This window comes from Argopecten irradians, chromosome 8, assembly GCF_041381155.1.
Source record: "Argopecten irradians isolate NY chromosome 8, Ai_NY, whole genome shotgun sequence".
Lineage (NCBI taxonomy): Eukaryota > Metazoa > Mollusca > Bivalvia > Pectinida > Pectinidae > Argopecten > Argopecten irradians.
In genome coordinates, this window is record NC_091141.1 from 10,087,782 (window position 1) to 10,159,870 (window position 72,089).

Sequence of the window (72,089 nt, forward strand, 5' to 3'; positions counted from 1 at the left end):
GACCACATGTAGAAGTAACTTGTAGGACATCATATACACTTGTATATACAGGACATCATATGGACCACATGTAGAAGTAACTTGTATTAATACAGGACATCATATGGACCACATGTAGAAGTAACTTGTAGTAATACAGGACATCATATGGACCACATGTAGAAGTAACTTGTATTAATACAGGACATCATATGGACCACATGTAGAAGTAACTTGTATTAATACAGGACATCATATGGACCACATGTAGAAGTAACTTGTATTAATACAGGACATCATATGGACCACATGTAGAAGTAACTTGTATTAATACAGGACATCATATGGACCACATGTAGAAGTAACTTGTATTAATACAGGACATCATATGGACCACATGTAGAAGTAACTTGTATTAATACAGGACATCATCATATGGACCACATGTAGAAGTAACTTGTATTAATACAGGACATCATATGGACCACATGTAGAAGTAACTTGTATTAATACAGGACATCATATGGACCACATGTAGAAGTAACTTGTATTAATACAGGACATCATATGGACCACATGTAGAAGTAACTTGTATTAATACAGGACATCATATGGACCACATGTAGAAGTAACTTGTATTAATACAGGACATCATATGGACCACATGTAGAAGTAACTTGTAGTAATACAGGACATCATATGGACCACATGTAGAAGTAACTTGTATTAATACAGGACATCATATGGACCACATGTAGAAGTAACTTGTAGTAATACAGGACATCATATGGACCACATGTAGAAGTAACTTGTAGTAATACAGGACATCATATGGACCACATGTAGAAGTAACTTGTAGTAATACAGGACATCATATGGACCACATGTAGAAGTAACTTGTATTAATACAGGACATCATATGGACCACATGTAGAAGTAACTTGTATTAATACAGGACATCATATGGACCACATGTAGAAGTAACTTGTAGTAATACAGGACATCATATGGACCACATGTAGAAGTTAACTTGTATAATACAGGACATCATATGGACCACATGTAAAGTAACTTTATAGTGAACTTGTATTATACAGGACATCATGGACCACATGTAGAAGTAACTTGTAAACAGGACATCATATGGACCACATGTAGAAGTAACTTGTATTAATACAGGACATCATATGGACCACATGTAGAAGTAACTTGTAGTAATACAGGACATCATATGGACCACATGTAGAAGTAAATCCTCTGCCAGGTTGGTAGGTACTGGATCAGGGGTCCTGTAATAAATAGGGAGAGGCATTTACAAGAATGCAGCACTGACATTTTAGTGTTTTCATGTTATGTTATCAACAACAGTTAAACCTGTCCATAAAGATCATCCAAGGGACAAATGTCCTTAATAGACAGGTGGTCTTAATACACAGTTAAGAAAGTGGTCTTATTAAGCAGGCGGTCTTTATACAGAGATGGTGACTAAGGTTTTACTGTATCTGATATATTTTGTCGAGGCAATAATTAATTAATAGCAATCACTCAGCAAAAATGTGTTTAGTTTAGTAAATTACAACATAAATTGCCATGATTATGACATAAGGGAGGTAATTTATGGCATAAGGTAGGTAACTCATAAAATTCCACAATATCCTTAACTTATCAAACAATACTTACGAAGGATAATCCCAACCAGTGGAATGTTTTCTGCGAGCATACTCAATGTGAACAGGATTTTCATTCTGCAATTAAAACAGTCCGTATTTCATCTTCACATTCCAAAGTTATGATAGAGTTATCTACCCTTGTGGTAAGGATGGATTGTATCATCAGGTGTAAGTGAAAATAATGTCACATTTATTCAGAGAATGTCACATTTATTCAGAGCATGTCACATTTATTAAGAGAAAACAACTCTTTTAATTTTTTGCATGCCAACTAATGATGTAACAGTTAATACCTATCCCAAATATAACAAATATATACAAAGACAAAATAAAAGTAAATAAAGAATGTTGATCTCCATAATATCATAATTTTGATATTAACTTTATGTGATTCTGCAGTATATTCCTCAAAACTAAGACAGGATAGCAGATCTCTAAGCATGTAGACAAACCAAATATGTTGGATCCGGCCGGTCCAGAGGAAAAAGAAATCAGACACTAGTGTATTATTACCATATTTCGATAGGAATGGTTTTTTTTTTGGTTTTTTTAAGAATACAGAATACATTGTGTATGTCTACTTACTTTGAGTATTGGTCATAAAAAGGTGAGCGAAGCAAGTAGTACAGTAACATGATGGTGCGTTTCTTCACCTCGGACTTCTCGTGAGGATTAAGATTTTCTGTATCGCCCATCATACACAGACTACAACAAATATATCACCAGATAAAATCAAATTATCACATCCTCCCATTAATTAATTTATTGTGTTATTTGGTGCTTCAGTCCTTGGTTTAAACCTAGATTTAACGAAGGAGATAACTCTTATAACAAGAGGCACATCGGGCCTGTATTGCTCACCTGTTCAAGGCCAAGAACATTAATCTATTCATTCCTACAGAAGGATCTTTAAAAATTTGCTGCATTTGATAACAATTTTGTAATATTTTGCATCCTTAATGAATAAACAATTCATTTTCATCAATAACGGAGCTGCTATTTTAACAGTCATCTTTCATGATCACAGTGATGTTGCAATAAAAATGTAAATATATTGACATATAACACACTGACTTAGCCTTACCTTGAGATGTCAATGCCACCAGAAATGACCCAAGGCTTCCAGGAATTTACTCCAAATAGGTACATTGTAAGTACTAGTGGTGTTAAGGCAATAACATGGGAACTAAATAAACATTACACTATGGTTAATTCTCTTAAATTTTGAACATTCAAATTTTTGAACAATGACAACACATGTATTTTTGACACCAGCAAACATTCTAGTATTATTTCTAGTAACAACTGGGTATTAATTCAATGATTTGACTGCTTTCAAGTGACATCCAATGGCATACAATATATAAGCTACGTTAGTGGACAACACCAAGATATCAAAATAAACCTTTTGTTCCATTTTTTCATATTCCTCACAAAACATACCAAATCTCATATTGATTTGTACCATTTGATATTAATGATAATTCTGTTACATAACCACGAAGCAAAATATGACATAAATGTATTGTTCTATATTCTTTATGAAACATATAACAAGAAATATTAAATTCCACGACATTGTTAAGTATTTTGATTGATACCGTTGAAATTCCAAATCGTTGATCATTATGATTAGGCAGGTGTAATATGTATGCTGTATCCATACCCGAGCCAAACTTACGTACGTTAATCAAATGGAACACATTACCACTGAGGAGTTAGTAATTATATTACAGACAAGAACATGCACTTAAAGATGCTCCATCGCCGACAAATGGTATTTTTTCACTATCAAAAATAGGAGCAGACGATTTAGTATTTTTCTTCAGTTACAAAAGTTACTTACTTTACACCATTATCAACTTTGAAAAGTTTGAGCTTCTAATTTTACTTCAAATTTAAAATATGAAAAATAATTAATTGCATCCCGAAAAAATTCCGTGGCACTATATCCTATATAGAATGAAGTAATGATTGCGCATGCACCACAGGCAAAATAAATTATTTATATGATTTTTTGTGTTAATTAGACATATACATACGCGATAAAACACCAATTATTATTCAAATAATGAAAATCATTTATGCTTTGTCGGCAGTGGAACATCTTTAATAACCTAAACACATTGTTTTAAGAGCAATTTAAGTAGTTCTAGACAAAACTTTCTCTACTACACTGGCAACGGCCAGGGTTCGGCATACAAGTCGTCCGACCACAATGTGTAGTGGTAGACAGTAAGTAAGTTTGAACATTTCAAATACATTTCACTACAGTGGGCTTTTCTGGCATATCACAGTAAAACCAACTAATCTTAATTCAATTGTTTCCGATATATATGCAAATTTTAATGTACTCCTTGTTGAAATGTCCCTTTAAGCCCTCTTTCTGATAAAGTCTGGAACATTGTCAGTAATAATCAAGCCATCCCTTCAGCTGATTGCTCAAAAACAATTTTATTTTAGTAATTGTAAGGAACATTTGAAGGATACAGTGTGCGAGGGGGCGTGTGACATACAAAGTCTCCGCCCACATCCTCTGTGGTGACAGGACTGTCGGGGTGTACATAGTTAGTCTGTTGTTATGGTTGTCATCCTGCAGCGTTCCGTGTTCTTTTGGAACTTTCCAGGATCGGAAATTCATTGGTGGAGCTGAAAATCACATTGTTTTTAAAGTTTAGACAATAATATTGTACCAGTAATACACATTCTTTGTCAATGAATACTTAATATTAGCTGAAATTAAAGTTTTAATTCAGTAAAAACATATATTACTAATCCTTTTATATTTATCATATAAAAGGATTTCATGTTACATTAAAAGAGAGATCACTATAAAGGGTACAAAAGGTCAGAAATCAGACTATGGATGGGAATACAGTGTATAAATTTTGAAATTTGATATAAAGGTCTGAGATCTCTCTATTCCTATTATTGTGTGAGAATATTGCAGTCACTTAACATTACAATGTACTGCCTATAACGTTTAATAGTAAGCAAATGTATGGCATTTCAGACACGGTATTACAGACAATGGAGCAAAATACTCCCTGTAGCACCATGTGTTAAAAAAACAATAAAGTACTTCAATCAGTGTGCTTCATGTGTGTAAATAAAGAGATATTTTGATTATGCTATATTTACCAGCAGACAATTTCCTCATCAGTCGTCCAGATCGTTTCAAGCTATATGTTGATCCGTTAATAGTTTCTGACTCTGTTTCCAGGTTCTCTTCAAACTCATTCAGCTCCTGTAAAAAATTTGTGAAGTCTTATCAAAAACAAGTACATTTTGTAGCATCAGATCATTTCAAAAGTAATTGATTAAAACATAAGAGTGATATACTTCACTCCAATGAAAATATCACTTTTTATATTTTCACTCGCTTTTGACCAATCATTATGCAGCATTGACAGTAAAAATATCATTTTGATTGTTACATCATTAGTTTGTGCACAAAAAATATTTTTTTGTAAAAATATGACATTTTATACATGCTCACAAAAAATATGACAAAATAATCGCAAGGGCAATAACTCTGAAAAATACAATGGTGTAATAACCTTTGAAGGAACTAGTAGTGATGGTCTTATGTAAATGGAAGTCAGAAAACAAATGTAATAAATAGAATATTCATTGTTTCTTAATGAATACCAGTAACATTTCATCTCATGAGGTGGAAACTTTGATACTTTTTGAAGCATAAGTGAAAAATATCAAAGTTTTCACCTCACTCAATGAAATAGAACTGGTATTCATCAAGAAACAGGAAATATCCTCTTTATTCAACAAACATTTTCTGTCATTACTTATATATCATGGCATATCTTAATATTACTTGTTAGAACAGTCCAGACAGTTACATGTACAGTCAAACCTCAAATGTATCAAAATTCAAGGGAACGACAGAAAAACTTTGAAACATCGAGACTTCAAAATATTCATTGTTGGAATTAAACGGATGTTTTTCTTACCATGACCAACTGTGGCAGTTTATATAAAATCTATCTTATTACATCTAAATCAATGTGTTACCTTTGCTGTACTGGTTTTGTACTGTGTCTGTATCAGGGCGTCACGGTCCAGGGCTGGAAGGGGAGGGGACGGCTGGATACCCGATTTGTTTACCCATAGCGACATCAGTCGTAGGACTGCCCTAAAATTATAACTCACATTGTTTAAACTGTTACTAATTAAAAAGCTAAAATATCCTCTTCCCTCTTATAAATTATATGACTGACAATACACTTTTTAAATAGAAGTTATTATACATAATGTATCAAGTACTTTATTTTCAAAAGAAACAAATGTTTGCACTCCCTTGGTAATGGATATTTACTAAGTTCACAAGAGAGCTCAAATGTTAATCCTTTAAGTCTTTCAACAGTCATTTAAAAACATAAGTTTAATGTACACAGGAAAAACTTGTTTTAGTTTCCTTTATAAATCTCGGGCCTATAAGCCTTAGATAGTAAATCCAATTTGTTTCATCATTAACAGAGATATGTAACAGTAATTAAGTTAGACAGAGGAGTCACCTGTGTGCATAGATTGACCTAGATGTAGAAGTCTTCCCATGACTGCCTTACAGTAAATACATTCAGTAATGATCTCTCTGAATGTTTAAGGCCGATATGAGTGTTGGGGACATGCTGTAAATGGTGAGATGGAAGTGATTCCAAACCATTCCTGATTACTTTACAGACATCAGTTATACATGTACATATGTTCTTACTTTGTAATCTGAAGAGCGACGATGAGAACCCAGCGGCCATTGTCTCCCCAGTACTTGGCAGCTGACATCTCGAGGAAAACTTCAGCATATTGAAGGACAGTTAGAAACTTCTGGATCCTCTCTTGTGATAATGTCTGTAAAGTGATTGATTCTTCATTCAATGTATTTATATACAGATGTAAATAAATTTGTTTTTTTAAATCTTTGATTTTTCCCACAAAACATCTCTTTCTTTGGTGAAACACCATGCATGCACTGTGAGTTAAATCAGTATTATACATAATCATCATTGTATGTTATTCATATTTATTGTTTGACAGACTAAATATTGCACAGGAGGCAAACCAAACACAAAACAGTACTTATAATTGCCTAATCATGAAGATAGTCAGTATACCCATCTGACTAATCAACACTACAAAAAGAACTGAAGTTTCTAGTAACTTTTCAACAATCATGGTCGATCCACACATAATCGAGTGACTATGACAAGATAACTGTAGTCCCATCAAGGAACACTTTTGAGACACTTAGATATTTACCACTTTTGGAATGAGATTTGCAGAATTCTTCAAGATCTGATCATTGAGGAAAACCAAGAGATTTGATGACAGATAGACCAACTCTGATAACACCTGGGAGTCATCTATTCGCCCTGCAACAAAATGGATGAAAAATATATTATCAAATATGTATACTGTACATTTATATGGTGTTGTATAAATATAATTTAATGTACAATGTACCCAGGAAACTTCATATGCGTGTACATGGAATGGCCGAATAGATTGATAAAGGAGCAGGTCATTGTGGCTTGTACAGAGTGTCATACATGTAGCGATATTGGACTGGGTCAATCATTGATGACCAGGTAGCTCAGCGGTAGACCATTCTACTAGTGTTCGGAGGCCATGGTTCAAATCTTGGTCTGACAGCTACATTTTCTCTTCTCCTGTTACAATAGTATAGTGTTAAATACACTTCTTTTCACGCCGGACACACAAGTTTGATTCCTGATCAGAGGGCACACTCGACAGGAAATGAGAAATGTGTATTTTCCCTGTTCTACATATATTTATAAGGGCACAGCCCTTCGTGGGCACGAAGTGCGAAGCACTTCTAAGGTAACACACACATGAAAGTATAAGAAAAATCACAATCTTTCAAATTCAATCCAACACACTGACAGCTTCAGTTTGCGGCCGCCATTGTTTTACCCACTGTAAAAAATCCCATCAGCGTGAATGTGATGCTTTGAAATCAGGTAATTATATAATCGAGCGGTTCAAACGCTTTTATGATCCGAAAAACATAATCTTCATCCAGCAGAAGCTCGGTGATATTGCTCTTTGATTGCAAGCGTTCAAGTGATAGACCACTTTCAATATAATCAGCTGACTAAAAACGGAATATCTGTTACGGAAATAAAATGTGGATTTTCTTCTAAAACAGGGGTTCGGGGACAAGGACAGAGTGTGAATATATGAATAAAAAATAAACAGAAAATTTGGCGACATTATTTCCATAAATTGGACTTTTTAGCATTGCATAATTAATGGTTTACTGAAACATCTGGCTGCACCCTTTAAGGCCTTGCCTTCAGTCATATTAATCATGAAGGGCAGGAAGTGTGAAGCACTTCTAAGGTAACGCATACTGGTACATGAAAATATAAGAAAAAACACAATCTTCAAAATTCAATCCTACACACTGACAGCTTCAGTTTGCGGCCACCATTATTTTACCCACTGTAAAAAATCCCATCACCATGAATGCGATGCTTGAAGTCAGCTCATTATATAATCAAGCGATTCAAACGCTTTCAAGATCTGACGAACGTAATCTTCATCCGGCAGAAGCTCAACGCTGTTGCTCTTAATTTGCAAGTGTTCAAGTGATAGACTACCGTCCAATATAATCACCTGACCAAAAAGGGCATATCTGTTACGAAAAAAAAGTTTCTTTCTTCTCTTATGTAGGTTTCCTTCTCAAATGGGGGTTTGGGTACAAAAATAGAGTGTGAATATATGAATAAAAAATAAACAGAAAATTCGGCTCCATTATTTCCATAAATTGAACTTTTAAACATTGCATAATTAATGCTTAGTGAAACATCTGGCGATGCCCTTTAAAGGAAACAGAAAATTCGGCTCCATTATTTCCATAAATTGAACTTTAAAACATTGCATAATTAATGCTTACTGAAACATCTGGCGGCGCCCTTCAAAGGGACATGAACCTAAATATTCATGTAAATTTTAGTAAAATACATATTTAAGATGTGTCAGTTACCTTACTAAGTAATATATATCAGTTATTGTGCAAATGTGTCAAATAAAATAATTATAAGGGAAATTCCATATTTCAGTATTTTGAACCGGCCCGGTCAAATTTTGTAACGATAGTAAAGTAGAGTTGAACTTTAGTGACCTTCCACAATGCAGTGCACAAATAAAATGCATGTAAACAAAATGGTGGGTCAAAAACGTGGGTGAAAGGAACACAAGCGAATTCCGATAGAAAACAGTGTACGTCAAGAGTCAGTAACGTGCGCGATTGGGAAAGTAGGTAAATATAATCGTATTATATGGATTTGTTACTAAAAATAACCTAAATTGCTGAATTTTCAAATTTTGCTATACTTTATCAAAAATCGCATTGATATATGCCAAGATAAAGTACAATTTACTGAAATTTGTGCAGTAGAAGTGTTTGTTACTTAGGGACTTGATGCAACTTTTCTCAAAGTATTGCATCAATTTTCAATATACTTTCCGACATGGAAATAAATCTATTTTTTGCATAAGTGTTGTGTTTCATAGTTAGATAAATGCGATTTGTGGAAATAGTTTGGAAAAGCTAATTTCAAAGCAATTTCCTCTATTTTTAGTAAAAATCTATACTCCAATTGAGGTATAATACTCTAGTTTGCGTATAATACGCAAGTTGGTGGTTTTCCCCGACCTGCTAAACCCTGTACAAAGTACATTTGTACATACAGTACAGTCAGTACATGTACAACAATAATGAAATAATACTACAGTATATTAACATATATTTCTATATGTGAATCAATGAGGGAAAAATAACGCTACACATTTCATTATTAAGATAACATTACAATTTCGATACAACGTGCATTTAGTTCACAAATTAAATGTAAAACGAAAGTTGAATGTGACGACAAGGGTACAGACAAATTGATGCCTTCTAATTAGAAAATAGAAACAGCATCGGATTAATTAGGCCTACCTGCAATAATGTATGACAGCACGCGAGATGTAGTTTCCACCTGACTAACAGTCTCTGGATTATCGCTGATAATCTGTTTGTATCTTTTCCAGCCCCTTTCCACCAGGTGCGCCATTTTCAGTTCTTATCGGAAAACCTCTGATTTAATGATATTATACATATGTAAAACCAAGAGAGATTCGAAGAAAGGGACATAGGAATTTCAGGAAATTGGCAGGAAAAAGTTGAGTAATGTACATAAGAAGATGTTAGTCTATCAGTTATCTAACCGCATGGCGAATTTATAGGAAAGACTAAATTAATTGAAAGACGACATTACTAAAGACGTGAAGTTCAACAAATTAAAAGCTGTATTAGGATAGGAATCCGTACGGCGATTCCTAACATTAGGATGACCGGCAAGGTGACAAGCGTTATAAAGATTAAGATTTGTTGTCACCGTGGACTGTCACACGTCAATATTTTGGCATGGCAGACTTCAGAAACAATCGAAATGGTATGTACAGTTTTTGTATTTTTGGTTTTTATATTTTCTTCCATAGCATAATCAACAGATGACTTTGGTTACTTCAGTTTACTGTACAGTAGCCTTGTTGTATGGTGTATATTTTAGTGGCAATCGTATATTGATTATCTCCCTTTAAGTAATGATGTATAGTGCACGATATATATATCTTTTTGGGCAGTATATTACTATATATCCAGTGTATATAGCATATTTGTGTGTACAAGAATCATACATACTGACTACTAGATAGGTATATATATTTCTAGCCAAGTGAAAGATTTTACTGGTCAGCATTCAGCAAGTCTTGTACTGAACAGTGATTAATATATACTAATATCCTGACTTAATTCACTCCATTCCCGTCGACGACAATCATCAGTCAGAAATCTTCTATCTATCATGTAGAACTACGTTAGCACAGCTTATTCGGTGACCATGCCGTCAAAATGATCACAACCTACACTAATTTTGGGATCTGATATAAAGACTGTGGTTTCTGAGATTGATAAGTGTTCATGTGTACTTATTTTAAACAGGACTGGCTAGAACAGAGGAAATGTTGGATGCTGAAAATCAGCAACGAGTTGAGATGTTGTCATCAAAAGTGTCCAGACTAAACAATGTAAGCCTTAATTATAAAGTGTTCTGAAATTATTTTCTGTTGGTTTTTTATCAAAACAAAAGAAAAAGATAACTTTTGATCATTCAAAAGCAAGGATGTATATGCATGTCGAGCATCTTGTTCAAATAAAGGTTAATTTTTAAAAAGATTTCTCATATAAATTGCACTTCTAAAATTCATTTCATGCCTGAAAAACAGATTGAAGGGAGCTAACCGTTCTAATTTGACAAGATTTTTAAAATAATCTAGTGGACCAAAGTGTTTTATTGTAATCGATTTTATTTCAAGATTGTAATTTTTCAGATCGCTCTTGACTTACAAAATGAGACCAAAAGTTCCAATTTGTACCTTGATGATATGGTAAGTACTATGGAATTAAAATGGTATTAACATACATGTACTGGATTATTGTGGGTTCTACTTTTGTAGCTGTGACCTTGACTTTGAAAGTTATCAAATAAACTCTTGATGTTATATGTACCAAATTATCTGTTTGAAATAAAAGAAACATGATTAAAGTCTCAGAGGATTGAATACGATATTTTGATAATAAACTCAAATATTTAAAAAAAACTGAAGGAAAGAATCCTTGAAAAAGTTTGAAACATGAAAATAGGTAAAAGTATTAATTAATTCCTTGAATAAGTGATTGAATACATTTATACTGATATTTTTCAGAGTGGTGACTTTGAATCCACACAAGGACTTCTGGGAGGAACTGTGAACAGATTGTCCCATATGGTGTCTTCAAATAAGGGCAACCGCAAACTCATGTGTTACATCATCCTCATATTGGTGCTCCTGTTTTTCTTCTTTTACTACCTCATAGGCCGGGTAACTGGAGGTTGAATTGTGTAGGGACAGATTCAGGAGTGGGAGGTAACCATAGGGAGGTCGAGTGGGTCGGGGAATGTCATATAATGTAAATAATCTTATTTTGGCTCAAACAACTTTTAACACACAATCTTCATCATTGCTATATAAATGACATACAGGAAATTAAATTAGCACAACCAGCTGTGCAGCATTTCTTGTCTGAAAAAGCCCTAAATAATGCTAAAATAGGTTTGTTTACAATATTAAGTTATAGTAATTAATTTAAGTTTAATGCATGGTTATGTGATATCCAAGGATGATAGTATATATATATATATGTTTGGTATGTTTGGGTGTGTGTGATGGGAGGGGGGAGTAGATATATATGTTTGGTATGTTTGGGTGTGTGTGATGGGAGGGGGGAGTAGATATATATGTTTGGTATGTTTGGATGTGTGTGATGGGAGGGGGGAGTAGATATATATGTTTGGTATGTTTGGATGTGTGTGATGGGTGGGTGGGTGTGTGTGATGTGAGGGAGATGCATTAAGTGTGGAGGCACATGTGTGTCTTGTTGTGGGGATAAGTGTACAGGTTGGGTTTGGTGAACTTTGGGGTGGGAAGATGGATCTGCTAGCACTTAGTAATATCCAAAAGTATGTGTCTCTTTATATGTGTGGTAATAAAATGTTTGGTCTCTGATGTATGATCTTCAGCCCAAAGGTGATATTTATCGTATAGATCAATTAATATATGTTTTAACATCTTTGATTCTAAAAACAATGTGATAAAGTTTGCATGTGGTAGGGAAATGAATATCGTCCAAGTTTCTTTGATAATTTTCCTTTGTTCAAGTGAGAATGGGTAAGAACTACATACGTATGAAAGAAGCTTAAAATTTGAATGAAGAGAAATTAATTTGAGATTTGGATTGTGTTGTTATACTATTTAAACTTTCATTATCAATGTTACTGTATTTTGGAATTTAATCTGTATTTTATTATGTACAGAGAATACTTTGTGTCTGAATGTTCTTCTAGTGTATATACATTAATATTGTATGAAATTTTATTTGAAATAATAATTACTCATGAAAAAATTCCTGTTATACATTTATTTACATGTATGTTACATGGAAATGAGTGTCAAAAACATATGTGGAAGTTGTATCATTACCTGATGAAAATGTTGATGTCATCCAAATGGGACTCATTCACGTACCATGTGATACCGATAACATTTGTGCGGGACTATTGTTTCTATTGGTGATGGAATGATGTCAAATGACATTATCGCGGGATAACGTCATTTCAGCAGGAAGATTACGAAGAGTTATGTTCCATCACCACTGGAGATACTAGTCCCGCACAAACGTTATCAGGTATCAGGTCGTACGTGAATTAGTCCCATTGTCAAAGTAATGTGAATTCAAGCGTTAAGTTTGGCTGGGACCAAAATATTACATACACATACAGGTACTTTAAATAAATCAGGATCCTCTTGTAGTGCTGATCGAGTTGTCTGCTAATAAATGTAATATCATAGAGGGAAATCTTGATTACTTTTGGATACATTATTTTCACAGCTAACTGAAGATGCATTTTGATCAATTAAATGTACATATGTATATGTCTCATAATGTCCACACTCATTTACATACTGTAAGTTTTTGTAGATGACATGATAATTGTTGTATATGGTGACAATTGAATCTGATATCAGTTGTAAATATATAAGAACATTGTGGTATTTATCAAGGTGTTTATCCAATGTCACTTGTTATAATGGTGAGTGCTGAGACCCTTTTTATGAAAATAGAAATAAAAATAATAAACTTCTGATTGACTTAAATTTGTTTATGAGCTCACCTTGTCCAAAAGACCAAGATGAGATTATGGCATAGATATATATGTATATAACTGACGTGGTGTCCGCCTGCATTCAACTGTCTGTCTGTCCGTCAACATTCAACTTCTTTAAAACTACTGGTCAGAATTTAACCAAATTTAAGTGGTAGCATCCTTATAGGGTGGGGACTCAAAATTATACAAATGTTGAAGGCCGAATTCCTGCGGGGTGCATGCCAAAAGAGGTCAATTTGGCTATATCATATGATGTGAACAACCCTGCATGGTATAGCACTGACTCGCATTGGTAGCATCCATATATATGGAGTGAGGATTCAAAATTGTACAAATGGTTGGGCTGACCTCAAGGTGGCATTTGTGGAATCAATTAACCAGATTAACAATACATGCCCTATGTGCCTCTTGTTTTTACAAAGTGTTCATTTCCCTATTCAAAACATATATACATCAGTATTCAGCTATTAAAATAATGTACTAACAAAATACGGTAGCCGAGAGGTTAAGATGTCCCTCCACCTTTTGATTGCGAGTTAGATCCTATGTGGAGCAGGTACTGCCAGGTACTGACTGCAGGCCAATGGTTTTTCTCCAGGTTCTCCAGTTTTCCTCCGCCATCAAACCTGGCATTTCCTTACATGACCCAGGCTGTTAATAGGATGTAAAACATCCAATAATATTAGATGCTTGATACTGAGAAACTTCTGATCGGCAATATTGACATTGGTTAGACATGACATAGTGATAATGATCAAAAGTGTCTCATGCCATAACCTGTAACATTGTTGATGTAGGTCAAGGATAACTGAAAGGTAAAGGTCATTAAGATCAGATGGGTCAAATACATGTTACAGTAGACTAAAATCTTAAAACAACTTTTCAATAACAAAGAGGTCTGCAGACCTGATATTGTGCCTTGACATGCTGCAATGAAGGTTACCAAGTTGGTTCAAATAATTGACCTTGACCTACTTTTAAGGTCACAGTGGTTCAATTTATCAGAAAATTACTACTTCTACGGAGGAGTTCTTAGTATACAATGTGTCAAAGAAAATGTATTAATTCTTCTGTATTGATCTAAAGATTTCTGTCACTAGTGTACATACTTTGACCATTGTGTTGTGCCAATACTGAATAGTCAGATGATCGATAGGGTCAACAGCCCTCTTATTGGCAGTCAGCATTGGCCATGAACCTGATATGTTATCACTTTAACAAAAATTGTATTTTGTGAATATTTATCCTCAAAAAGTGCATGTAGCATGCATATTTTGAGCACTTGGCAAGCTATTGTAGTGTGTGCAACTTCACTAGCCAAGGGTTGTTAGGACCTTAACAACAGTCTTGTACTAAATACCCTTGACTAGCAAAGTTGTAGTGTGTGCAACTTAGATAACATCCAACATTTGGAGAATGCTTCATGTAATTCTTTTTGAAAAATTGGTCATTTAAATTGATAGTATTTCAGCATATGACTACTGGTTTTAATGAAAACATTAGGACGTAGTCATTCAGATTCCCCGCCAATGGAGATATCAAAGCTGAAGTAAGTTTGATTGTGGAGACTTATGTGTATGAAAAAAAAACAGGAAAAAGGAAGTTGAGCTAAAGAAAGATGGAGTATAATTCAAGTAGAGCGGGGCTGCAATTGTTGAATCAGGTATACAGCCTTGACATTTGCTGGCGATAATTTTCCCAGTTTTTTTTTTAAATATTTTACTCCACGCAGTATTAAATTCAAGGTCTGTGTTGTCTAATGTCTTAAGATACATATATCATTCAAATTTGACCGCAGTTTTAAATTTGTATTTTCTTTCATCCACCAAATAACACTGCCACGAATATAATCCAAATGTTTTTCTTTCTTTTCTGGTAAGGGCAGATACAGCAAGGTGAATAGTTTTATGAATGTGAAGCATATTGGTGAAAAACTATTAACCTGTTTATAACTAGTACAATAACAGTGTCATAAAGGGCCTAAAAAGAATGTGTCTATGAAGTTTCGTGGAAATATCGCTGGTTTTAGAGTTATGCTCCGGAAATGAACCTGCTACAAAAATATGATATTTTCAGCAATGTTTCTATGGTTACAGAAAAAAGCACAAAAAGTGAAAACCTAAAAATAGCAAAAGGCACTACTAGACCATAAGAACAATGTGTCTATGAAGTTTCATGGAAATATCTCTTCTGGTTTGAGAGTTATGCTCCAGAAACGAACCTGGTACAAAAATATGATATTTTCAGCAATGTTTCCATGGTTACGGAAAAAATGCAAAAAATGAAAACCTAAAAAAAGCAAAAGGCACTACTAGACGATAAGACCAATGTGTGTATGAAGTTTCGTGGAAATAACTCTACTGGTTTTAGAGTTATGCTCCGGAAACCATTCGTACGGACGGACAGACGGACGGACAGAACCCATTTGTATATCCCCCGCCAACTTCGTTGGGCGGGGGATAATAACAATCTGTATCTAACTAGAAATGTAAATCCAAGCATCCTCAATACTCGAGGGTTACTACTGTATCACTGACGTTATATTCACCCCTGGACTACCTCATAGTAAAACTGGAAGGAGTTCAGGAGAAAACAAGATCCAAGAGGGATGCGCCCACCAAAGAATGATCTATGTCTGACAACGGAAAGAGGGATCTTTTCTCTGCTTTTCAAACTTTTACTACATACTATATATGAAATTAGAGAAAGATCCTTTCAGTACTTTCTGAGACGCATAGCAGTAACAAACTTCCATTATCAAAATCCCAGATCGCTACCTCAGTCGGCCATCTTGCTGACCGATCAATCCAAAATGCAATATGCACAACTAAGTAGACTGGCCACCAGTCTCTAGAATATTAAACAAATTACTAAAATTTGGCTTTATTATTTTTGTGTCTACTACATGTCTGATTCTAGATTTTTAACTAGGGGGAGATAATCTAGTAAAGAACTCTGCTGAGAAACTCTTATCTGCAACTTGGGTCTGGTGGCCAGTCTAGCAACTAAGGTCCTAGGGGAACTTGCACATGAAATATAAGATAGATCCCTTCGGTACATTCTGAGAAATAGTGGTAAAAAAACTTCAATTATCAAAAATCCAAGATGAAGACCTGTCAGCCATCTTGTTGACCGATTGGTCCCAAAATGCAATGTGCACAACTAGACTCCTAGGGGAGCCTGCACATGAAATTTGAGACAGATCCCTTCAATACTTTCTGAGAAATATAGGTAACAAACTTCCATTATAAAAACCCAAGGTGGCAGCCTGTCTGATATCTTGTTCACTGATTGGTCCAAAATGCAATATGCACAACTGGATCTAGGGGAATCACCAAGTAAAATTTGAGACAGATACCTTCAGTACTTTCTGAAAAATAGCGGTAACAAGAGTAATGGATAGAAGGACGGACGGAAGGCGATTTGAATAGCCCACTATCTAATGATGGTTGGCTAAAAACTGCCAATCATAGGCCTGCAGAGACCTCCTCTGAAAATTACAGAGAGCGATGCCCACCTTCAAAGTTACACCATCAACCACAGTGGTACTGTTATACAATACAATGATGTACATCATAAGATCAAATTACCTGTGTCGAATCTGTTGCCTCCAGTTTTACTTTGAAATAGTCCAGGGGTGGATATAACGCCAGTGATAGTAACCACTGGAGTATCATGGATGAAAGCCAAGATGACATGTCTATTTCTCACAATCGTTGAGGTAAAAAAAACCATGCACTACAAAACCTGTTTTTAAAAGATTTATTATCCGTATAATATTATGATATTATATATTATCATAATAAGTTTATAATATGATGGATACAACTACATCATAGTTAACCACTTATGTATCAAATCACATGTAATACATCACAGCTATACACAAACATACAGTGAAGTCAAAATCTCAGATTTACTGATAAATCTCCAACTTCAACTGCATCTCCAACTCCAACTGATACACCATTCTCATTTGTAAGGGTTCTTAATCTCAGACTTACTGAAACATTCTTTTCATCTAGAGGAGATTCAGGTCTAAATCTCAGACTTACTGAAACATCACTTTCATCTAGAAGAAATACAGGTCTTAATCTCGGATTACTGATACTCCGTTCTTGCCTATAAGAGATACGAGTGTAAATCTCTGACTGAATGATAACCATTTCCTTTGTTCAGAGTTGCTTCCCGTTGATTCACTCTGTTGATGCTATATAGCAGCAGCTTGTGTTGTTAGATAATGGACTTTAAAAATGCTGGTACACATTGACTGGGATTTGAGGAGTCTGTTTGATGAGAAAGCTATATGATACTATATGGTTTCAGATTAGACTGTATTACTATATGCAAGTCTGAATTCTGTGAATTGAAATACCAAAAGTGTGTATGGGGATATCAAAGGTAAAACAATTGCCTAAATAACACCTATTTTATACATGTTTAAAGACAACCATTAATTATACCATTGTTGGACTTACACCCATGTTACACGCATATACTGTCAGGCCAGTACAGACTATGCTCACTGAATATGGTTATATTTGGGACATTATTATCTGTATACAAGGTCAACCATATCCATTAGATAATGCAGATTATGCATTGTATAACTACAACAAATCAGCAGATAAGACTTATTCATGTGTATAAAAATTGTACAATATACATACACACATATATATACAGCATATATACATACATTTTATAAAATTGTACACTGTACTGCCATTTATTATAAACTTTTATACATCCTCATCAACATACAGAACATATCACAGGGCCCTGGCACAATTTTTTCACCAACAGTATACATGTATATATGTATTATAGTATATTTATATACCATTGGTTGAAATTTTGTGCCAGGTCCCTGTGGAACATAACATTCTTCTCGTTTACTGGTCCAACAAAACTTACCAACCCCCTTCCCAGCTCTGGCTCTATTCTATAGTACTTGCCCTTGGAGTAGATATCAATATGTAACGTCATTGAATCTACATATTCCTGGATCTGTTGTTTTATGTTTTAGTTGGTAATAAAACGATATTTTCCCAGCTCTGGCTGCTACATGCCAGTTAAACATGTTAAACACATTTTTGTGGAAAAAATAAGATGTGCTCATAAACACTCGACGTTATATTGAATATCTACCCCAAGGGCAGATAACTCTTTGATACACAAACCAAGAATAGCCTAGGAAAGACTAAACAATTTTTCCCAATTTTAGTTCACTTTTAGCAAGTCATTCACCTTTGACCTTAGTCCTCTAAACCTGCCTTTAGCATTAGGCGATTTTTATTCTCTCTAATATAAAAGGCAATTTTTTTTAAAACCTGAATAATATAGGAAGGTTTTGTGGACTACTTTGACATTTATTGCATGAATTTAATGATGATGCTCAAATTAATTTTTGATAAAAATGAATTGAGAATAGTGAATACATGTAGGTTTCTCTAAGGCACCTGTACTTAAATGAAATTGAAAAATAGAAGACTGATAGTTACATATATCATATACAGCTAAATTACATAATCAACATTCAATCAATTAAGTTTCTCATTAGGCATATCTCATACAAATCCATTCATACAATGACCATTTCTCACAACTCTTACTACTGCATTCTCAAAATATAAGAAGAAGAAAATAAGCATAAGTTGTTGTTACAGTTACACATACATGAACAAACCCGTTTTATTAAAAATCAATGCGATAAGAGGGGCAGGATCGCATTAATGAGACTTGACATTACGTACATTCATTGTAACACACAAGCAACAATTTTGCACTAGAATTTAAATTGTTGATCTTTCTCATTGACATGATAATGCCACCTTAATGACTCAATACAAAATTAACATTTAATGAGACATCGTTTTTTACACAAAGTCCTATTCCTATTTTCACACAACCATGATAATTTTACACAAAACAAGCCACATACTAGATATACTAGAGAGATATTAGACAAAAGTACTAGAATACCAAACCCTGAGGTGACAAGGGAATCCAAACAATGTCAGTGAACAACATTTATGGAAATTATTCTTTAAAACTTTCACATAATTTTTTCTTAATAAGTCTAGCACAGGGACTTGATACAAATCACCAACAAGCAGTCCATTAACAGGCAGATAGGCCTTCAAGGGTAATAAACATCTTGTAATAATCTTTAATACCCGATAATACAATTTACAGTGAAGGTGTCTGATAGCTAACCTTATGGTTAAGATGAGGTTATCAGACCCCTGTGATAACACTAATAAGAGTTAAGGCCCTTCATCCTGGTTGTGTTAAAAATTAACAAGTGTCCAATCCCTGAGATATCTTTGAGGTAATTGTTTGATGATAGTGTCAGGTTCCTGTGTTAATATTTTTTTATTGGCGATATAGTTGTCAGTCCCCTGTGTTAAGTGTATAGTAGCAATGACAGATGTCTATGCGATACGTTCAACACATACAGGTTGTAGTTGTACTGTGATCATTGCATGAAATTGTTATAATCACAATAAATATATCTTTATTAATATATCTCGTACAACATTGTTTCATTGTGGCCCGATTTCTCACAACAAAAAGTAATGACCTCGGTCAAAAACTTATATTTCTGCCTTACATGCATGTAGGTAAGTAACTTACAGTATGTTTTTTTTTGTAACTTTAAGTCTGTTTTTGACTTAAGTTTGTTTTCGAGAAATCAGAGCCAGAATAAAATTTTACTCCGTCAGCACTTTTTTGATTTTGTTCTGTTGGCGAATATAGCGATAAATTATCAATGGTCACATATAATGTATTTACAAATCATATAATTACACATTTAAATTATTAGTTACATATCATATAAAACAAATTCATATATTTACAGAATTACATGTTCAAATCACATGTAATTCAAATAGTAAAATTATCTGTTTGGTATAAGGCATATCATTTACATTAAAACGGAAATGCTGAAGGAATGTGAAACTATAGAGTATTGGGCATGTTTAACTAGAAATTCTCTGAATTTCAAATATGAATATTCATAACAGTTTATAGCACCATTTCACAACTTCAAGTTTTAATACTCTGAAAAATTTCTGAAAACTATCATGAAAATGGTATCTGTTGTATTTATCATGTTAATTAGTTGCATAAAAATTTGAGTGTATTATTTTTCATGTTTGAGGCTTTTTGTTCCATGATTTTTCCAAATTTTAACAAAACACATAAGAAACGATGACTTTAAAAAAGAGCTGTATAGCTATTAAAAGGAAAAATATTAACTGGAATTTTGGCAGCTGCATATATAAATTCACATTTAGTCAAAATATATTTTCAATCAAACACTTTCTAATAAAAATAAATACAACACCCATCTCCTAATGATAAAACATACATAGAAAAAGAAAATACATTATATGTACAACTATCAATTATAAGAACTGAAGTTTTAATGACCAGATATTAATAACAATCAGAAACTTGCACCACACTGTATTTATTGCAATATACTGTTTATTTATCTTCAACCTATCGTACCATACTAAATCATTGCAGGTAGGCAATGCAGCATACCTCTATACTAAGCACTTTTAAACAAGGAGTCGTTTCTATGTAATACCAGTTACATTCATCAGGCACAAGTGCCTGACTAATTTTTAAAAATGAGATGTTGTAGATAATATATTCTCATATATTACTGTATGTACTCATCATTTAATTTTTTAAGATGAGTCAGATATCTGGCACAGGTGCTTGGCTCATTTTTTTTTCTTTTTTTTTTTTTTTTTTTTAATAAGATGTTGTAGATAACATATTCACATATAAAATGTACTACAATATCTCATCATTTTTTAAAACGAGTTAGACACCTGTGCATCAGGCTCATATAACTGTAATTTTCACATTTCCTTAGTATTTTTACATGCGCTATGCTAGCATTGGATATAACCTGTATTTGCATATTACAGAATACTGTTATCTCAACTGATGTTGAAGTAATGGATGGTATGTGAGCTAAACATCATCTCTTACTACATGTATCTGTAACATGCAAAGATAAATCAAACAAAACAGTCAGGCATATAAAATTCAGTACATTTGTACCTCGGTAAACCTTTAAGAAATTATTCCTGCATGAAATTTCATCGTTAGAATTTGTCTTTTCATAATTAGATTAAAAAAATAATCCCTCAATTTTTTGCATATATCGGGTAACTACATGTACAATGTAATAGCTCTTCAGTTTTTTGGTTCAAATGGAAGCACAATGTCATTCAAAACAATATTTCCATAACTACCAACACTTAAAGTACACAAGTACTTAATCAATCAGCTGGTTATTAGATTCATTCATACATGATCGCCTGCTACAACTTTTATCATTTTTATACTGAAATAAAGCCCTCACTGAGAAAGGCTGGGGACAACATATATACAGTTTATACTTTGGTTGATTTTTTTTAATTTTTATTTTTAATTTTTATTTTATTTTTATTTTTTTTTGGTGGGGGGAGGGGGGGAAGGGACTTCAGACTACACAACCTGTGAAATATGGCAGCAGAATTGAGAAATAAAGAATAAAAGAGCATTTCAGATATGAATTAAACTGTATTATAGGGGTCAGAGTGGAATAAAGAAAACACCTAATTCTGGATTTACTATGATCAGCACTGGGTAAAAAACATAATTGTTGTAGTCCTCATATTTATCTTTAAATAATTTAGTAATCTTCTAAAATCAAACTTTAACTTAACGCCTTGAATAACAATATCTAAGCAGATTGAATCTCTTTGAAATGTAGCTATTTCAATGAGATTTTCTTGTTAAAAGCATGAAACAAAAAACATTTTCAGAGGTAATATTTTTACCATTTACATAAAACAACCTAACTTGGATTTCATCAACAATAACTTTCTGATACAGGGTTTGGATTAAGAACTTTTTCTCATTAACAACCACATGAACTTAAGGGCTATTTAACTATCTACCTGATGATAGAACTTCACAATAACTCACTTCTATCTATATTACCATTTACATAATTATATACATGTATAATACATACAGTATAACTCCACTAACTCAAACTTGGATTCCTCGAATACTCCTTATTCGTCTAACTGATCGCAAGGTCCCGACCGTGCCCCTTTATATTTCCTCTAACAAAATCCCAGATATCTCGAACAGCTATTCGTGAATACCCCTTATTCCTCGATCAGCTATATATCCCCGTTTTATCAAAAACATAGTATTAAACCATGTATTCGTCAAATAGGTGTTCGGCCATTGAGAAATTTTCAAAAATGTATTTTTATGTAATACATATTTTTTCAAGTTGATATTGCTATAAAAAAAATCTTCCATAAAGGTTCAAAATGTTAAAATCACTGTAATTAAAATGTCATTGACATGTATTGTTTGTCGTAGTTTGAGACCAGACGTTTTGACTGTCAATGATCGATCACGACCCACCTCTAATGAGTTGAATACCCTGTATTCCTCGAACTATTGACCTGGTCCCCTGCTGTTCAAGTTATAGGGGTTTTACTGTATTCTAATTCACACACATGTATATTTCTTTTTATTATTATTTTGTGAAATTGGATTCTTATAAAAGTTCCTCATTCCAAAAACCTCTGCCTGACTCCGATTTCTCGAAACAAAAGTGCAGACTTAAGTCAAAACTAATTTTTTTTACCTTTATATATAACTTAATGAATATTTTTGACTTCAGTTTGTTTCAAGAAATAAGGGCCTGGTGCCGTAAAACTATTCCCAGACGGATTTTTTTAACTGAAGTATATGATTTTACATAGACTTGCGTTAAAAATCTATCTGAGATAGGATTATGGTGCCAGGCTGTGGAATCCTGAGGTGAAAGTTGGGATGTTTAATACAGCGGTATTGAGATCCCAAAATGATGTGGGTGAAGTACAATATATATTGTTATACCCCTATAAAATAATTTCTATAAAACTCTATTGACAAAAATGCTAATTAATCAACTGTTTCTTCGAGCGGTCCAAAGAACTGTTAAAATTGACTGTTAAAATGTGCTGTTGACCGGAGTGACGTAAAAATAGGGTATAACAAAACAGTTATTGACTGGGTTTTCGGGCAACAGATGATTTGGTGGACCCTTTCACAAACTGTTGCCCTCTGCCTTCGGCCTCGGGCAACAGTTTGTCTTTGGGTCCAACAAATCATCTGTTGCCCTCAACCCAGTCAACAACTGTATACAGTTGTTTAGTCCCACCTTCCGGTGATTGTGACATCATCTTTTGACGTGAATTTTGTGACATCATTATCACTGTTAGGTGTGACTAATCGATATTAAATTGTACTTTACCCATGTCGTTTTGGGATCTCGAAATCTCTATATTGGAACAGCCCTGTGCCTAGGAATACATTTTCAGTAAAGTAAATAATGAAAAATCTTAATAGATAACATCAAGCAATATCATATGAAATATTGGTGAGCAAAAATTCTGTTTCAGATGGCAATTTCATTTCATTGAATTTGCATAGCAACAAGTGTTTAGTATCTTTGCAGTTAAACACTTGTACATATACCACTAATCATATCTCCAAATTTCCACTAGATGGCAACTTTGTTACAAGAAATATCATTATCGTAATTATGATGATGCTAAAGCTTTGATACTTCTCAATTTTCAGACCCTGTATACGTACCATTACAAATTCAGTGGGTCTGAAATGGTTTCTGAGGCGATCTGTTCAAACGGCTAATGGTACAAATAAAAAACATTTAAAGTCCTTTGTTAATATTGTTACATTAATATCTTAGCCATAATGTAACACGTCATACCACTCCTTGTGAGTTTGACACTGTTTCATCTGTAATGGACGACAACTGAACAGCTTCCAATGACTTGAGACTGGTGTCTGATTTTTTCTTAGTTTTGCGCTGTGAACAACACGTGTCTGTATGGCATGTTTGCTCAGGTCCACATTCAAGTTGGCATGGACGGACACCGTCTTCTTTAGCCTTTAATAGATTAACAAGGAAAAACATAAAAACTTTTGAAAAAGAAACATTCATGAAGTAGAATGTCTGTTTGACTTCATAAATCACATATACCAAAGCTGATTAGGATGTGATAGAACAGGACAGAACAGATACAACTGGACAGAATGGATTGATGATTTTGTTGAGCCGCAAATGTTATTAGCGCATCATTAATAATATACTTATCATCACCTTCTGAATAATTATCTAAAACAAATTCAAAGTTGAGTTTCATAACATGGGTCATATTATGCTTCCAACTGTCATCCTAATTACTGCGCGTTAATTAACTAAATGTATCATTGTGCCAGACAGCACGACAAAACAAGAGCTGTTGGAGAACAGCAAAGCTCGCCTATTCAGAAGAAGTTGATGTTCAAGTATTTACTATTTAAACATGTAAATATGACAAATTAACAGACTCAAAAAAAACCTAAAGGGCCCCAAATTGGTTGTATTATCACGTTCAGCATCCATACACATTAGGAAAATAAAATCATAAACATTTATGATGACTTATGCTTAAACAATTGACAAAATAGAAACTTGCTCAAAAACTTTAACATGGAAATATGACAAATTAACAGACTCAAAAACCCCCTAAAGGGCCCCACGTTGGTTGTATTATCACATTCAGCATCCATACACATTAGGAAAATAAAATCATAAACATTTATGATGACTTAAGCTTAAACAATAGACAAAATAGAAACTTGCTAAAAAATTTTAACATGGAAATATGACAAATTAACAGACTCAAAAAAAAACCTAAAGGACCCCAAATTGGTTGTATTATCACATTCAGCATCCATACACATTAGGAAAATAAAATCATAAACATTTATGATGACTTAAGCTTAAACAATTGACGAAACAGAAACTTGCTCAAAAACTTTAACGTGAAATGGGACGCCAACGCTGACGCCGACGCCGGGGTGACAACATTAGCTCCCCCTATTCTTCGAATAGGCGAGCTAAAAAGCGAAATGAATCTTCACGGTTAACTTTGATGACGCAGAGAATCTTGTATTTGTTTGGTGTTGTTACCCTATCTTAGGCCATCGATATTAATTTTCTTCTGTTATTATTGTTTTTAAGATGTTATTTTTTGTTTCAGAAATGTTGGATGCAATGAAAGATTTTTATATTGTTACCTGGACAAACATCTTGGAATTCAGTTTACTAAAGTTAGCAGCTGATAGATAATTATGCCAAAACTAGTAAATTAATCATTACTCTCTTTACTCTCATGCAATGAGAGCCCATTGGTCAGCCAATTTCTTGGATATTATTTTGCTGACCATGGACATGATGTTTCAAAAGTGTCTCGTGCTATACCTCTCAAAGTTGTTGGAGTGGTCTACTAAGTAACTCATGATTTTTCTAATAAGTTATAACAATGTCAATTAGTTTAGTATTTCCAGAGTGAGTAATGCTATTTGTCTGCTAATTTCTTAATTTCAGAGAATCAAAGCATCTTAATAATATTATAAGAAATGTAAACCAAATTTCTTTTGCAGATATTTGATTTCGCAATTTCTATTTTAAAACTAGTTCGCGAAGAACAAATTTCGTGAATTAATAAATTGAATCAAAATTCCTATCAATAAACATGACGTAGATGGTAATTTGCGGAGATATACACTTTCGTGAGTTTACCTGGATAACGAAATTTGTAAAAGTAAATAGCACACGAAAGAGAATTGGTTAACAGTAAACGATTTAACGTGAAAACTAAAGAACACAATGCACACTTACCTCCCCAAATTCAGGCTGTATTGTACAAGAATGTATGCCATTCTTGTGGAACACTTTTTTCATTTTAATAGCTATGGCTTCAAATTCCCGTACATTACCAACCTGCATTGGCACATGTACTGAGGCTATTAATTTGTTACCACTTAGCTGCCATACATGGAACTCATGTACTTCTGTAACTCCATCAATCTACAAAAGATAATTAATCACCATGACATATTGGTAAAACTAATTACACCTCCAGTTCCTACAAAATGAAGGCCATGATGATAACCAATTGAAAGTTTTTTGATAGTCAAAATGATTCAATCTTTTCTCTATATGCCAAACCTTCCTTAGTGACCACCTCTGTGTAAAAACTATCTGCTTAATTAGACTACATTTGACCCCAAATAATCAATTTTTTCAAGAAAACTCTTGATAATTCATTTTTACCCAAAGCATTGTCATGGACCTGCTGACTTCAATTTATCAAGGTTTGGTAGTACATACAGCTGAATTAACCACAAGTATATATAGCAAAACTATTTTACAAAAAAAAATTTAGGTATAGAAATGCAAAGCATGTCACCATGAAAATCAGTTGGTTTATAATTCTCTTGATTGGTTATTCTAAATAATAATCAACTATTTAGAACAGACTGCATCCGCTTGGTTACCTTTTTGAGTTCCTCTTCAATATCTTCCATTCGTAAATATTCTGGTACTGCTTGTAGAAGAATATACCCGGACTCTTTCACTGAAGATTGTAACAAAGAACAATGTAGAGAGGGAGTATGTAAGATTGTCATATATCTTAATGAAATTCAATCATTTTCGTTTCCAAATCAAGATTGGCTGACTTACATCAGCAAAGCTACATTTCATAATTAGATATGCGTTAAACAGTCTTAGTTGTGAGAGATATCTCAATTGGACAATAATTCTTCTTTCAGTTTCAAATTACATTTGACTTATAAAAACAATACTCACACAATGGTATTGTAGTACAAAGAATGATTATAACCATGACAACGCTGAAAAGGAAAACAAAATCATTTTAGTTCAATATTTAATCCCAAAAGAATACCAGCATTAATGGTCATTAAATATCAAGTATCATTCAAATCATGAAAGACAGATATTATCTCTTATTTTCCATTTTTAATTACTGTATCTATCTTTGCAAATTATTTTTAGAACATGGAAAACTGCATATAAATGTCAATAATGCATTAATTAGAGTGTCAACTATCTAGAGAGCTAAATATCATCAATTCTTATCTCAAATCAGTCAAGATACTCCATAAAAGAATTCCATACACAAATAGCCAAAAATGACTGTAAATGCATATCATGGATATGATAAGGTTTTCTGGTCTAGTCAGTAACTGATCATTCACCCCTAGAGACCCATTTGAACTACTCCTAATCTACAGGCTGGAACAGTTCATTATGAATTTGCAGGGGTGAATGGGTTAACTGATAAAGAGCTATCCCTTTTGGGTTACATAAATAAACATTTATCAATTTTAATATGAACAAAGGTCCTTAATTTTTATATTAGATCATCAAAAGTTAATCACAAGAGAAGAATGATGACCATATGACCCCACCCTGAAGCACTCTACGTTTTATTAATGACATCGCAAAAGGAATATTGATTTGATGTTTCTAAACAAGAAGCCCAGAGGACCTGTATGGCTCACCTGGTTTGTAATGCCAAGTTATGTTCTGAATAAAGGATCATTGTTTTATTTCTGAAGGAATTTAAAGATTTACCAGTAAATTGGGCCCTACTCTTTCTGTCTAGGGGGTCAGAGCCAAAATTTATACAAACTCTGTTCCCCTTCCCCCAAGGATGTATCAGACCAAATTTGGTTACAATCCATGCAGAACTCTATGATAGTAGCGATTTTAAGGAAATGTTGACGGACGGACTTCGTGCCAAGACATAAGCTTACCGGCCCTTTGGGCCGGGTGAGCCAAAATTGGAAACACCAATTAGATATGCTGTATATCAAACCTCATGTGACCATATATTAGCCAATGAAAATAGTGGAATATCAGCGCATATTTATCATTCATACTGGACTTACCTCATAGCAGGATCCACATAATACTTCCAATCATCTTCCACAAACCAGATGACCAGTCCAGACACAACTACGACTACTGACCCTAGAGCATCTCCCAGCACGTGGAGAAATACTCCTCTCATGTTCAACTGGGCACTAGATGGACCTGCTACAATACAGTTACAGCTGTATAGTACAAAAACTTTGGTGAAACAGGACCTTTTCTAGAGGTTGTTTCGGAAATTTCTTCAAATTCCAAGTATATACAGTTCACTCCTGGAAACTGCCTTCCCAATTTACTGGTTTTTCCCTCAAGGAAGAGGAAGGTGTTTGACCTCTTCCCTATTCTGACAGAAAAAGCCCTTTCAGGCAGTATATGGAGAGTTGGTTTGTGTGTATAAAATTGTATATTGTATTAATCAACAGTGATCATCTTTTAAGAGGCAGCCAAGCTTTAGTGGCAGAGTAAAAAGCGTTCCAAGTTAAAAGACTATCAACACTCCATGTATCCAGCTCTTGTAAGAGGATGGTGGTTTCATACATGTATAGGCCATGGGCTAGGAGGGTCCCACATGCATCCCCCCACCCAAACCACTGAACCAATAATTTTCTTAACCCTTATGACCCCCTGATCACAAATCAAAATGTTAACATTGCATAAGTTGGGATGAATTCCGGTTATGATGTCATCAAGATGGCCGCATCTCGAATTTCACTAAAAAATGATTAATAGTCATTACATTGACATTTTTCAACCGAAGTAGACAAATGAGGTATCAAAATGACCACAATAGAACAAAAAATACATATCAGGACAAAATAATCTAATATATGTAGTGATTTTTACGCAGGAAATGAAAAAATCGGATTTTAAGCTCAAAAATGGTGATTTTTCAGCAAATTTTTCATATTTGGCTTGACGCAGCAAAAATGTTTCCTAACAGCAAACTATCATTTCAAATAAGTCTTTTGACCACTTATCAATCAGTTTAAACAACAACAACAACAACGAAAACCAATGTTAACATTGTATAATTTCCGGTTATGACGTCATCAAGATAGCCGCTATCTCGAATTTCACTAAAAAATGAAAAATAGTCATAACATTGACATTTTTTAACCAAAGTAAACAAATGAGGTATCAAAATGACCACATATAGATCAACAAAACACATATAAGGACCAAATAATCCAATATGTGACGGCAACTGTGTATCACCTGTACTATTTATGGCCGCATGAGGGTCCACAAGATTGATGAATGGTACTTCATATGAATTATGGAGCAATGTGCTAAGGAAAACCAATTCCACCATTGGAAGAAAGTGGATCTGGTGTAATTTCAATTATGCCGGAGAAGTCTAAAACAGCCTATAAATATGTAAGAATCTGAGGGAGATCCCACATCTCTGAACCAGTTGTTCCTGATATGAACTCTGGCCATGGATGGGTCATGTCAGCGGTTCAGAAGAAGAAAAATAGTATACCCTGTATATGCACCTAGTGATGTTTTGTAATCCAAATTCAGGTATAACAATCATTCTCTTTTGCATTTCTATATATTTTTGTAATTGTTTTTACTGATTGACAAGAGAGCAAATAACTGATTATGAATAATAATTTGTTGTTTGGAAGCTTTTTTGCTGCGTCAAGCCAAATATGAAAATTTGCTGAAAATTTTTACCATTTTTGAGCTTAAAATCTTTTGTCTACTTCAGTTAAAAATTGTCGAAGTTATGACTATTTTTTTTTTAGTGAAATCCAAGATGGCGGCCATCTTGATGACGTCATAGCTGGAAGTTCATCTAAACTTATGCAATGTTAACATATTGATTTGTGATCAGTGGGTCATAAGGGTTAAGAACAATATTGGTTTGGAGGTTTGGGGAGGGGTGCATGTGGGACCCTCCTCGCTCATGGCCTAGTAGGGCTCAAATTAACAATAACTGTATTTGACCCAATTAGCACCCATATCCCTATAAGCATCCCTCCCTTTTTTTCGAGGTCTCAATTTTGATTGCCTGGGCATAAATACCAAAACTATACAAAATTGTAATTTTTTAATACCCTGGGCGTTTATTGGGTCAAATACAGTAAGATGATTGCGGTTTCATGAGCCTCATATTCACCATTTGAGCACTGCCTCCCTCTGAAATTGCCATATCTGATAGTGATACCGGTATATATAATGATTAAATACCAGTGTGACAAACACTCACCATTTTCACTATCTATATCTATGGACACTATAGACATGTTGGATATATGACTAGTATGTTGTAGAGTGCAATCAACTGCATTCCCATTCGCTGTAGCAGCTTCTTCCTTCTTCACTAAAGATTCCTCCTCTTTTGGTTTATTTTTGCCATGAGAATGACCTCCATGAGAATGCCCTCCTCCTCCGTGTGAGTGACCTAAAACATGATATAAATCTTGGATTAAGGATAGTTTAAACATTTTTCAATGCATATACCCTTTTTTGATGTGGTAGATCTGGTATACATAATATTGATAAAGACAGAATTAACATAAGGACTGTGAAAATTAATTGTGATTACTAATAATAGTAAGCTAGAGTACAATGATAAGCTTAGTTTTATCAATTCTTCTTCACAAGAACATTATCATACCTGGTACCATTATGCATTATTTAGGAGTATAATCAAATCATTTGAATGTTTGATATATTCATAAATAATCTTTGAACTAAATGTTATGAGAAATGCAATATACATGTGCCTGCAAAGTTGTACTGTTTTTTTTCTTCTGAATATTCTGTATACAGCAATTAGCGTGAATTTGTGACCATAGTCCTAACACTTGTATCTGAAAAGTATCCGAAATAGTATCATGACCTTAAAGCCACACTATACGTAACTATCAACAAAAATTCAAGTTACATTTGACTCCGATGTTGCTAGTATTTGTAGATGTAGTTGAAATTAAGATATATTAAAGAATACTTATAATGTTTTTTAATAACTTTGGTACAGCAGTTGTTGAAAGTCGATATATGTAAACATGCCTTCATTTTAAACTGGTCGCCATAGAAGTTACAATTATTGCCGAACGGAAGTCGGAAAGTTCATGACCCATTTCCGGAAGAGTTCGGACAGACGTTACGTAGTTACAGTAGTCACATGACATTCTCGGCAACGACATTACAATGTCGGCTAACTTCGGCTTGTTTGATTAAGTAGGACCCACCTAGCGATGTTTAATATTTATTTGATTTTTGTCGAAATATTCGAATTCCGAATCATAATCGATCATCTTGACTTCGATTTAGTCCTGTCTCTGCACGACTTACAACAGGATTTTTTTTCAACATTCTTCTAAATCATGAAAAAAATAAGAAAGATACGGATATTTGGCCTTTAAGTTTTTTATTCTAACGCACAACTATTTATACAAATTTGCTTACCGTGGTCATGAAAAAGAACCAGTCCAATGATATTTACAAGGAGACCAACTCCGCCAACAATAAGCATCAGTTTTGGGTCGTCAATCTCTTCCACCTCCACCAGACGCTTCAGAGCTTCCACAAGGATGGAGAAACAGAGTGCCACGAGGAAAACTGCATTAACCAGTGCACCTAACACTTCAGCCCTTACCCAACCATATGTATTTCTCTCCGTTGTCCACTTGGATATCTGAAATTAACAAAATAATTTTCTGACTAATCTCTTAATTTTGTTTTGTTTTGCAATTTACCAAATGATCAGCATATTGACATCTTTAATGAGTACCAGTATAAATACAATCCTCAAATGACTCAAATTCAATATGTCATCAAATTTAGCTATAACCAGATCTAGAAGATCTGACCACGTACATATGCTGTAAGCAAAATTGAACAAATCCCCTCTACCTGAAAGTCCAATAGATAGAGGTGATTGTTGAATATTGAATTTATTCCACACGAATGATCATGAGTTATTTTTGAAAAGTTACAAAAGACACAAGCTTTAGTACCAGTGTATAAATGGAAAAAGCATTCGCACGACACGGCATCGTCTATTTCCCGCCAAATAATCATCGAGCCATTACCATCAAGATCAAGTTTGTTTCGATATTCATACATGTTAAATCTACGGAACTCCTCAGTGAAATTCTTGTCCCTCAAGCTGTATTATTAGTATATATAAGGTCAATTTAACATGTATGAAAATGTCACAACCATTTTGACACAACGACCATGACGCATACGCTTTCCAACACCAGTTTGGACGTCAAGCAGCGATCACAACATAGCATGACGTCATTCGATTATTGATGACGTTGACAAATGATGACGTGACACCAAGAAAAAGAATTCAGTCAAAGTTCACCTTGTCAGCCAATCAGAATGCGTACAGAGTTTATACCACGTGTGATATAAACAAATTGTTAATCAACAGCTGCACTGTTTATTTGATACTGTGAGAGTTAAACAACAATGCCTATTGTGGTAGAAATGGTTGTATACAAAATATTTTAAGCCTTTTAATAATTTAATTTAAAGCAACAAAAACTCAGCAATCATATGGTATGGTTTGGTATGTCATATATACTTTAGGCTCTCATGGCAATGTCATTTAATAATAAGGCAATGTCATTTAATAATAAATTTCTCATGATTTTATTGTAATATATATAGGGTTTAGATAATAATGTATATATCAGATATTTGAATATTGTTAGATAAATATTACTTTGCATCATTAATCAGAATTTTAAGTAACATCATTCATTATAATCTAATTAGACAGTATAGACACTATTAACTCTATCATATCATATACATGTAAAAGTATAAGGCATTTTATACATACCCGAACTGCTGCAAACCCAACAATGAGTGAAACGACATCTGACAACATGTGGAACGAGTCTGCGACTAGAGCTATGGAGTTGGTGACATATCCGACAATTATCTCCACTAGAAAGAAAGATGCTGTCATCGAAAGCATGGTCAGCAACCGACATGTCTTTCCTGTATAGCGGCCCATCCTCTAGAATACAAAATAGTTATTATTCCATAATAAAATATGCTACATATTACAGAAACACATGTTGGTCAACAAATCAGGCATAGACATATATGATGTAAAGGTAATTTACCCTGGGGTATGTCAAGGTAATATATCTAGGCCTGGTCACAGTGATTTATGAGACTCGCCTAGACAAGTCCTGGATTTTCCTGTGGGACTTGTCAAAACTTTGGGAACCTTATATGCATCTATATATATTTCCATGAGTTGGGACTCATCAAAATTATAAAATTAGTGTTCTGGTCGACTCGATCACCTTAAAAATTCCCACATCATTCATCATCAAGATCAATATTGCTGTGGTCAGTCTAATTCAGGCTCACATGTTCACAAGTATGTATATACACTGGTCAGAACAACAGATCCTAATAAGGCCAGATAGACCCACTGATCATGTAATTATGTCTAAATGGAATTGGATTATACATAGGTATAGTGCGATTTTAATCCCTATATATCCTTACACAACAAGTAAAGGTTATTGCATTCATGACTTTATTATTGGAGATGGAAAAGTGGTCATGTAATAATCCTGATTGGCCATGAAAGGGGGGATTACTATTCAGCCCTTTTCATGGTCATGATGAAATTCTGATGATTGGCCATGAAAGGGGATATTTATGTGGACTCAACTGAGGTAAAAAGAGATATATTAGCCACATTTTCCTTTGTGAGAGGTTAGAAGTATGCAGTTAGTCTTTTTGAGCTTGCAGTTTGTCAGGTTGCATGTTTTCTCATGACTTGGGACTTATAACTCGATTTTTTTTTTTTTTTTTTTTTATTTATTAACGTCCAAGGACGACCTCCCATGTATGCGGTGTGTTGCGTGTATGTTGTGTGAGGTGAGTGAACTGGGAGACTGCGGTATGTTCGTGTTGTGTCTTCTTGTATAGTGGAACTGTTGCCCTTTTTATAGTGCTATATCACTGAAGCATGCCGCCGAAGACACCAAGCAACACACCCCAACCGGTCACATTATACTGACAACGGGCGAACCAGTCGTCCCACTCCCTGTATGCTGAGCGCTAAGCAGGAGCAGAAACTACCACTTTTATAGACTTTGGTGTGTCTCGGCCAGGGGACAGAACCCAGAGCCTTCCTCACAAGGGCGAACGCTCAACTCAAGGCCAGAAGTGAGGCGGTGCCAAGGGAGGCATTAGGAAAGAGAAAGTCAGTTAGGAAGAAGAGAAAAGATAAGATCCTAAATTTAGTGGCCTTTTACGATCATGCAATAGGGGCAGCAGAGGGCCTTATAACTCGAAAGCCATGCAATTACCTTCATATGTAGAATAATTTAGTCCTATAACTGAGAAATCAAGGTTTAGTTATAGTATACCTTTCCAGTAATAAGGGATTTATTACCCCCGAGCGAAGCGATTTTTGATGATTTTTAATTTGCCATGTGTAGAGATGCATGGTATGAAAGAAATTGTAGGAAATTTTAAATGTGTAAGTAAATTATTTTTTTTAAATCAATTTCATCTGTTCAAGCTAGTGATTGATCATTACATTAATTTTGAAGTGTCATTTGCTGATACACATATTTATAAAGGTTCATTAAGATCAAGTTAAAACTTTCCTTTACAATACTTTAAAGTTGCATTGCTTTCCAGCTATTTACAACCGGCTATTTTTGTCAGAAATAAATATTGGCCACCAAGGGGGCCTGCGGCCCCCAACCACCTGTTATTAATTTTCAACAATTTATTAAACAAGAGATCCCAGAGGGATCTTGGCGCCCACCACTGTATGTTCTATGTTAGTCAAATGAATGATAGATTTTTTGTTCTTTTCTCTTCTTTCTCTCCTCATCATTCTAGTTGCATTATCAATCATTCAAACAATCAGATAAAAATATGGACAAAGTTGTTACCGTTCTGTCTCTGTATTATACTTGAATTTTCTTTTAAAAATATCCTTACAGACAAAATACTTAAATTCTATAAATGAAGCAAGACAAAACTTAGGCAGCTTTCTTGTTTTTGCACTCAAGTTCAAAATTTGCATGGGATATTTGTAGGGACCAAGGGTACATATCCTTCACGTCATGAAGTTTGAACAAAATCCTTTCAATAGTTCGCAAGTAGTAGGGATAAAGAAATAAAACTGCCAAAATCCAAGATGGCTGCCAAGCATGCAATTTGTTTTTCCGATCTACCTCAAATTTTGCATGGCACAACTATAGTGACAAACAGGACCGTACATTCGGAGTTCGAGCAAATTGATACCTTCAGTAGTCTTAAAAAAATACTGCACATGCCAAAATCCAAGAAGGCTGTCTGGTGGCCATCTTGTTCTTCTGATTAGCCTCAAAATCTGCATCGCACAAGAAGGGACCAAGGGGACTATCCATGACTATCCATGTGAAGTGTAAACAAAATCCCTTTTGTAGTTTTCAAGAAATAGTGACAACAAACTTCAACTGCCAAATTCCAAGAAGTCTGCTTGGTGGCCATCTTGTTTATCTGATCAGCCATATGCATATAATTTGTATGCCACAACTAGGGACCAAGAGGACACTACATGTGAAGATTGAACAAAATCCCTTCAGTAAATCTCAAGAAATAGCGATAACAATCTTCAACTGCCAAAATCCAAGATGGCTGTGTGGTGGCCATCTTGATTTTCTGATCAGCCTCAAAATCTGTATGGCACAACTAGGGACCAAAAGAACTCTACATGTGAAGTTTGAACGAAATCCCATCAGTAGATCTCAAGAAATAGCGATAACAAACTTCAACTGCCAAAATCCAAGATGGCTGACAGCTGGCGTCAATCTTGTTTTTCTGATTAGCCTTTTAATATGTATGGCACAAGAAGGAACTAAAGGGACTCTACATGTAAAGTTTGAACCAAATCCCATCAGGACTTCTTAAGAAATAGCAATACCCAAGTTCATCTGCCAAAATCAAAGATGGCTGACAGCTGGTGGCCATTTTGTTTTTATGACCATCCTCAAAATCTGTATAGCACAACAAGGGACCAATAGGATTCTTCTTGTGAAGTTTGAACAAAAACCCTTCAGTAGTTCTCAAGAAATAGCAATAACAAACTTCAACTGCCAAAATCCAAGATGGCTGCCATCTTGTTTTTCCGATCAGCTTCAAAATTTGTATGGCACAACAAAGGACCAAGAGGACACTACATGTGAAATTTGAACAAAATCCCTTCCCTAATTCTCACGAAATATTGATAAAATCTTCATCAGCCAAAATCCAAGATGGCTGCCTGGTGGCCATCTTGTTTTTCAAATCAGCCACAAAATCTGTATGGCACACGAGGGACCAAGAGAACCATCCATGTGAAGTTTGAACAAAATCCCTTTAGTAGTTCTCAAGAAATATCGATAACAAACTTCAACTGCCAAAATCAAAATGGCTGGCTGGCGCCCATTTTTTTTATCGATCAGCCTCAAAATATGTATGGCACAAGAAGGAACTAAAGGACTCTACATGTAAAGTTTGAACCAAAATCCCATCAGTACTTCTTAAGAAATAGCAATACCCAAGTTCAACTGCCAACATCAAAGATGGCTGACAGCTGGTGGCCATTTTGTTTTTATGACCAGCCTCAAAATCTGTATAGCACAACAAGGGACCAATAGGATTCTTCTTGTGAAGTTTGAACAAAAACCCTTCAGTAGTTCTCAAGAAATAGCAATAACAAACTTCAACTGCCAAAATCCAAGATGGCTGCCATCTTGTTTTTCCATCAGCTTCAAAATTTGTATGGCACAACAAAGGACCAAGAGGACACTACATGTGAAATTTGAACAAAATCCCTTCCCTAATTCTCACGAAATATTGATAAAATCTTCATCAGCCAAAATCCAAGATGGCTGCCTGGTGGCCATCTTGTTTTTCAAATCAGCCACAAAATCTGTATGGCACACGAGGGACCAAGAGAACCATCCATGTGAAGTTTGAACAAAATCCCTTTAGTAGTTCTCAAGAAATATCGATAACAAACTTCAACTGCCAAAATCAAAATGGCTGTCTGGCGGCCATCTTGTTTTTCTGATCAGCCACAAAATCTGTATGGCACAACTATGGACCAAGGAAACCCTCCATGTGAAGTTTGAACAAAATCTCTGCAGTAGTTTTTAAGATATATTGATAACAAGCATTGTTTACGGACAGACGACAGACGGACCACGGATGCGGGGCGATTTGAATAGCCCACCATCTGATGATGGTGGGCTAATTATATATATAAAAACTTAGTGAGAACCGTGAGGCATCAAAGCAGTTCCTTAAACTATGACCTTTTTCTTTTTCTAGTAAACCTTGTTAATAATCATGCTTGTTATCTTCGGTAATAAAAGTTACTTACTTTACACTATTACCATATTATATCGTAACCATCAATAAAAAGTTTAGCTGTCTGATTTTACTTAAAAATACTATTTAAAATAATTACTTACATCCCGGATGGATGGAATGAGGGACTGATCATGATAACAGAAGCCAAACAAATTATTTTATATGTATTTTTGTGTTAAGACTTATATTATATATAGTTCTACACAATAAAACATCAATTATTGTCCAAATGATAAATATTGTTTATGCTCTGACGGGATACCTTTAAAAAATGGCCAAAATCACAAGAGTATGTATAACAATGGTCAGTAATACTTTATATATAGCCAAATATCCAATAACTAGACCACTAGCCCAGTGGGAGGAGCTAAACTGGACATAGCTATATCACTATAGACAGACTCAGACAATTAGAATTGAATTCTTAGTAAATTTTTGTAATTGGGTTATGAATTTCACCGACTCCAAATATTAGGTTTGGTGGTGAAGAAATTAAATATGTATAGTACAGTAACGCTTCATAAAAAAGGAAACATATTCTGAAAATTTATACATATAATCTACACACACAATCACACGTGTCGTCTGCAAAACCGCATTGGTTCCGGGTGTCAAATGTTGGCTCCGGGGTAAAATTACGTTGTTACGGCATCCAGAAGATCAACAAGACTAGCTCACTATACACTGAATCATATTATCTGTACAGCTGTAGTGCGAATGTACGTAACTGATATCGAATCAGCTGATCACGTTTTCTGCTAAGAACACACTACTCGAATAAAAAGGATGTAAAAATTACCTTGTTAACGTCCTTTATAACGATTTCAAGCAAGAAACTGCATTACGTTCGCCCGCCTTTCATAAATTTATCAAATGGTATGCATTTTGCACTCGTTCCAACATAGTTTCCACACTACCCGTACGTTTTAGGAATCGGTCTTTTTAATTGAAAAGTCACTTCCGGTTTCAATGTTTGAACAACGCTTGATAAGTGTTATCACAGTCTTTAAGGCAAAGAACAAATCTGAATCCCCTTTTCGGACCATTTTACTTTTATTTGGTACATATCAGGAAAAGAGACATGTCAAAAAACCGCTTTCAATATCTACTTGATTTTGCAACAGACCTAAGTGGAAAGAAAAAGCCGCAGCACCGGAAGTTAAATATTTGTAAATCAACGTATCGGAGATGCTTGGGTTGACGGGGGCTGTACCAAAACTAAAATATATCAGGGAACGTATCAAAATGCATTAGATCTATATTTATAGCAATGTAGATCGTATGTATTGAAACAGAGATTAAATTTAGTAATTATATTTAAATCTCTGATTAAAATAATATATATAGAGAAGACTTTAATAAATGGTTAATTTAGAGAGAAGACTTAATTAATACTCCTCCTGTAGGTGTGGGGTGGGGGGGGGGGGGGGGGGGTACAAAATATTGAGGACCTTTGCCTCCCATAACGTTTCATCTTCCTACGCCACTGTACTTCATTTTAGAAAATTTTCTGCTGCGCGGCGCGTTTCCTAAAACGTTCAAGAACGTAATGTTCAAACCTTTGATAATGAAAAATCAATACATACGAACTAAATTAAAAATGCTACTTAAAAGATTAATTTGCTTAGTAAGACAATCGATTCATTATTATTTTGAGTTACACAACAACGTGCCGATGGTGTGAATCCGGAATGTTCAGATCGCGGTCGCTGCATAATGATAAGACGACACTCACAATTATCATTTCTAAATGCAGGTAACATTACCGTGTTAAGAAAGCTTAAAAATCACCAAGATACAAAAACGTAATATTTTCTCGGGGAGGGGGGGGGGCTCCCAAACACGAAAATCTCACGGCTTCGGTGCTCGTAAAATTCATCAAAATACATCGTAAGACTCATCTTAGCCATTCTATATTGTAATTTTTTCCCAGGGAGACCCCCGCACTCCTCAAACACCAAAATATCACGCCTTCAGCGCTCGTAAATTCAACAAAATGTATCGTAAAACTCATTTCTGCCATTCTTAATCGTACATTTTTTCCCGAGGAGACCCCCGCACCCCCCAAACACCAAAATATCACGCCTTTTGCGCTCGTAAATTAAAAAAAAAATGCACCGTAAAACTCATTTCTGCCATTCTAAATCGTACATTTTTTCCCGGGGAAGACCCCCTGATTTTTCCAGGGAATACTCCGGACCCCCAAAACTCGCACGCTTATTTGCGAATTCATTTATTTCCTGTTAGCGACGCCACTGTCTATAGATGTTTACAAGGATTATATGTAATGAAATATGAAAAAAATGAAAAAAAGTATATCAAGTATGTCCTGTCGGTTCGGGTGCGCGATGGGGGGGGGGGGGGGGGGGGGGTGGTGACGAAATATTTATATCAGAAAAAAAAATTACGATATAGGCAGGTTTAGTTCATGTCTTTGATATTATGCTAAACATTTATTATATCATATACTTCAGTGGCGTAGGAAGATGAAACAATGGTGGGGGGGGGGGGGGTTAAAGGTCCTCAATATTTTGTATAACAACACACACACACACACACACACACCCGCACCTACAGGAGGAGATTAATTCAACACACAACCATATATACTTGATATACTCTTTTCATATATCATTAAATATAATCCTTGTACACAATTATTGACAGTGGGGTCGCTAAAAGGAAATTGACGAATACGCAAATTAGCGTGTGAGCGCCGAAAGCGCGAGATTTTGGGGTCTGAGGGTCACTCGCGGGAAAAAATATTACGATTTTGAATGGCTGAGATGAGTTTTACAATGTATTTTGATGATTTTGCGAGCGCCCGAAAGCGCGAGAATTTGGTGTTTGGGGGGTTCGGGGGTCTCCCCCTGGAAAAATATTACGATTTAGAATGGCTAAGATGAGTTTTACCATTCATTTTGATGAATTTGCGAGCGCCCGAAGTCGCGAGAATTTGGTGTTTGGGGGGTCCGGGGGTCTTACTGGGGCATGACTGACTGAGATAAGTTTTACGATGTATTTTAATAATTTTAAAGCGTTCTTATCATGGTAATTTTTTGATTTGAAGTAACCTGCATTTAGAAATGATAATTGTGATACATGTAATTGAGTCTTCATTTTGTGTAACTCAAAATAATAGTGAATTAAAGGCATATAAACAAAGATATCTTTTAGGAGACACTTTTTGAAATAGTACGTAAAATCCCTTGATGGACATTTTAGTCTAGTTCATGTGTAATGAATGAGTTTTTACTATTTATAATAAAGGTTTGAACATATGTGCTTGAACGTTTTAGGGAATGCGCCGCGCAGCGGGAATTTTTTTAGAATGAAGTACGAAAAATGTGCAGGAGGACCCTCTTTCAAATTTGCATTTTTTGAACATTTCAGTCGGCGAAAATGGGGGGGGGGGGGGGGGGGGGGGGGGGGGGGGGGGGGGGGGAATTGCCCCCCCCCCCTTCGCGCACCCGAACCGACAGGACATACTTGATATACTTTTTTTCATTTTTTCATATTTCATTACATATAATCCTTGTAAACATCTATAGACGGTGGCGTCGCTAACAGGAAATAAATGAATACGCAAATTAGCGTGCGAGTTTTGGGGGTCCGGGGTATTCCCTGGAAAAATGTTACGATTTAGAATGACTAAGATGAGTTTTACAATGTATTTTGCTGATTTTTCGAGCGCCGAAGACGCGAACTTTTGGTGTTTTGGGGATCGGGGGGTCTTCCCCGGGAAAAAATTTAGAATGGCAGAGATGAGTTTTACGATGCATTTTTTGAATTTACGAGCGCAAAAGGCGTGATATTTTGGTGTTTGGGGGTGCGGGGGTCTCCTCGGGAAAAAATGTACGATTTAGAATGTTAGAGATGAGTTTTACGATACAGTTTGTTGAATTTACGAGCGCCGAAGGCGTGATATTTTGGTGTTTGAGGGGTGCAGGGGTCTCCCCGGGAAAAAATTACTATACAGAATGGCTTAGATGAGTTTTACGATGTATTTTGATGAATTTTACGAGCACCGAAGCCGTGAGATTTTCGTCTTTGGGAGCCCCCCCCCCCCCTCCCCGAGAAAATATTACGTTTTTGTATCTTGATGATTTTTAAGCTTTCTTAACACGGTAATGTTACCTGCATTTAGAAATGATAATTGTAAGTGTCGTCTTATCATTATGCAGCAACCCAGCGCGATCTGAACATTCCGGATTCACACCATCGGCACGTTGTTGTGTAACTCAAAATAATAATGAATTGATTGTCTTACTAAGCAAATTAATCTTTTAAGAAGCATTTTTTGAAATAGTATAATCCCTTGATGGACATTTTTAATTTAGTTCGTGTGTATTGAATTTTCATTATCAAAGGTTTGAACATTACGTGCTTGAACGTTTTAGGAAAGCGCCGCGCAGCAGCAAATTTTCTAAAACGAGGAAGTACAAAAATATGTAGGAGGACCCTTTCTCTTTCAAATGTGCATTTTGAGAAAATTTCACTCGGCGAAAATGGGGGTGGGTGGGCAAAAAGACATGTTTGCCCCCCCCTCCCCTCCGTCCTGGGGAACGGGAGAGCAATTGCCTCCCCCCCCCCCCCCCGCTTCCTACGCCCCTGTATATTAAATATATGTAATAAAGCAAATGCATCATTAAGTTTCCTCCGTCAAAATTTGAAAGTAAATTCTAAATCTATAAAAGAACAAGCCTACAGAACTAGTTACAGATTATATAATCATGGATCCACCAGACACAGGGATCTGAAAATTAGTTACACATTATATAATCATGGACCCACCAGACACAGGGATCTGAGAATTAGTTACACATTATATAATCATGGACCCACCAGACACAGGGATCTGAGAATTAGTTACACATTATATAATCATGGACCCACCAGACACAGGGATCTGAGAATTAGTTACACATTATATAATCATGGACCCACCAGACACAGGGATCTGAGAATTAGTTACACATTATATAATCATGGACCCACCAGACACAGGGATCTGAGAATTAGTTACACATTATATAATCATGGACCCACCAGACACAGGGATCTGAGAATTAGTTACACATTATATAATCATGGACCCACAAGGCACAGGGATCTGAGAATTAGTTACAGATTATATAATCATGGACCCACCAGAGACAGGGATCTGAGAATTAGTTACACATTATATAATCATGGACCCATCAGACACAGGGATCTGAGAATTAGTTACAGATTATATAATCATGGACCCACCAGACACAGGGATCTGAGAATTAGTTACAGATTATATAATCATGGACCCACCAGACACAGGGATCTGAGAATTAGTTACACATTATATAATCATGGACCCACCAGACACAGGGATCTGAGAATTAGTTACACATTATATAATCATGGACCCACCAGACACAGGGATCTGAGAATTAGTTACAGATTATAGAATCATGGACCCACCAGACACAGGGATCTGAGAATTAATTACAGATTATAGAATCATGGACCCACCAGAGTGCCCTAAGATCATTTTTAGACGTTTTAGAGATCTAGATAAAAATCATACTATTCATGGTACTATATACGAAAAGGGTGGAAACTCACAGACTCAAAATTTCTAACCCGCCTACCTTTAGCGGCTACAAAAAAGACATTTCTAGCACATCGTCATAAAAACGGCTACTACCATTGGAAAGAGGGATACAAAGTGCCGTCATTAAGACGATATAAGCCCCATTATGACCAACATCTTGAAAATCATCTAAATTCATACTGTCTGTGTGCCCGATATGTATGAGCGAGGCTTCGGCTGCAATCTCATTGGCCTGCTATAAATTATATAGACAGGCCTATCGGGTACAGCAAAGATATCACAACACCTCAAGTGTCAGCAACATGCTACAAGATCTGCAATGGCCAAACTTATCTGATAGATGTAGGGATGCTCGTCTGATCATGATGAATAATTAAGATCACCCATGGACTTGTTGCTATAAATAAAGATCAATATTTAAAAGAACAAACTCGCCCAACAACACACTCTCATCCTGTCTCCTATCAAACTAATCATTGAAGAGCCGATTGTCAAAAATATGCAGTCTTTCCACGAACAACTTTAGACTGGAACAAACTCTCTTCTGACACGGCCAAAACTATCACCTTAGAACAATCCAAAAACCACCTCAATCCAATTTAACACACCCTCTACATAGCACACACTTCAATATCAACATAATCTTCAACACGATGAAGGAGGATGATAACCTGGTAGATGTCTAACTCCCTTTAATGTTGAACGCTAAGAAGGAGAAGAAACTAACACTTTAATAGACTTTGGTGTGTCTCGGTCAAGGGATAGGAACCAGAGCTTACCTCACTGGGGTGAGCGCCCAGATGAAAGAAACCAACATCTCAGGTGTAGAGTTTCTAAAAAGCGCGGTAAAATAACTGTATATCCACCCCTAGACGATCTCATAACAAATCTGACGATAGTACTGCTTCAGAAAACACAGATAATTTGATTATTTAATTCACATCAATGGGATTGAGTAACGATACACTGTGGTTGACCGTTCTCTGTGTAATTTTCAGAGGAAGGTCTGTGCTTGATCACTTTGTTTTCTTCTGAACTGCCTTCAGATTTATTATGGATAGTTCAGGGGTGGATATGTTCGTCAGTGATAGTAACTCCTGGTGTATCGAGGATGCCCCGAACACTAGCTGTACTACCTACTCCTTACTCAGTACCCTATACCCTGTATCCTCTACCCCTACCTTGTGCCCTTTACACACTATCCTGTACCCTCTACCTCCACCATGTACCCTCAATCCTCTGTCCCTACCCTCTATCCCCTACCCCCTTATACATTGTATGTTCTTTCTACGTGTACCCCCTACCCTTTACCCTGTACCCCTTACGTATACACTGTACACAATATCCCCAAATCTGTACCCCCTAACATGTACTCTCTACCTTGTATCCTCTACCCCATACATGACCCTGTTACCCTACCCTGTATCCTCAATCCTCTACCCATTGTACCCCCTACCCATACCCTGCATCCTATAACCCTACTCTGTCGACCCTAACATGTACTCTCTACCGTGCACCATCTACATCCTACCCTGTACCCCCTAACCCCGTACCATGTAACCTCTAACCTGTACGCCATACCCCATACCATGCGCCCCCTACGCCTACCATATACCCACTAACCCATTACCGTGTACCCCCTGACACGTCCTCTCTACCTTGTACCACTTACCCTATACCCTGCGCCCCCTACGCCTACCCTATACCCACTAACCCATTACCGTGTACCCCCTGACACGTCCTCTCTACCTTGTACCACCTACCCATACCCTGCGCCCCCTACGTCTACCCTTTACACCCCAACTTCTTCCCTTTATCCCATAACCCTATGTCCCCATCACTGTGTCCTGTATCTCACACAACGGGCCCCGATATTTCGTTATCATGTCACCTGTGGCCATTGCGTGTTATCAGGTCTACATACATTAACCCTAAGAGCAATGCAAATAAACATTTTAGTACTATATACTTTTGACCCTAGATTTTTACATAAATTATTATAATTTGGCAACCCTACGGAGTACAACCCAGTTATATTTAAGACAGTCATGAATTGCAGTTCCCTGGTATTTGTTATAGGGAAAACATGTCACAGTCCCTTGTGATAGACCTGCAGTGAAAGATTTTCTCAGTTCATTATTTGTAGAATAAAACTTTCCTCTGTATTCCATGTGATAAATGTGTTTGATAGAGGAGAATACCATTACAAACACGCATCACAATCCCATGCGATTCAAAAGTGCAAACGAAACTGGTAATGATTATTTGGTCAAAAACGAATGGAAACTCTTTACATCAATTTGTAATTACTTTGCATAAAAGTTGCAATTGTCTTTTACTTTTATTGCCATGTTACATATGATATTTTTTTACAATTTGCCTATATTGTGTGTAGTCAACTGTATCCGTCGGTGACGATATACAATAAGTAAACAAGGACTAGTACAATGTAGAAGAACCGTGGAGATAAACGTACAAACGTAATTGGTACAGTGTTTATATCATTTAGAGAAATCAGAGTTATCTCCCATATTTTATATTCAAACACATACAGGTGCAAAAGTACCAACGTTTAAACATAGCTGCCTTAGTCTACTATTTAACTTCGTGTGTGAGAAAGTGTGAGAGAGAAAAAAAGAGAGAGGTGTGTGGGGGAGAGAGGGAGTGAGAGATAGGGAATAGAGCAGCTAGCGATATAAAAGAATAGAGGAACGGTTTTAAGACGACCGTATATCATATAAGACGTTTTTCCTAAGGTACTCTGGCTTTCCACCACATGTAAAACATATATAGTACGTACTTATAGGCGCGAAGGTGTTTTTGTGGGATGCGAGATGATATTTATATTCAGTTACATCGTGATCGTTGCGGGTAATAAGTGCGTTGAGTGTCATGAGGTTAAATAAACAATTGTACTATTTTTCTATATTTTCTATTGTGTTTTTCTATATTCTGTAGTGCTTGTCTATACATCATTATTTAGTGCTTTTCTATAGCGCATCTATCTGTTGGCAGCTGGTAATTAGATGGGGGACACGCTGGGCCCTTAATCCGTGAAGTAATGAATTATCTACGGCCGTGGCACTAATCGTCTGCGGGGCTCCCTCTTTTTTATTGCCCACCTATTTGAGAGGTATTAATCGCCTCCCATCCCCATTATCTATAACATATGGCTACATCGGTCTGGAAAATCTGCCAGTGTCCACATCTACATTACACACGGTCAACATTTACTTGTGGCTAATCGTTTTTCTAAGTGTTATGTTTTAGTGATATTGTCAATTTTGGTAACCAGAGCCAACCGCTCCTGAAAGGAGCGGGGTGCTCCTGCAGCGCTCCTGCGCTCCTGCAGTGCTCCTGCATGTTTGGTATAAAAGGGCACGAAACTGAAGCTCGGGGAGTTCAGGTGTTAGCTGGTTTAAATGACGGAGTTCAAGTGTTTGCTGGTTTGAATGACGGAGTTCAGGAGTTAGCTGGTTTGGCCTATTGTTTAAGTGCACGTTTCTATGCTAGAGAGAGAGCCGAGTGGTTATCCTGTGAACTGTAACTGTATCATGTAAATACTATTGTTGCTGAATACACATGGAACTTTATTACGGCGTTGAATTGTGTTTTCGACGACCCACTCTACTTTAATCAAAACTCGGGTATTGTGGCGGGTGCCTGACGCTACCCTAGAAGGCATCTACCGAGGGCTTCGGGCAGCCACCGTATATTCACGTAACTCCCGCAGTTTTTCGCTACACAATTTAAATATACAGATACTACCAATCAAAAGGATTCCACGACTGCCACCAAAATGTCACGAGGTTTGGGGAACGTGATTTGACGTCGTTCTTGTTTTTCTATAATTGACAAACACCAAAATAGTAAAACAATGTGCATTTATTTACAAACAAAACACCACAAAACAACCCTGAAATAACTACTTACCACTCTCACAGAGTTCTCTTTCAACACACCTAAAGATATTTAACCTATATTAAATCACACGACTAGCCTAATGTCAAATTACAAATGATTCTAAATTTAACACACGCGAAGGTCTTTCACAGACTGTACAATATTGTCTCTGGTCAGATTATACTGATCTTCCCAACGCATCCTATGGAATGTAGACTTAAGGTCAAATAGGGTCTATATATAGGTTCGTCTGTTCGGGTCACAGACAGGTCACTATACATGCTATAGTCGTATGCCGACTCCTCTAGGTCATATACACATGTATAGAGGTTACATCAACTCCCAAGGTAATTCATCCGGAAAACGAAAACCCTGGACACAGGCTTTAATTCAACAGGCACACAGGTACACTTTTATGCATACAGCCATGCACACAGCCGACTAGACATTAGGCCGGGGGGGGGGGGGGGGGGGATGTAGGGGGGGGGGGGGGGTCCACGTGCACCCCCCACAACTTAACGAACCAATGTTTTTCTGAAGCCTTATGACCCACTGATAACGAAATCGAGAGGTAACATTGTATAAACTGGGATGAACTTCCGGTTATGACGTTATCAAGATGGCCGCCATCTCGAATTTCACTAAAGACTGAAAAATAGTCATAACATTGACATTTTTCAACTGAAGAAGACAAATGAGGCATCAAAATGACCACAATAGAACAACAAATACATCTCAGGACCATATAATCCAATATATGTAGTTATTTCTACACAGGAAATGAATAAATTTGATTTTAAGCTCAAAAATGGTAATTTTAAAGCAAATTTTTCATATTTGGCCTGACGCAGCAAAATGTTTGGCAACAGCAAACTATTATTTCTAATCAGTTATTTGACCTCTTATCAATCAGTAAAAACAAGTAGGAAACATGAATGTAAAGTTGACAGAATATCTAGGTAAAACAAGTCACAATTTCGTTTATTTCCTATGCATATATAGTATAAGCAAAATGTCAGATGGTTACCACAATGTCACATATTTCTTTCACTGGTTCTCAATTATAATCATTATCATTGTGCGTGCTTTCCCGCTTCACTGCACTATCCTCTGACGTGACTCGGCATGTCTAGTAGCTGGTACATACAGTCCGCATCAGAGTAATCGAGATATCAGTATCCAATTCGTCGAAAGCCAGAGCGTCGTCTTCGATGTCGATGAGCTGATGTGACACTACAGTTCTAGCCTGTCATCGTTCATGACCCATCCCATGGCCAGAGTTTATATCAGCAACAACAGGTTCTGGGATGTGGGATCTTCTTCAGATTCTAACACATCGTATATGCTGTTTCAGACTTCTCAGGAAATCACACCAGATCCAGATTCTTCGAATGGTGGAATGATTCAAGCACCATTTATCAATCTTGTGAACATTCGTGCGACTATAGATGACACAGTTGATATCCTCGAGGTCTTTAATGATGTCATAAATGTTAAATGTTTTTCATTGGTCAGACTTTCCCCAGTCCCTTGAAGGTACTGGTTGTGTCGCATCTGGTGTATGCGTGGATACACCATTGAAGACTCTCCAGAAAAAAAGTTTTCTACAGTGCTCTCCAGACTTGGCAAAGAGAGGAACTTCACTGTAGACCTCATTTATGACCTCAAAGAATTCACCTGTGCCATCTATGGTCACCGAGGGTTCACAAGAATGAGGAATTGTGCTTCATACGAATTAAGGAGAACAACTCAACCCTCCACAGAATGTGGCTCTGGTGTCTTTTCCATCCTACCGGAGAGGTCTGGAACATCATATACGATATGTGAATCACTAGGTTGAAAACAGGATGAGCTCCCACATCCGCGAACCCGATGTTCTTGATGTTACCTCTGGCCATGGACAGTTGACAAGTAAGAACCACGATGGTAAACCGGTAATGTGATGTCACATCAGCTCATCGACACTCTGGCGAGAAAGCACGCACAACGATAATGCTTATCATTAAGAACTATTGAAAGAAATATGTGATACTGCAGTAACCATCTGACATTTCCTTACATTATACACAGAAAAATAACGTTAACAGTGGATACGCTATTTCTAAAAGAAACAAATTTCGGAAAGTGTCGTGGTATTAACGGAAACAAATGCTTTCTTCAGTTTTAATTTGAAACCATACTAGTTGGCGTTGTGCTGTAAAAATTCATTTTGAGACGCTACTATTCTACAAACTTTCGAACATGAAAATGGATTATGTTAGGAAATGGTCAAGTCCCACTTAGATATTAATTCAAATGTGTTAAGATATGAATCGTCAATTGTCAATGCTATCTTCAGGAATTTCTAAGACATTCGGAAACTGTAGTGTCAGCAGTTTGGAAAAAACAGCAATCATATACCCTGTATACACACCCGGTGATGTTTTCTAAATCAAATGATGGTATAACAATAATTCTGTTTTGCATTTCTATATGTTTTTGTTGTCGTTGTTTTTACTAATTAATAAGAGGTCAAATAACTAATTACGAATAATAGTTTCTTGTTGGAAAACAATTATAGATGCGTCAAACCAAATATGAAAAAATTGCTAAAATATTACCATTTGAGCTTAAAATCTTATTTTTCATTTACTGCGTACACATCACTATTTATATAGGATTATTTGGTCCTTATATGTATTTGTTGTTCGTTGTGGTAATTTTGATACCTCATTTGTCTACTTCGGTTGAAAAATGTCTATGACTATTTTTAACTTTTCCGTGAAATTCGAGATACACTGTAGCGGCCATCTTGATGACGTCATAACCGGAGCTTATACAATGTTAAAATTGTTTTTTTTGTTGGTGTTGTTTTTACTGATTGATAAGAGGTCAAATAACTGATTAGAAATAATAGTTTGCTGTTGCCAAACATTTTTGCTGCGTCAAGCTAAATATGAAAAATTTGCTTAAAATGACCATTTTTGAGCTTAAAATCCGATTTTTTCATTTACTGTGTAGAAATGACTACATATATTGGATACTATGGTCCTGATATGTATTTGTTGTTCTATTGTGGTCATTTTGATGCCTCATTTGTCTTCTTCGATTGAAAAATGTCAATGTTATGACTATTTTTCAGTCTTTAGTGAAATTCGAGATGGCGGCCATCTTGATGACGTTATAACCGGAAGTTCATCCCAGTTTATACGTTACCTCTCGATTTCGTTTTCAATGGGTCATAAGGCTTCAGGAAAACATTGGTCCGTTAAGTTGTGCGGGGGTGCACGTGGCCCCCCCCCCCTCCCCTAGATCCCGGCCTACAGTCCTACAAACACTGTACGAAGGCCATACAGCTTCGAAGCGCCCAGCTTGTACATTGAAAATAACATATTTACACGTACACAGCCATAGTTAGCACAAAGGAAATATTATCTTAGCAGGCATTACAATAGGAGATTAGGCACTGACACCAGACTTAGATATTATGACGGATTGATGTCTGGTTTTAATTTAGGGCCAAAGCGCAGTGCTATATCAAAAGGTGGAACTCGCCGACAACGTTTGGTATCGGGCCAGGTCATCTCCGATTGAGCTGCTTACAAAACATTACCATCGAGAAGCATCACTTAATTTGGTCTTTTCAACAAATGAATAATATATCTACCTATAGCAATCCATTTTGTCATGTATGAACGTTATATTATGTCAATACAGTAGTTTTCTTTACGCAATTTTAAATTTTCCTCCTCATCGTCGCCATTTTCTCATAGTATGCAAAACGCCTCTAATCTCGACGAATTGCTATATTTGGGTAGATAAATTGTTCTTTTGTTGAAAAGATATAGGTTAATGGGGCTTCTCGGAGGTCAGTCTGAATTGAAGATGACCTGGACCGATACCAAACGGTGTCGGCAAGTTCCACCTTTTGATATAGCACTGCGCTTTGGCCCTACACCAGACATCTGTCTGTCATAATGTCCAAGTCTGGTGTCAGGGTCAGACTATCTCGGGCTATCTCCTATAGAGCTCCGTACTAGGCACCTAACCTTCCTGGTCCGAGTCATGCCTGTTACTGACCACTCTTACCTTGGATAGCGAGTGAAGTAAACCTCATGCTCATGCCCAGCACATGATTTCCAACATTCTCCAAATTACATGAGGAGTGTCAGTGTTGGTCTATCTCGAGAAACCAGATTTACAACTTACCTGGGAACAGCACATGCAAGACAGGTGTATGAATGACCTGTCACAATTGAGCAACCTTTATGGTAAACTTAAGTGAAATGGTAAATTCTGACATCGAGAGTATAACCAAAATCTGACACAGAAGGGCCATTGGTCAAGTCGATAATGTTGATAATGTGGCAAAGCCTCACTAAATATCTTCTGAACGATTGGTATGTCACCATTAGTACAGTACATATTTGGCACCAATTATAATCGTTTTTAAACCGAGAGAAAATATTTTTATGCTGATAAATGGCATCTTTCGAACTCTTTATGAGCGATATTTACCTTGATTAATGTTCTGATGTAATACTAGGCATACCAGCAACACCAAATATGTCAAGAATAGTTCAATACAATTCTAAGACAAAATTATCTCCTCTTATTTTAAAACACCTGCTTTTAAATCCAAAATATGGCAGAGACCGATAAATATGATAATATATACATTGTATTTTATACAGCAATACTTCGATCTCAATATGATCATCAAAAACATGTGTTCAGATCATATACCATCAAGACAATCACAAAGCAATAATATGTTCTACACCACCCTAGCTAAGAAAAAAAAATACTCACATTTTTATTAACGGCTCGGTTCAAGTTTGCATCAATCAACTTTAGTAGAAACTTGTTATATAATTATACATTTTATTGCACTGTACTTATACTCAACTCAATCTGAACTACCATATTTGTAACGTCATTCTTGCCTCTACTGCCATCGCTAACACGCCTCTAGGTTTTCTGCGTCTGATGTAAGAAAGTGGTACATTATGGTATTACACATGTATCTGCCGGCGGTAGATTTCACTACAAGGCATCAGTACCACTGACTTGCCACTGGTAAGCATGTTTAACAATGGTCAGTCAATCAGGGGCGTAGGAAGCGGGGGGGGGGGGGGGGGGGGGGGGGCAGGGGGGGCAAACATGTCTTTTTCCCCCCCCCCCCCCCCATTTTCGGCGACTAAAATTTTCTAAAAATGCTTATTTGAAAGAAAAAAGGGTCCTCCTGCACATTTTTCGTACTTCATTCTAGAAAATTTTCCGCTACGCGGCGCATTTCCTAAAATGTTCAAGCACATAATGTCAATTCAATACACACAAACTAGACTAAAAATGTCCATAAAGGGATTCTATGTACTATTTAAAAAAATGTCTCTTAAAAGATCAATTTGTTTATGTCTTAGCGAGACAATTAATTCTTTTTTTTATGTTACACAACAATGTGCCGATGGTGTGAAGCCGGTATATTCAGATCGAGTAGGGTTGCATAATGTTATGACGACACAATTATCATTTCTAAATGCAGGTAGCTTTAAATCGAAAAATTACCATGTTAAGAACGCTTTATAATCATTAAACTTTATCGTAAAACTCATCTCAGCCATTCTAAATCGTAATTTTTTTCCCGGGGGAGACCCCCGGACCCCCCTAACACCAAATTCTCGCGCCTTTGGGCGCTCGCAAATTCATCAAATGCATCGTAAAACTCATCTAAGCCATTCTAAATCGTAATTTTTTTCCCGGGGGAGACCCCCGGACCCCCCAAACACCAAAATCTCGCGCTTCCGGGCGATCGCAAAATCATCAAAATACATAAAACTCATCCCGGGGGTCACCCTCAGACACCTTATAAAACACCAAAATCTCGCGCCTTCGACGCTCACACGCTAATTTGGCCAATTTGCGTATTCGTTAATTTCCTTTTACCGACCTCACTGTCTATAAATGTGTACAAGGATTAAATTTAGTGATATATGAAAAATGTACATTAAGCATGTATACATTATATGGTTGGGAGTTGAATTAATCTCCTCCTGTAGGTGTAGCGGGGGGTGGGAAGTGGTTGGGTTTACAAAATATTGAGGACCTTTGCCCCCCCCCCCCCCCCATGACGTTTCATCTTCCTACGCCACTGTCAATGGCAGAGCTCTGAAGCGGAGGAGTCTCAAGACCTTAAATATTTACAAGAAGTTTCTTTTCTTAATCAAACGAAATATATTATACTTTCAAAAATAATAACTATCAGACCTGATGATAGATATTGGATGAATTAAGAAATCCGATTGATCCCACATAAAAAAATCCATAAAAATAGCAATTGTCATGTATTCGAAGTGATGGAATTTCTTTGGTTGGAAGTGGAAAACAATGATATTTCGAAAATCTTCAGAAGTCCAAATGATATAACTATCACCTCATCAACCCTTTATAATCAACAGTATTATTTATTATGGAAATATCAACTATTCAGTCTACGTGATGACCAATTCCAAAGGCAGTTGTTAAGAAAATAAAGAAAATCACAACAAAAATGAAAGCATACTGTATCTTCGGAGTCCATATAAATCATCCATTTGATAGTAAAGCTGTAATTTTGAATAAACATTGTTTTTGCATTGTATTCTACTTAACTAGAACAACTACACTCTAGCTCCTAAATAGGATCCATCTATTCTTCATCGCATGGTTATTTCTAAGCAATATGTGATCGATCAACTACATATACTTCATGACAAAAATCTCGTCACTTTTATCAAATGATACTAAAATAACTTTAAAAAAAATCCCAAATCCTTTTACTTTTATTTGATTAGCCAAAAGGATAATAGGATTTGTCACTTGATAGGAAGTCATCTCCCTACATCGATTTATAGACAACATATGACAGTTTGGGTGGTCGGGTGGTGTAGTGGTTACGCTGCTCGCATTTCACCTAGACGGCCGGGGTTCGCTCCCCGGCACGGACGTGAAAAGGTTAGGGGTCACCCGCTCGATCAATGGGTTTTCTCCGGGTACTCCGGTTTCCTCCCACACGAAGACCCATCTCGCTTTTACATCCGGGTCATTGAGAGTGATTTACATAAGTTGCATAACTTGTTTCTCAATCAATGTAAAATTAATAAAGTTTACATTTTACTTATGACTGTATAGACTTGTAAAATATGATATAAACATGTATACAAAAATAAGATGCCTCACATTTACATAAACAAAACATATTATAAATCATTATCTTATATCAAAAATGGTACAATGTTACATTGGATCTAATGAAACATTGTTTTCGTTAAAAAATAATTTAACTCTAAAGAGATGCTTCAATCTCCAAACAATACCAATTCGAGAGATATATGTCAATCGATATCTTTAAAATAATTCAAGTGCTTGATACTCCAAAGTGATCAGATAGTCATTCTCACAATGGTTACCCTTACCACAACCGATACACAACCGAATCCTGGACCAGATTACATCTGTAGCATGGTAGAAATTGAAAGCTGTATTTGTATCTTAATCTGGTATGAAGAATGTTTAGTTACTGAAGGAGGGAAGTTTGGGGTAGGAGCTGACTTAAAAATGAACAAGACATTGACCTAATAACATAATCAGGAACAATCAATATCTTTAGAGAAAAAAAAGAAAAGACAGATAAGTGAAAAAAAGACAGATTGGCGATTGAAAGTATAAATATGAATGATATAGTTATAATATTATCTCTAAGGCCTTGTCTCTTGACACCATTAGTGCTAGTCCAGAAATAGATTAGCTACAATATGGAGTGAGATTTATAAATCAGCACCACCTTTCGTCTCTCTCTTCTAAATGAGTGGAATTCAAGATCTGTTTCATTTAATGACACGTTGTTAGCATATGATTGGTATTAAAAACGAAATATATTATTCCAAATACCTCACCATTTTAAACATCTCTGATTCACTTGAAAACACCCATCCCAAACGTCACAGGTATATTCTAAAACTGGTAATATCATTATACCCATAAACAAACATGTAGTTGTATGTAGGTACATTTAATGTTACTACTTCGTTTAATAAAAATCAGTAGAAATTATACGTTTAAATTAAGTGATTTTTAATTTTCATAACAGTAATTGGTTGCTGATGGCTGAAGTATCCTAATCTATGAATTATGTTCTTTAGTTCAATAAACATTATGATTTACATTACTTATATTCTCATTACAAATACATTGTAATGCACATAGCCAATCCTTGGATCCCCTGTCTATAAAGGAGTAACCTCCCTTACATTGCTATGATGTAAAATTTTGCTACTATAATTGTATACGGTGTATCTCTATCCAATTATGTATACTTTACTATATTCTATTTTATGTGTATCAAATATATAGCTAGTGCTCATGTAGACCAAATATCCATAAACATTTTTTTATATAATCCTTGTCTATCCATGATCACTTTGCAGTCTTTCACATGTACAGAAATTTATAAAATTCAGTACTTTTTTCATAAATCTATTAAATCCTGTTTAAAGTCCATTCACATTCACTTCCCTTACTGCCATCTCCACCACTACCCCCCCTACACACACACACACACACACACACACACACACACACACACACACACACACACACACCTACACCTACACACACACACACCCCACACACACATATACTCACACACACATATACTCACACACACATCCACTCCCCCCTCCACCACCCCCAACCCCGTTATGTTTCTGTATTGTGTTAATTTAAGGATTAACTTGAATAAATTTTATATGTTATGGAGATATAAAACAGAAATCAGTGTGTTCTCTAAATTAAAAGTAAACCACGAAAAGTACACTGAGATTTTTGTGTTTTATCTCCATAACATAAAAATCTATTCAAGTTAATGATATAATTCAATCTAATCTCGTGAAATGTCAATTTTTTTAATGACTGTTTTTGTCTGGGTTCTAGTTGACGTCATGTATCATATGATAACATATTTTTAAAGTCAATGGAAATGTCCGTTACATGGAAAATTGAATTACAATGGTAGTAAAGTTAATCAATGGAAGACAGTCAATTCTGGACGATCATTGTTTTGCAAATGGTAAATTAAGTCACTGTTGATAGAGGTTTACCAATATGTTGTGGTACGGTACACATTTGGCATCAATATGTCGTTTATAGACCGAGAGAAAATATTCATTCTTTTTTTGTGAGCGATAGTTAATTTGTAGAATGTTATTCCCGACTCAATATAGATTAACCTATCAAAAGCCTCAGATATGCCATACAATAGTACATGAGTTCGACATCAAATATTTCCTGGATATTATATACTGGAAATATTGTGATAAATTACGGCTAGTGTTTACCGAACGATCAACAACTAGAATTGAAAACCAATCGCTTACAATATCCTCCCTACACTCTCCGGTATATGCATGCACTTATTTAATTCTGTTGAGGTGTGGTAGACGACTTCATAACTGTTCACATTAGAACAGTAAATTTAACCTTGATAAACGCGGCGAGAGATGGATGCTTTAAAACAAGGAACTTTTTAAAAAAAAATATATAGTCCCTGTGAAAATGTAGAATCATGTGTGAAATACAATGGTCATATATCAGAATATTTGATAATAAAATAAATTTCACCAATGTTATATAATGTAATGTTATTCTAATTTGTTTTACTTTCCATCTAAATCTCGATGGTTACTGACATGGACTCTTAAAAGATTAGGTCATTCCTTAAATACACCATTTATCATGAAACCTGTACTTGATCATGAGATAAATATGTTGACAAACGTGAATGTTACGTGACAATTTTGTTTGTAACAGTTAAACTCGCTGTCGATTGTAGAAGATATGGACGCGAAGTCAACATGGTCTGTCATGGACGCGAAGTCAACATGGTCTGTCACAGAAATGAGAAACCAGCAGCTAAATTCAAAACACAATTTAATTATATATACAATATTATACAGAGATGGTTTACAATATCTAAAGTAATTGGGGGTGGTACAAGAGTAATACAATGATTTAAAGTGTTACTTATCTGTATGCGAATGTCCTGGTATAGCCCTTGATCCTTCCAGGTTTCAAATTAACAATAATCACAAATCCACGAGGAAAATGAATGTCCACAGATGATTTGTTCCAGGCAATATGAATAAATCCACACAAAATGTTGTAATATTTCACAGATAAATTCACAATAGCTCTCCCAATAGAATCTAATATGGCACAGTACAATTCTTGATATGTCTCATTACAGGTCTCATTACAGTTCTGATTAGCTTTGGACAGTTGGAGTATATATAGCTAAACCCTAATTCAAGAATATTGGAGAACCTTCTACTTCTAGAAATATCTAACTAAAAACAGTAAACAAATAAACACACAGAACTTTCTGGAAACAGATCATTCTAGACCTCTACTTATAATCAACATGTTTACAAACATATTTGTTTATACATGATAATATTCTAGAAAGTTCTACAACCTAGATTAATGATATGACCTTTATAGGATGTATTGATAATAAAGCTATAGGAGTTATCTCCCTTATCTCATAACTACATGTATTTAGTGTCATACATAACACACCCCTCCTTAAAGAAAAGAAAGTTTTTTGAAAAGGAAACTTTCTTGACTTATCAAGTCATATTTAAATCCTTGATAAAGCATCAGCTAGAATATTGTCTTTCCCTTTGATATGTTTGATGTCAAGACTGTACTCTTGCAAAGTCAAACTCCGCCTGAGAATTCTTTGATTTTTGTTTTTCATTTTCCCAATGAATGTTAAAGGGTTGTGGTCGGTGAAGACCAACACAGGCACAACTGTAGTGCAGAGATATACATCAAATTGGTTCAAGGCCAAAATCAATGCTAAACATTCTTTCTCAATGGTGGAATAATTTCTCTGGTGTTTGTCAAACTTTTTCGAGAAATAACAAATTGGATGGTCAATTCATCCAAAACAGCATCAACACCTACATCGCTGGCGTCAACAAACAGTTTAAACTGTTTATTAAAATCTGGAGCAGTCAGAACTGGTGAGTTTGATAGTATGGCTTTCAATTTCTCAAAGGCAGACTTACATTCGTCTGACCAGACAAATTTGACATTTTTCTTTAACAAAGCAGTAAGTGGAGCTGCTATAACAGAGAAATTTTGACAAAATTTTCTGTAGTATCCAGCCATACCGAGAAATCTCATCAGCTCTCTCTTGCCTCCAGGAGTTGGAAAATCTATAATTGATTCTACTTTGGCCTGAACAGGTTTAACCTGCCCCTGTCCTACAACATGGCCCAAAAATTCAACAGTTGCATGACAAAATTCACATTTCAATAAGTTTACAGTCAATTTCATGGTAGTGAGTCTTTCAAAGAATTCACGAATCCCGCGTAGATGGTCTTCCCACGTGTCGTGGTAGTTGATGACGTCATCAATGTATCCATCACAGCCTTCCAGGTCTGATATCACGCTGTTAAGAAGACGTTGAAATGTTGCCGGGCATTCTTCATACCAAACGGCATCACTTTGTACTGGTACAAACCTTGTGAGGTTACAAATGCCGACACTTCTTTAGCTCTTTCTGTTAATGGCACCTGCCAATATTCTTTCAACAGGTCAAACTTGCTTACGTACTTGGCTTTGCCAACTTTGTCAATACACGAGTCAATCCTTGGAATTGGATAAGAGTCTGTTTTACTGACAGAGTTTACTTTTCTGAAGTCAGTACAGAACCGGTATGTCTTGTCTGGCTTTGGTACCAGAACACATGGAGAGCTCCATTCACTTTTGCTTGGTTCAATAATGTCATTGTCCATCATATATTGAATTTCTTTCTTTAAATGTTCTTCTTTCAAAGGATTGACACGATAAGGATGTTGCTTGACAGGTGGCGCATTGCCTACATCCACGTCATGATAGATAGCATCTGTTTTGCCTGGTGTATCCGGAAACAAATGTTTATACTCAAGTATCAGATCTTTCAGTTCATTGCGTTCCTTTTCTGATAGATGACATAGTTTCTTGTCCAAGTTCGCGAGCACATCTGAGTTCCGTAACTTAACACTACAGTCTAAACCTACATCTTGTACACCACCATCTAAGTCTAATTTACAAATATCAGCTGTACTTTCACTTTGTGATGGTACAGAGGCCAAAGTAGCAATAGGTTGAGAGGTCTTGCTCTCTTCTCTATCTACATATTTCTTAAGCATATTAACATGACATAATCGAGTTTTCTTGCGCCTCCCTGGAGTTTGTACAATGTAGTTAACATCATCGACCTTTTTCTCAACAACATAAGGTCCAAAATATCTAGCTTGCAAAGGCTGACTCGGTATTGGTAATAAAGCCAAAATTTTGTCACCTGGATCAAAATTTCTTGCACGGACATCTTTATCATACCATGTTTTCATTTTGGTTTGAGTAAGGGCCAAATTTCTTTTGCCAATTCACATGCCCTTGTCAACCTTTGCTTAAAGTTACACACATACTCTAAGAGATTCACTTTAGAATCTTCGTCCAAAATTTTGTCTTTCAAAATTTTCAAAGGACCACGTACAGTGTGTCCAAACACAAGTTCAAAGGGACTGAAGCCAAGAGATTCTTGTACAGATTCTCTAACGCCAAACAACAACATGTGTATGCCTTCGTCCCAATCTCTTTTGTTTTCAAAACAATAAGATCTCATCATATTCTTCAATGTCTGATGAAAACGTTCTAAAGCACCCTGAGACTCTGGATGATAAGCACTAGACTTATACTGCTTGATCTGGAGCTGGTACATGACTTGTTGAAAAATACCAGACATGAAATTTGAACCTTGGTCCGATTGGACAGCTTTTGGAAGACCAGCCAATGTAAAGACTTTAATCAAAGCCTTGACTATGTTAGGGGCCTTAATATTTCTGGGTGGAATGGCTTCAGGAAAGCGTGTGGAAGCACACATAATAGTTAAAAGATACTCATTCCCAGACTTAGTTTTGGGTAGAGGACCTACACAGTCTATAATGACTCTACTAAATGGTTCCTCAAATGCTGGAATGGGATGCAAAGGTGCAACAGGGATTTTCTGATTAGGTTTCCCTACCACTTGACAAGTATGACAAGACCTACAAAAATCAGCCACATCTCGTTTAAACTTGGGCCAAAAAAGTGATCTAAGATCCTGTTATAAGTCTTGGTCACACCTAAATGCCCTGCCATAGGTACGTCATGAGACAAACTCAGAATATCTTGCCTATACCTCGGTGGGACAACTATTTGACTGACAACCTTCCAGTCTTCCTCGGGAGACACATCAGGGGGGCGCCAATTTCGCATCAACACACCTGACCGACGGAAGTAACAAACCGGGACTTTCTCCGCCTCTTCCTCACTCAAAGCCCGATTACACAGTAAGGAGATTTCAGGATCTTTTTCCTGTTCTTCTATAAGCTCCTCTCTAGACAAAGATGATTTACTCATCATGTCAGACAAAGAAGTACCCTTGTTAGGAACAACTCCATCACTATCAAAGTCTACAGGATTGCTCAAAAGATCACACTTGCCCCCGATATCCTCTATATCATGAGCCAAGAAAGTGTCACCTAACCCTGGACTATAATGATCCTCAACTACTGCAACATCAGAAACCTTCTTACTCATTGAACGAGTTACAGCACAAGAAGGGAAAATACAAGGGAAATTCCTGTTGAATAGTCTCAGCATCACCTGTTTTATCTGGAATACTGGACACTAAGGGATCTACCCTAACTTTCTCTCCAGCCAAGTCATTGCCTAAAATGAGCGACACGCCCTCTATGGGAAGTTCCGGTCTAACACCAATGGTGACAGGCCCAGTTACCAAGTCTGACTTTAAATAAACACAATGGAGAGGCACATTAACAAAACCTAACTCTACACCTTGAAGCAAAACACTACTACCAGATGAGGTCTCCACAGACAAAGGCACTACGCCATCTAATATCAAAGAATGAGAAGCCCAAGTATTTCTCAAAATCTTCACAGGTTGCAAGTTGGTGATATCACTAGTAAGTGAAACAAAATCTTCAGAAATGAAGGGAGAGTACTTCTCCAAGACACTATCAGACTCTGAGCTCTTAATCTCAACAGACACTTTAAAATCTTCCACAATATTACTAAGTTTCTGACTAGGCTTTGACATAGCTAACACAGAAGGAACTGACTGTTTACGCCTTTGCTCTTTACGCTGGAGAGAATAACATTCAGACATAATATGTCCTACTTTCTTGCAGTAATTACAAACAGGACCAGAAGGAGACCCCCATACCTGCCCTATTATCTGTTTTAGAATCAGAAATTATCTGTTTTAGAATCAGAATGGGTTCCTAGGCTGACCAAATTTACTAGTACCTGTGGTACTGTTTTTGTCTTGAGAACTGTTTTTAACAAATGAGCCTTTGTGGGTGAGAGCGTAATCATCAGCCATCGTAGCTGCTTCACTAAGTGTTTCAACTTTTCTCTCATCTAAGTGAGTTTTTATGTTTATGTGGACACAACGTTTAAACTCCTCTATCAACAATAATTGCCTCAATTTACCGAAATCCCCATTAATTTCTTTAGAATCACACCACCTATTAAATAATTGTTCTTTTTCTCTGGCAAATTCTACATGAGTTTGTTCATCTCTCTTTCTCGAGTTTCGAAATTTCTGGCGGTAAGCCTCAGGAACCAACTCATAAGCTTTCAAAATAGCTTTCTTGACTACTTGGTAATTTGAAATCTCATCTACAGACAAAGAAGAATAAATGTCTCTAGCTTTACCAATCAAGACACTTTGAAGAAGCATTGTAAGCTTATCTTCAGGCCATTTCATACTATCAGCTATTTTCTCAAAATGCAGAAAATACTTGTCAACTTCTTTCTCTTGAAAAGGAGGAACTAACCTAATGTTTCTACTGACATCAAAACCTCTGTTTCCTTGTAAACCCCTAAAAGTTGGATTACTTGAACTGTCTTGAGAAGCTAGTTCTAATTCTTTAATTCTAAGTTCTGTTTCAGCTTTAATTTTCTGCTTCTCTAGCTCTAACATCTGATCTCTCTCAATCTCTTTTTCTCTTAACTCTTTTTCTATTTCTCTTTCTCTCATTTCTTTCTCTTTGTCTATTTCCATTTGTCTTAGTTTCATTTCATGTTCAAGTTCCATTTGTCTAATTTGAATTTCTGAACCGACTGTTTCCTCTATACTATCTAATGCACTAGAGTCAAATTTGCCATTGTCAACAAAATATCTTATAATTACATTCCTAATTTCAGCTTTCCTCAAATTAGTTTTGATAGTAAGGCCTAAATGTTTATCCAATAACAGTAAATCCTTCTTACTAACTTGCAAAAGAACATCCAGGGATGGCGCTTTAACAAACTGTTCTACCTGCATGGAAGTCATGTTTATCTAGCTGTTGGTTTCAAATGTAAACTCCAAGTTGGTACACAAATTTTGAAAATTTCTTAATTAATTTTTCAAAGTTAGATTTCACAAATTAAATATCGATCTCGGACAAGAGCCCCCAATTCCTGTTACATGAACGAACAACAGAAATGAGAAACCAGCAGCTAAATTCAAAACACAATTTAATTATATATACAATATTATACAGAGATGGTTTACAATATCTTAAGTAATTGGGGGTGGTACAAGAGTAATACGATGATTTAAAGTGTTACTTATCTGTATGTGAATGTTCTGGTATAGCCCTTGATCCTTCCAGGTTTTAAATCAACAATAATCACAAATCCACGAGGAAAATGAATGTCCACAGATGATTTGTAAAGTTCCAGGCAATATGAATAAATCCACACAAAATGTTGTAATAATCCACAGATAAAGTCACAATAGCTCTCCCAATAGAATCTAATATGGCACAGTACAATTCTTGATATGTCTCATTACAGGTCTCATTAGCTCATAGCTAAACCCTAATTCAAGAATATTGGAGAACCTTCTACTTCTAGAAATATCTAACTAAAAACAGTAAACAAATAAACACACAGAACTTTCTGGAAATAGATCATTCTAGACCTCTACTTATAATCAACATGTTTACAAACATATTTGTTTATACATGATAATATTCTAGAAAGTTCTACAACCTAGATTAATGATATGACCTTTATAGGATGTATTGATAATAAAGCTATAGGAGTTATCTCCCTTATCTCATAACTACATGTATTTAGTGTCATACATAACACTAGTATGTCATTTCTATGTTTAGTACTTGTAGTTCGGCTGATTCTATCTACTGGATTCCGTAAGACATTACTGTCGCAGTTTATAAAAGGTTATTAATTATAACCATAGAGTAGATTACAAAAATATGAGAGAAATATTCCAAATGCAACTTATATAAAATTGGCATGTAAAGATGTTTGTTTGGGCTTCAAGACCTTTGCCCCATCCTCGTGGGGATTTTCTTTAAAAATCATAGATTTTCATCATTTTCTTTTCCTCATTAACAATTGTTATATTTATGAAATATTCCATGGATATTTGAACCCTACTTCCAGACGAGTCCTCTAAATTCCCTATTACACAACAAGAAAAAACTCGAGCTCAATGTTACATTGCTATAGGAATGTCTATATCTGCCCAGTAAAGTTAAAGCTTCAAAATATTAGAATCAACCTTTAAAATGAAATAGGGTGTGTGTATAGGGAACGGGATAACCAACACAAATATGTATTGCTTTTCGAAATCTTGTTTCAATAGTATGGTATACCAGATTTATATTAGCAGTACTGACGGAGTAAAACTTAGAAAAAAATCTAAGGGAAATAAAATATTAGTTATTGATGGGAATGGATTTCAAATACATTAGCCCGATTTTACTTATCAAGTGTTACCATTTGATAGCGTATCATCACATAACTATATCATGTGAATTTACAAAATACAACACTTATTTGTTGTCATATTTGAAAATATTTTGAAAATGTTATTTGTAATCAAATATTAAATGGCAATCTGATCTGTTTCAGTGGATACATTTATTGGACTTTCTCATTTTTCGAAAGAATTTCAAACGCAAGATTAAATGTGCAGATCCATCACTTCTTGCTCTGAAAACTGACATCCGATTAAGATTGCCAACCAAATGCAAAGAATATATTTCACATGCAACAGGTCAATCTAAGGTGTCTGTCCCAGAGTTCAAATTTACGGATAAATGTATGAGAGATGAACTCTATATCTATGATCAGTGCTCGGACGGAGAACTCGTACCAAATATTGTGCATTGTATCTTCTTTGGTATCTACAAACTCTTATTTTTCCATTTCCTCAGTATTTGGAGTATCCATACCATACAGAAGCCGTGTGTTATTCTGGTCCATGGTGATACACAGCTCTCAGGACCATATAGGAACTATCTCGTACGAACCATACCTAATATAATCCGTGTGAGGAGAATGCCTCCTACACACATATTTGTGATTCCAATAAAGTTGGTTGAACACAGAGCTGATGTAGCGAGACTAGAAGTTGTTAGAGGTATATATCTTGAGATTATTTAACATTTCTAAAGCTGAGTGCAGGAATTTGCATTTTCTATGTTCCATACCCATGTCAACTATCACATCTTTTGTTTTGTTAGAACAATAAATACCTGCCGAGTGAGGAAATACAAAAATGATTTTCTGATTAGGTTTCCCTACCACTTGACAAGTATGACAAGACCTACAAAAATCAGCCACATCCCGTTTAAACTTGGGCCAAAAAAGTGATCTAAGATCCTGTTATAAGTCTTGGTCACACCTAAATGCCCTGCCATAGGTACGTCATGAGACAAACTCAGAATATCTTGCCTATACCTCGGTGGGACAACTATTTGACTGACAACCTTCCAGTCTTCCTCGGGAGACACATCAGGGGGGCGCCAATTTCGCATCAACACACCTGACCGACGGAAGTAACAAACCGGGACTTTCTCCGCCTCTTCCTCACTCAAAGCCCGATTACACAGTAAGGAGATTTCAGGATCTTTTTCCTGTTCTTCTATAAGCTCCTCTCTAGACAAAGATGATTTACTCATCATGTCAGACAAAGAAGTACCCTTGTTAGGAACAACTCCATCACTATCAAAGTCTACAGGATTGCTCAAAAGATCACACTTGCCCCCGATATCCTCTATATCATGAGCCAAGAAAGTGTCACCTAACCCTGGACTATAATGATCCTCAACTACTGCAACATCAGAAACCTTCTTACTCATTGAACGAGTTACAGCACAAGAAGGGAAAATACAAGGGAAATTCCTGTTGAATAGTCTCAGCATCACCTGTTTTATCTGGAATACTGGACACTAAGGGATCTACCCTAACTTTCTCTCCAGCCAAGTCATTGCCTAAAATGAGCGACACGCCCTCTATGGGAAGTTCCGGTCTAACACCAATGGTGACAGGCCCAGTTACCAAGTCTGACTTTAAATAAACACAATGGAGAGGCACATTAACAAAACCTAACTCTACACCTTGAAGCAAAACACTACTACCAGATGAGGTCTCCACAGACAAAGGCACTACGCCATCTAATATCAAAGAATGAGAAGCCCAAGTATTTCTCAAAATCTTCACAGGTTGCAAGTTGGTGATATCACTAGTAAGTGAAACAAAAATCTTCAGAAATGAAGGGAGAGTACTTCTCCAAGACACTATCAGACTCTGAGCTCTTAATCTCAACAGACACTTTAAAATCTTCCACAATATTACTAAGTTTCTGACTAGGCTTTGACATAGCTAACACAGAAGGAACTGACTGTTTACGCCTTTGCTCTTTACGCTGGAGAGAATAACATTCAGACATAATATGTCCTACTTTCTTGCAGTAATTACAAACAGGACCAGAAGGAGACCCCATACCTGCCCTATCGTTAATCATCTGTTTTATCAGAATTGGTTGTCAGTAGAAGGCCTAAAGGTTGGGTTCCTAGGCTGACCAAATTTACTAGTACCTGTGGTACTGTTTTTGTCTTGAGAACTGTTTTTAACAAATGAGCCTTTGTGGGTGAGAGCGTAATCATCAGCCATTGTAGCTGCTTCACTAAGTGTTTCAACTTTTCTCTCATCTAAGTGAGTTTTTATGTTTATGTGGACACAACGTTTAAACTCCTCTATCAACAATAATTGCCTCAATTTACCGAAATCCCCATTAATTTCTTTAGAATCACACCACCTATTAAATAATTGTTCTTTTTCTCTGGCAAATTCTACATGAGTTTGTTCATCTCTCTTTCTCGAGTTTCGAAATTTCTGGCGGTAAGCCTCAGGAACCAACTCATAAGCTTTCAAAATAGCTTTCTTGACTACTTGGTAATTTGAAATCTCATCAACAGACAAAGAAGAATAAATGTCTCTAGCTTTACCAATCAAGACACTTTGAAGAAGCATTGTAAGCTTATCTTCAGGCCATTTCATACTATCAGCTATTTTCTCAAAATGCAGAAAATACTTGTCAACTTCTTTCTCTTGAAAAGGAGGAACTAACCTAATGTTTCTACTGACATCAAAACCTCTGTTTCCTTGTAAACCCCTAAAAGTTGGATTACTTGAACTGTCTTGAGAAGCTAGTTCTAATTCTTTAATTCTAAGTTCTGTTTCAGCTTTAATTTTCTGCTTCTCTAGCTCTAACATCTGATCTCTCTCAATCTCTTTTTCTCTTAACTCTTTTTCTATTTCTCTTTCTCTCATTTCTTTCTCTTTGTCTATTTCCATTTGTCTTAGTTTCATTTCATGTTCAAGTTCCATTTGTCTAATTTGAATTTCGGAACCGACTGTTTCCTCTATACTATCTAATGCACTAGAGTCAAATTTGCCATTGTCAACAAAATATCTTATAATTACATTCCTAATTTCAGCTTTCCTCAAATTAGTTTTGATAGTAAGGCCTAAATGTTTACCCAATAACAGTAAATCCTTCTTACTAACTTGCAAAAGAACATCCAGGGATGGCGCTTTAACAAACTGTTCTACCTGCATGGAAGTCATGTTTATCTAGCTGTTGGTTTCAAATGTAAACTCCAAGTTGGTACACAAATTTTGAAAATTTCTTAATTAATTTTTCAAAGTTAGATTTCACAAATTAAATATCGATCTCGGACAAGAGCCCCCAATTCCTGTTACATGAACGAACAACAGAAATGAGAAACCAGCAGCTAAATTCAAAACACAATTTAATTATATATACAATATTATACAGAGATGGTTTACAATATCTTAAGTAATTGGGGGTGGTACAAGAGTAATACGATGATTTAAAGTGTTACTTATCTGTATGTGAATGTTCTGGTATAGCCCTTGATCCTTCCAGGTTTTAAATCAACAATAATCACAAATCCACGAGGAAAATGAATGTCCACAGATGATTTGTAAAGTTCCAGGCAATATGATAAATCCACACAAAATGTTGTAATAATCCACAGATAAAGTCACAATAGCTCTCCCAATAGAATCTAATATGGCACAGTACAATTCTTGATATGTCTCATTACAGGTCTCATTAGCTCATAGCTAAACCCTAATTCAAGAATATTGGAGAACCTTCTACTTCTAGAAATATCTAACTAAAACAGTAAACAAATAAACACACAGAACTTTCTGGAAACAGATCATTCTAGACCTCTACTTATAATCAACATGTTTACAAACATATTTGTTTATACATGATAATATTCTAGAAAATTCTACAACCTAGATTAATGATATGACCTTTATAGGATGTATTGATAATAAAGCTATAGGAGTTATCTCCCTTATCTCATAACTACATGTATTTAGTGTCATACATAACACTAGTATGTCATTTCTATGTTTAGTACTTGTAGTTCGGCTGATTCTATCTACTGGATTCCGTAAGACATTACTGTCGCAGTTTATAAAAGGTTATTAATTATAACCATAGAGTAGATTACAAAAATATGAGAGAAATATTCCAAATGCAACTTATATAAAATTGGCATGTAAAGATGTTTGTTTGGGCTTCAAGACCTTTGCCCCATCCTCGTGGGGATTTTCTTTAAAAATCATAGATTTTCATCATTTTCTTTTCCTCATTAACAATTGTTATATTTATGAAATATTCCATGGATATTTGAACCCTACTTCCAGACGAGTCCTCTAAATTCCCTATTACACAACAAGAAAAACTCGAGCTCAATGTTACATTGCTATAGGAATGTCTATATCTGCCCAGTAAAGTTAAAGCTTCAAAATATTAGAATCAACCTTTAAAATGAAATAGGGTGTGTGTATAGGGAACGGGATAACCAACACAAATATGTATTGCTTTTCGAAATCTTGTTTCAATAGTATGGTATACCAGATTTATATTAGCAGTACTGACGGAGTAAAACTTAGAAAAAAATCTAAGGGAAATAAAATATTAGTTATTGATGGGAATGGATTTCAAATACATTAGCCCGATTTTACTTATCAAGTGTTACCATTTGATAGCGTATCATCACATAACTATATCATGTGAATTTACAAAATACAACACTTATTTGTTGTCATATTTGAAAATATTTTGAAAATGTTATTTGTAATCAAATATTAAATGGCAATCTGATCTGTTTCAGTGGATACATTTATTGGACTTTCTCATTTTTCGAAAGAATTTCAAACGCAAGATTAAATGTGCAGATCCATCACTTCTTGCTCTGAAAACTGACATCCGATTAAGATTGCCAACCAAATGCAAAGAATATATTTCACATGCAACAGGTCAATCTAAGGTGTCTGTCCCAGAGTTCAAATTTACGGATAAATGTATGAGAGATGAACTCTATATCTATGATCAGTGCTCGGACGGAGAACTCGTACCAAATATTGTGCATTGTATCTTCTTTGGTATCTACAAACTCTTATTTTTCCATTTCCTCAGTATTTGGAGTATCCATACCATACAGAAGCCGTGTGTTATTCTGGTCCATGGTGATACACAGCTCTCAGGACCATATAGGAACTATCTCGTACGAACCATACCTAATATAATCCGTGTGAGGAGAATGCCTCCTACACACATATTTGTGATTCCAATAAAGTTGGTTGAACACAGAGCTGATGTAGCGAGACTAGAAGTTGTTAGAGGTATATATCTTGAGATTATTTAACATTTCTAAAGCTGAGTGCAGGAATTTGCATTTTCTATGTTCCATACCCATGTCAACTATCACATCTTTTGTTTTGTTAGAACAATAAATACCTGCCGAGTGAGGAAATACAAAAATGTTTTACACATAATATTGAGGTTAGTTATTGCATGGAAATAGAATACGTCTGCCATGACGTGAAATGAATATTTATCACCTTTTCATAGTAGTTTTTAATTTAGTTGTATTTTGTTTCATACTTCTTATTAACATGGGAAAGCAATAAAATTAATATGATAATGTAATACTAATTGGTATGAGAATGCAATACTAAGTAATATGAGAATGCAATACAAGTTGATATGATAATGTAACACTATTTAATATGATAATGCAATACTAATTAATATGAGAATGCATTACAAATTAATATGAGAATTCAATACTTATGAATATGAGAGTGCATTACTAATTGATGTGATAATGTAATTCTAATTAATATGAGAATGCAATACTATGTAATATCAGAATGTATTAAAAGTTAATATGCGAATGCAATACTAATGAATATGAGAATGCAATACTAATTAATATGATAATATAGTACAAATTAATATGAGAATGCAATACTAAGTAATATGATAATGCAATACAAATTAATATGAGAATGCAATACTAAGTAATATGATAATGCAATACCTAGAATTGTATTACATGTGTTCTTTAAATCTAAACTGAATATAATTCGCATTTTTCGTTTTTAACACCACAATGTCAATAATCGTAATCACCCATGGTAACTTTTCTCATTACTAAACATGTAGTCAATTTTTGCTTAATTAAAACAGGTTAAGTCATTTCTTTAGATCGTTATTCATTTAAACCAGTATTTTCATCCATATAACTCGGTTTTAAAATTCAAAACCAGTTTTGCAACTTTCAAAATATGCATTTTGTTGAACTGATATTTGGGCATACAGCCACAACGACGGTACTCATATAACAAATACATTATGTCAGAATGTGTAATTTTTTACTGAAAAAAAATGTCTGTATCGGTGACGTTTTTGCTAGTGGTATCTTAGGAGTTTCTGTACAAATAAGTTTTGCAAGTCTGTATATCTTCTTCAGCTTGGATTACGAATGCATCTACGGTCTTATGTTGATAATGTTTAAAATGAAAAATGCATATCAACCATAAGAAAAAGATCCCTTTCTGGTACAAAATTGTTACCATCTTTTGCTCTTTTTAAATGTGTCGCTATTATTTATATATATTACAGACTTCGGAGGAACATACGTGGACAATCATGAAATACTGCTCCGGTCTCTCTAGATCCGCTGAGGAAATATAACTTCACGTTGAGCCACGAGTTTAACTATAACCTTGCTAATGGATTGATCATATCATCCCGAAATGCTTCGTTTGTGAATCGATGGTACCAGGAATATAAAACGTACGATGGTGTAGTATGGGGACATCACTCTACCATTGTACCATACAAACTCTCACAACAATACCCACATCTGATACATATTGAGAAAAACAATTTCGTGAATCCAGACTTTGATAACCGAGATATGATATTCAAAGAAAATTTTAATTGGAGTAACAACTATGCTATCCACCTGTACATTAGGAAATACGAGTTTGAACATAACTTTACTGATATCCGTCACCTTAACACTACTATTGGTTCTGTAGCTAGACATGTTTTATATGGTCACAAAGAACTCTGCTCTAACTAAATACAATTAGATGGGTTTTTTAAGTGATTTTGTATTCTTTGTCCATTTTTTTTATTTATTTATTTTATTTTTTCTTTGATGTTTCAAAATAAAAAAACAAAACAAATACTATTAGCATATTGTCTGCGATAATACGAGAAACATAATACTACTTGATATTCTATGTGTTTTTTTCACTTTTAAGCGGTTGGATTAGTATTTACACGTTACGGAGTTGCCAGTCTTGGTCTATAGACTTAAAAGTGGCCAGATTCTTTTATACTTTTTTCCAGCAATTTTATATCATAATCTTCAAGCGCCTTTGACTCCGATGTATGTTCGAACATAGGTGTAATAAATTCTATAAGCACGCAAACATTCACGAAGTGTATATATACTTTTCATTCATTGCTTTCTAATGGTTCGTTAGTCTGAAAGTAAATTAATATGTTAACGTAACTTAGTGGTTGGACTTTTTTTTAACATTTACAGCGTTTTGGACATTCTAGGTTTTTCCTCTGGTCCTTCTGTAGCTATAGTTTATCCAATATTGATCCCTTGATAAATTCAATTACAGAAGAAACCTGATGTGATATTTGCACACATTGTAAAGTGATTTGTTACCTTATACATGTTCAATGTGTTACTGATATCGATGTGCCTTATCACATAAAGGAAAGATCTGATAGTGACGCTTGCTGATATCGAGATATGTTCTCCTTCTGATGGTGTAGGTTGTGTAATCAGCTCCTTTCCCTTAGTTTAGAGATAGTCCTACATAAAATAGAAATAGAAATTGCACACATGCGTTCCGAAATATCAAACGTTTTGAATTTCACTCGTCAATAAAATTCTTAAAGTAAAATCTGAATGTAAGTTCTTTAGTCTTATATTCGTGGTAGGGGTACAGGGTATGGGATACATGGTAACGGTTTTGGGTACATGATGCAGGGTAGAGGGAGGGATTTGAATGTATTAACACATGGAACGGGTAAGGGGTATAGTGTAGAGGGTAAAGGGGGTAGTGTAAGGGGTAGAAAGTACAGGGTTGAGTGTACAGGGTAAGAGGAATAAGGTAGGGGCAATGGGTAGGGATGCAGGGTACCGGGTACGGGGTGACAGTGGTTTAGTGTACAG

At 35.7% G+C, this 72,089-nt stretch overlaps 3 protein-coding genes and 1 pseudogene across 4 annotated transcripts; 2 read left to right on the forward strand and 2 right to left on the reverse strand.

The window, feature by feature from the left end:
• Positions 1–1,113: 1,113 nt before the first annotated feature.
• LOC138328773 (peroxisomal membrane protein PEX16-like) lies at positions 1,114–9,770 on the reverse strand. The gene is made up of 10 exons (XM_069275515.1): positions 9,634–9,770; positions 6,924–7,036; positions 6,382–6,515; positions 5,682–5,802; positions 4,791–4,896; positions 4,140–4,298; positions 2,734–2,806; positions 2,235–2,354; positions 1,660–1,724; positions 1,114–1,268 (listed from the first exon to the last, which is right to left on the reverse strand). The coding sequence occupies exons 1-10, from the start codon at positions 9,746–9,748 to the stop codon at positions 1,207–1,209; spliced, it is 1,068 nt and encodes a 355-aa protein (XP_069131616.1). The 5' UTR covers positions 9,749–9,770; the 3' UTR covers positions 1,114–1,206.
• Positions 9,771–9,919: 149 nt separating this feature from the next.
• LOC138329305 (BET1-like protein) lies at positions 9,920–13,417 on the forward strand. Its single transcript, XM_069276207.1, has 4 exons — positions 9,920–10,129; positions 10,678–10,763; positions 11,067–11,123; positions 11,442–13,417. Exons 1-4 carry the CDS (start codon positions 10,102–10,104, stop codon positions 11,610–11,612), a joined length of 342 nt encoding a protein of 113 aa, XP_069132308.1. The 5' UTR covers positions 9,920–10,101; the 3' UTR covers positions 11,613–13,417.
• Positions 13,418–17,188: 3,771 nt separating this feature from the next.
• On the reverse strand, positions 17,189–38,557 carry LOC138329306 (proton-coupled zinc antiporter SLC30A1-like). 2 transcript variants are annotated; one of them, XM_069276210.1, is made up of 9 exons: positions 38,425–38,557; positions 33,085–33,264; positions 31,695–31,923; positions 30,490–30,684; positions 28,292–28,436; positions 27,186–27,229; positions 26,873–26,952; positions 26,214–26,402; positions 17,189–24,434 (listed from the first exon to the last, which is right to left on the reverse strand). In XM_069276210.1, the coding sequence occupies exons 2-9, from the start codon at positions 33,259–33,261 to the stop codon at positions 24,249–24,251; spliced, it is 1,245 nt and encodes a 414-aa protein (XP_069132311.1). In that variant the 5' UTR covers positions 33,262–33,264; positions 38,425–38,557; the 3' UTR covers positions 17,189–24,248. The 2 variants fall into 2 exon arrangements, with proteins under 2 accessions (XP_069132311.1, XP_069132309.1); XM_069276208.1 differs by having other exon boundaries at positions 28,292–28,439.
• A 27,076-nt stretch (positions 38,558–65,633) lies between these two features.
• LOC138328986 (uncharacterized) lies at positions 65,634–70,973 on the forward strand (annotated as a pseudogene).
• Positions 70,974–72,089: the final 1,116 nt, after the last annotated feature.

Excerpts from the sequence above, each read along its gene's own strand:
- LOC138329306 (XM_069276208.1), bottom strand. The coding sequence starts at position 33,261 with ATGGGCCGCTATACAGGAAAGACATGTCGGTTGCTGACCATGCTTTCG. Across the intron at positions 30,685-31,694 it reads GGTTCTTTTTCATGACCACG|GTCACTCACACGGAGGAGGA; the intron begins GTAAGCAAATTT and ends ATCATGTTTTAG. Across the intron at positions 26,403-26,872 it reads TTGAAGAGGAACTCAAAAAG|ATTGATGGAGTTACAGAAGT; the intron begins GTAACCAAGCGG and ends TATCTTTTGTAG.
- LOC138328773 (XM_069275515.1), bottom strand. The coding sequence starts at position 9,748 with ATGGCGCACCTGGTGGAAAGGGGCTGGAAAAGATACAAACAGATTATC. Across the intron at positions 6,516-6,923 it reads CAAATCTCATTCCAAAAGTG|ACATTATCACAAGAGAGGAT; the intron begins GTAAATATCTAA and ends ATCACTTTACAG. Across the intron at positions 4,299-4,790 it reads GATGAGGAAATTGTCTGCTG|CTCCACCAATGAATTTCCGA; the intron begins GTAAATATAGCA and ends TGTGATTTTCAG.
- LOC138329305 (XM_069276207.1), top strand. The coding sequence starts at position 10,102 with ATGGCAGACTTCAGAAACAATCGAAATG. Across the intron at positions 10,130-10,677 it reads CTTCAGAAACAATCGAAATG|GACTGGCTAGAACAGAGGAA; the intron begins GTATGTACAGTT and ends TATTTTAAACAG. Across the intron at positions 11,124-11,441 it reads ATTTGTACCTTGATGATATG|AGTGGTGACTTTGAATCCAC; the intron begins GTAAGTACTATG and ends GATATTTTTCAG.